The 69,676-nt window shown below is 47.6% G+C and overlaps 3 protein-coding genes and 1 pseudogene across 4 annotated transcripts; 2 read left to right on the top strand and 2 right to left on the bottom strand.

Annotated features, from left to right (window-relative positions):
* Positions 1-12,565: 12,565 nt before the first annotated feature.
* LOC119270385 (protein SRG1-like) lies at positions 12,566-16,240 on the bottom strand. The gene is made up of 3 exons (XM_037552390.1): positions 15,869-16,240; positions 13,614-13,861; positions 12,566-13,500 (listed from the first exon to the last, which is right to left on the bottom strand). The coding sequence occupies exons 1-3, from the start codon at positions 16,106-16,108 to the stop codon at positions 12,942-12,944; spliced, it is 1,047 nt and encodes a 348-aa protein (XP_037408287.1). The 5' UTR covers positions 16,109-16,240; the 3' UTR covers positions 12,566-12,941.
* Positions 16,241-30,455: 14,215 nt separating this feature from the next.
* LOC119270384 lies at positions 30,456-35,193 on the top strand. 2 transcript variants are annotated; one of them, XR_005134080.1, is made up of 3 exons: positions 30,456-30,672; positions 31,079-33,079; positions 34,855-35,193. XR_005134080.1 is itself a non-coding variant. In XM_037552389.1 (2 exons), exon 2 carries the CDS (start codon positions 31,096-31,098, stop codon positions 32,929-32,931), a length of 1,836 nt encoding a protein of 611 aa, XP_037408286.1. In that variant the 5' UTR covers positions 30,456-30,672; positions 31,079-31,095; the 3' UTR covers positions 32,932-34,794. The 2 variants fall into 2 exon arrangements, 1 of the variants encoding a protein (XP_037408286.1); XM_037552389.1 differs by lacking the exon at positions 34,855-35,193 and having other exon boundaries at positions 31,079-34,794.
* A 4,221-nt stretch (positions 35,194-39,414) lies between these two features.
* LOC119270383 (H/ACA ribonucleoprotein complex non-core subunit NAF1-like) lies at positions 39,415-41,569 on the top strand. The gene is made up of 3 exons (XM_037552388.1): positions 39,415-39,629; positions 40,787-41,026; positions 41,192-41,569. The coding sequence occupies exons 1-3, from the start codon at positions 39,430-39,432 to the stop codon at positions 41,247-41,249; spliced, it is 498 nt and encodes a 165-aa protein (XP_037408285.1). The 5' UTR covers positions 39,415-39,429; the 3' UTR covers positions 41,250-41,569.
* Positions 41,570-41,738: 169 nt separating this feature from the next.
* On the bottom strand, positions 41,739-63,564 carry LOC119273059 (annotated as a pseudogene).
* Between the last annotated feature and the right edge of the window lie 6,112 nt (positions 63,565-69,676).

The following is a 69,676-nucleotide window of genomic DNA, read 5'->3' as shown; positions in this document are numbered from 1 at the left end:
GCGCGTCGCGGGCGACGGCGACGATGGGCGCGGGCGACGGCGACGATGGGGGCGGGCGGCGTCAGGGGCGGCAACTGCAAGATGAGAATGAAAAATTCCAAAGTGTGGCCTTATATAGAAGAGGCTTTAGTCTCGGTTCGTGGCAGCAACCGGGACTAAAGGTGGGCATTAGTCCCGGTTGGTGCCACGAACCGAGACCAATGGCCTCTTTTCGGCAGCCAAAGGGCAGGAAGCGAAGCCCATTGGTCCCAGTTGGTGGCACCAACCGGGACTAAAGGGGGGCAATGGTCACGGCTGGTTCCACCAATCGGGACCAATGCCACCTTTAGTTCCAGTTGGTGCCACCAACCGGAACCACTACCCTTATGCTGCCCCGCGCCCATAAGTTTAGTCCCACATCGCTAGTTGACAGCGCCCAACACCAGTTTATAAGCTCTGCTGCCTCCTCCCTCTCGAACTCCTCTGAACAGCAGGCCTATGGGCCTAATTTGACACTGCTTTGCCTGTGGGCCTATTGGGCCTTCTGCGGGCCTGAATCCTGGCCCATGTAGGGTTTCTAGGTGTATTCAGGCCGTGGAGGCCCAGTAGGTGGCATTTTTTTTGGTTTTTTCTTTTTTATTTCTATATTTTTTTGGTTTTTTATTTTTTTATTTCTACTTAAAACTAAATACTTACAGTTTTTTAGTGATTTCTTTTTGCTTTTAGGTCACAAAAATTATAAACTTTCTGTTAGTGCCATTAGTTTTAAATTTTAAATAGTTTAAATTTGAATTTTTAAACATTTGTGTGAATCACTAGTTTATGAATAACTTTACTACAAAATTAGAATTTTTTTCTATTTATTTTTTATTTCTACTTAAAACTAAATACTTACAGTTTTTTAGTGTTTTCTTTTTGCTTTTAGGTCACAAAAATTATAAACTTTCTGTTAGTGCCATTAGTTTTAAATTTTAAATAGTTTAAATTTGAATTTTTAAAAATTTGTGTGAATCACTAGTTTATGAATAACTTTACTATAAAAATAGAATTTTTTTCTTCTTTGCTATTTATTTTTTATTTATACTTACAATTAAATACTTATAGTTTGATTTTAGGTCACACAAATTATATTCTTTTTGCTATTGAAGAATATTATAGTTTTATTTTAGTTGATCATAACATAATATTTTAATTGATTGTTTTTATTTTCATAAAAGTTTTGTAGTTCATTCTGTTTGCTATTAATTCATTCTTTGAGCTAAATGACTCTGAAATTGGAAAGCATTTCAAAATGAACTCTGAAAAGGTTGAAAGTTGGCATGGTCTCATCATTTCACCCACATAGCATGTTCCAAAAAGTAGAGAGGATTACGACAAAAACTTGATGCACTTCGTGTACAAAATGGACAATCACTTTCGAAGTATCAAAGTTTCAAACCATAAGACATGAAAGCATTTCAAATGAACTCTAAAAAAGTTGAAAGTTGGGATGGTATCATAATTTCACCCACATAGCATTTGCTTATTGCGGGAGAAAGTCTTCACTTTTTCTTCGCTTGTGTCATTTGCTTATTGCGCCGTAACCATGGATAATCTTCATTGTTTATCAGGATGCTTGGGTCAGCCTTGACATTGAAGGGAGGAATTTCATGAAACTTTTCATAATCTTCAGACATGTCTGTCTTGCCGTCCACTCCCAGGATGTCCCTTTTTCCTGAAAGAACTATGTGGCGCTTTGGCTCATCGTATGATGTATTCGCTTCCTTATCTTTTCTTTTTCTCGGTTTGGTAGACATGTCCTTCACATAGATAACCTGTGCCACATCATTGGCTAGGACGAACGGTTCGTCAGTGTACCCAAGATTTTTCAGATCCACTGTTGTCATTCCGTACGGTGGGTCTACCTGTACCCCGCCGCCTAACAGATTGACCCATTTGCACTTAAACAAAGGGACCTTAAAATCAGGTCCGTAGTCAAGTTCCCATATGTCCACTATGTAACCATAATATGTGTCCTTTCCGCTCTCGGTTGCTACATCAAAGCGGACACCGCTGTTTTGGTTGGTGCTCTTTTGATCTTGGGCGATCGTGTAAAATGTATTTCCATTTATCTCATATCCTTTGTAAGTCAATACAGTCAAAGATGGTCCCCTGGACAACAAGTACAACTCATCACAAACAGTGTTGTCACCTCTGAGACGTGTTTCCAACCAACTGCTGAAAGTCCTGATGTGTTCACATGTAATCCAGTCGTCGCACTGCTCCGGGTGTTTGGAGCCCAGACTGTTCTTGTGTTCATCGACATACGGGGTCACCAAGGTAGAGTTCTGTAGAACTGTGTAGTGTGCTTGAGACCAAGAATATCCGTCCCTGCATACTATTGAGTCTCTTCCCAGAGTGCCTTTTCCAGTCAGTCTCCCCTCATACCGCGATTTAGGGAGACCTATCTTGTTAAGGCCAGGAATGAAGTCAACAACAAAACCCGATAACATCCTCTGTTTGATGGCCCATGGAGATGCTTCTTTCTGGCCTAGCGCGGTTATGGACATATTTCTTTAGGACTCCCATGAACCTCTCAAAAGGGAACATATTGTGTAGAAATACGGGCCCCAGGATGACAATCTCGTCGACTAGATGAACTAGGACGTGCGTCATGATATTGAAGAAGGATGGTGGGAACACCAGCTCGAAACTGACAAGACATTGCGCCACATCACTCCTTAGCCTTGGTACGATTTCTGGATCGATCACCTTCTGAGATATTCCATTGAGGAATGCACATAGCTTCACAATGGCTAATCGAACGTTTTCCGGTAGAAGCCCCCTCAATGCAACCGGAAGTAGTTGTGTCATAATCACGTGGCAGTCATGAGACTTTAGGTTCTGAAACTTTTTCTCTGGCATATTTATTATTCCCTTTATATTCGACGAGAAGCCAGTCGTGACCTTCATACTGAGCAGGCATTCAAAGAAGATTTCTTTCTCTTCTTTCGTAAGAGCGTAGCTGGCAGGACCTTTATACTGCTTCGGAGGCATGCCGTCTTTTTCGTGCAAACGTTGCAGGTCCTCTCGTGCCTCGGGTGTATCTTTTGTCTTCCCATACACGCCCAAGAAGCCTAGCAGGTTCACGCAAAGGTTCTTCGTCACGTGCATCACGTCGATTGAGGAGCGGACCTCTAGGTCTTTCCAGTAGGGTAGGTCCCAAAATATAGATTTCTTCTTCCACATGGGTGCGTGTCCCTCAGCGTCATTCGGAACAGCTAGTCCACCGGGACCCTTTCCAAAGATTACATAGTGTAAATCATTGACCATAGCAAGCACGTGAACACCGGTGCGCATGGCGGGCTTCTTCCGGTGATCTGCCTCGCCTTTGAAATGCTTGCCTTTCTTTCGACATTGATGGTTGGTCAGAAGAAATCGACGATGGCCCAGGTACACATTCTTCCTGCATTTGTCCAGGTATATACTTTCAGTGTCATCTAAACAGTGCGTGCATGCGTGGTATCCTTTGTTTATCTGTCCTGAAAGGTTACTGAGAGCGGGCCAATCGTTGATGGTCACGAACAGCAACGCGTTAAGGTTAAATTCCTCCTGTCTGTGCTCATCCCACGTACGTACACCGTTTCCATTCCACAGCTGTAAAAGTTCTTCAACTAATGGCCTTAGGTACACATCAATTTCGTTGCCGGGTTGCTTAGGGCCTTGGATGAGAACTGGCATCATAATGAACTTCCGCTTCATGCACATCCAAGGAGGAAGGTTATACATACATAGAGTCACGGGCCAGGTGTTGTGATTGCTGCTCTGCTCCCCGAAAGGATTAATGCCATCTGCGCTTAAAGCAAACCATACATTCCTTGGGTCCTTTGCAAACTCATCCCAGTACTTTCTCTCGATTTTTCTCCACTGCGACCCGTCAGCGGGTGCTCTCAACTTCCCATCTTTCTTTCGGTTCTCACTGTGCCATCGCATCAACTTGGCATGCTCTTCGTTTCTGAACAGACGTTTCAACCGTGGTATTATAGGAGCATACCACATCACCTTCGCAGGAACCCTCTTCCTGAGGGGCTCGCCGTCAACATCACCAGGGTCATCTCGTCTGATCTTATACCGCAACGCACCCGCATACCGGGCATGCGTTCAGATCCTTGTATGCACCGCGGTAGAGGATGCAGTCATTAGGGCATGCATGTATCTTCTCCACCTCCAATCCTAGAGGGCATACGACCTTCTTTGCTGCGTATGTACTGTCGGGCAATTCGTTATCGTTTGGAAGCTTCTTCTTCAATATTTTCAGTAGCTTCTCAAATCCTTTGTCAGCCACAGCATTCTCTGCCTTCCACTGCAGCAATTCCAGTACGGTACCGAGCTTTGTGTTGCCATCTTCGCAATTGGGGTATAACCCTTTTTTGTGATCCTCTAACATGCGATCGAACTTCAGCTTCTCCTTTTGACTAATGCATTGCGTCCTTGCATCGACAATGACCCGGCGGAGATCATCATCATCGGGCACATCGTCTGGTTCCTCTTGATCTTCAGCAGCTTCACCCGTGGCAGCATCATTGGGCACATCGTCTGGTTCCTCTTGATCTTCACCAGCTCCCCCCGTTGCAGCATCACCGTATTCAGGGGGCACATAGTTGTCACCGTACTCTTCTTCTTCGCCGTCTTCCATCATAACCCCTATTTCTCCGTGCCTCGTCCAAACATTATAGTGTGGCATGAAACCCTTGTAAAGCAGGTGGGAGTGAAGGATTTTCCGGTTAGAGTAAGACCTCGTATTCCCACATTCAGTGCACGGACAACACATAAAACCATTCTGCTTGTTTGCCTCAGCCGCATCGAGAAACTCATGCACGCCCTTAATGTACTCGCGGGTGTGTCTGTCACCGTACATCCATTGCCGGTTCATCTGCGTGCATTATATATAATTAAGTGTCCAAATTAATAGAAGTTCATCATCACATTAAAACCAAAGTGCATACATAGTTCTCATCTAACAACATATAGCTCTCCAGAGCATCTAATTAATTAAACCATACATTGAAACTATGTAAAACATTTCAATGCGAAAACAAATGCGATCATAATCGCAACCAAGGTAACAATTGATCCAACGGCATAATGATACCAAGCCTCGGTATGAATGGCATATTTTCTAATCTTTCTAATCTTCAAGTGCATTGCATCCATCTTGATCTTGTGATCATCGACGACATCCGCAACATGCAACTCCAATATCATCTTCTCCTCCTCAATTTTTTTTTATTTTTTCCTTCAACAAATTGTTTTCTTCTTCAACTAAATTTAACCTCTCGACAATAGGGTCGGTTGGCATTTCCGATTCACATACATCCTAGATAAATAAAATCTATGTCACGTTGGTCGGCATAATTTTCATAAACAATAAATGAACCAATATTTATGAAGATAATATACATACCAAATCCGAATCATAGACAGGACGAGGGCCGACGGGGGCGGATACCAAAACCATCGCACTATATAAGATGCAATAATAAATGTAAGAAAATGATACAAGTATCTATCTAAACAGACAAGTAAGAATATTTTTCCTTTCAGAAAGAAGATAAGAACAAGAGGCTCACCACGGTGGTGTCGATGATGAGATCAGCGCGGGTGATCGACGGCGGTGAAGACGGGGACGGGGCGTGACGGACCGCTAAATCTAGACAAATCTCGAGGAAAATGGAGCTTGGAGGTTGAGCTTCGAGAGGAGAAAGTTTAAGTAGTGTGGCTCGGGCATTCCATCGAACACCTCATGTGCATAGGAGGTGAGCTAGAGCACCACAAACCCCTCCCCTCGCCGGCCAGAGAAAAACAGAGCACTGGAGTGCTCTGCTCGCGGGCGAGGGTATATATAGGCACCTCATTGGTCCCGGTTTGTGGCAAGAACCGGGACTAAAGGGGAGCCTTTGGTCCCGGTTCAGGCCACCAACCGGGACCAATGGTGGTGGGCCAGGAGCGAGGCCCATTGGTCCCGGTTCGTCCCACCAACCGGGACCAAAAGGTCCAGACGAACCGGGACCAATGGCCCACGTGGCCCGGCCGGCCCCCTGGGCTCACGAACCGGGACCAATGCCCACATTAGTCCCGGTTCTACACTGAACCGGGACTAATGGGCTGAGCCGGCCTGGACCATAGCCCTGTTTTCTACTAGTGTTTCCATGCTTCGGCGAGGCATTCCTCCTTCTTGGACGCCCACTTGATGCGCGGCTCGCCTGTCCTGGCCGCCCGCTTCTTCTTGCACCCCTTCGCCTTCGCAGGCGTCGGCTCCTCCTCCTCCTCTTCCTCGTCATCCTCCTCCTCTTGCTCCTCCTTCTCATCCTCGCCGTAGACGTAGCCGAGCTCGCCGTCCATGCCTCCGCTGAGATCCACCACCTCGTCCTGGGTGACGAACCCGGGAGATGCGGCGGCTGCGGCCGAACCTGTCGCGATGATGTCGTCCATGTCGGCCTCGGTCTCGTCGGTGTCGCCGAGGTGCGAGAAGGGCAGCGGGCCACGGCGTAGCGGGGGCGTCGGGGAGAAAGCGTAGGCGGGCGGCGAGTAGTTGTATGGAGGGTACTGCACGCCGGCGAAGGCGGGTGAGGGCGTGCGCTGGACCGAGTATCCATGGGGAAGGTGACGTTTGGGTTGAACCCACCATGCGCGTCACCGTCGGCATAGCCCGGCGAGGGCGGTCCCCATGGTTGTGGAGAGCCGACGCCTTGCTGACCCCAGGGCGCGTACTGGGCGTGGATTCCGGGTGGATTCATCATCCCCGCGCGAGCCGCCTCGGCCTCGATTTGGTCCGCCGAGGCAGCCGCGGCCGCACGCGCCGCGTTGTCGCGGGCCTTCTTGGCGATGGCTCTGTTCCGCCGGTCGGCGGTGACAGCCTCCCGCCGCTGAACTACCGCCCTCCACTCGGCGTTTGACATGCCCGGTGGCTTGGTCGGTGGCGCCCTCGGCTTCCTTTGCTTCGGCTGGGCGACGGAGGCGGTCGCGGTTGCCGCCGCGCGGGAGGCAACGTACTTCTTCGGTGGCATGGCGGCCGGCTAGGAGGGAGGCGAGCGGGAGGGAGATTGGCGGGAGGAAGGAAGAGTACGGGAGGGAAGTGGGGAAAACGCGGGAAGAAACGGCGGGAAGAGGCGCTCGCCTCGCCGACAGGGCGGACCCACGCGCCCTTTTCGCTTGTGCCGGCGCCCCAGGCGCCCCCTAGGAAGCCGGGTTTGGCCTGAGTCCGCCGGCACCAGTTTCGCCCCGAGCCGGCGAAAAACGGGCTTCTGGGGGCGCGACTGGGCCGTTTTTTCAACGCCGGCGCGGCAAAATCGCCTGGGGAGGGCCTGTTGGGGGCGCAGCTAGAGATGCTCTTAGGTTCAGATTGAGGGCGAGTGTTGAAATACATTGTAATAGGATAGGACTAGAGGTTTAGACTCCTGGAAACCTATTCTATCTCTTCTTCTGTTTCTTCCTCTGGTTACCGACCTTCTCTATAACTCTCGATCAAACTCTTGATCGATCTTATTGTAAGCCACGACATCACTTGTATAAATAAAACTGCGGTCTGAGAAAAGGGTTTTACGCTTCCCAAACTATTTTACAATCTCCACTGAGTACTTGTCAAGTGCATCCCTGAATAGATTTTTTTGTGTGTATCTACGTGAATGAGAGTGGGACAAAGCGAACAGAGCAATGCAGATTGTAATTTAAGGAGTGAAGTACCACGTAGGTCCTCAAACTATGAAAATCATCACCCTGATCCTCAAAGTGCAATAGGTGTGTTATCATGGTCCTCAAACTATTTCAAAGGTGTCACCTAGGTCCTTGAACTATTTTAGAGGTGTCACATATATACACACTTATTACACTTCAAGAATTTTTGAGAACCTAGATGACACTTTTCATAGTTTGAGGACCCACGTGACACCATCAAAATAGTTCGAGGACCTAGAATGCACTTCACTCTAATTTAAGCAGGAGATGAAGAAGGTTAATAATGTATAATGACCTAAATGTTGATGGATCGGCAGGCCAAAACTGAATGTTCCTTTGCTCCTTGTGCTCCGTCACGAGGATTAGACTCTCTGCCCAGTCCAACTTCTCAAATGATGCTCTGCTGTAGTGGTGTCCAAACCCTTAGGCCACCTGCTTGGATGCCCTGCTTTCTTCTTCTCCAGCGGCAAGCCAAAGAACTGTAAATTTCGTAAATAGATAGTCCCGGAGACTGATCAACAAAATGTTTTTGGATACGTCCGATGAAATTTCACCACAACTTTGAAAAAATTGAGTCATTTTAGTAGGATAGTTGATATAGAAAAATATTTGAATTCTTGTCAAAATAGTTCTCTACCACATGACTTAGCTGCATAAAGGACACCAAACTTACGTCAAGTTTCCTAGAATTCTGGTTAGAACCACAACAACATCCTCAAGAGAAGAGCGGCACCAGCGGGCATCTGTACAAAAGCGTAGAGCTTTCGCTCGGTACCTCACCAATGCCATGAGAGGCATACAGGATAACAGGACCACCGCGACGAGCACATGTTTCTAGATCCAGATCTGGGCATCCTTACTGCCAACGACAGAGAACGAGCCCGAGCCACCTGCTGCTACACCCATTGCCGCTCACACGACCACGAAACATAGCCACCACCGTTGCCATCATGCCTGCCAGAGAACCAATCATGCAGACCACCATCAGTCGTGTTTATCTCTACTCCTAATGTCTGAGTTGGTTGAATAGTATCCACGATTTATTTTTATCTCAGATCCCACCATCATTCTCCTCATGCCGATTCTTTTACCCTAATAATAAAAACTTTCCTTTTTTCGAGGGCAATAAAAACTTTCCTGATCTTTCCAAACTTTCCTAACCAGTCATGTTACAAACCGACACGTTACTAAACAATGAGATCCAGTTTCGTAGCTATTAATTTTGAATGCTAACTTTCCTACTGATTCTACAATCAGGTGTGGCCTCATCAGAGATTGGTTACTATATAGGAAAAAATGAATCACAATCAATCAAGCATTGATGATATATTTCCTCTCTTATCTTCTCTAATCGTTGGTAATCCCACTCGATACCCCTCCCTCTGATTTGTTTCTCACGCGCGATCATTGCTCTCGGAATCATCGGGATGCAAACCCTCAACACCGATCCAAATTTATTGGACCCCGGCTCTCTCGTGCGCCCTCGTTGTTGCCTCTCCCTCTCTCACGCTTGTCGCCGCCTCTACCTCTCCCGCCCGTCGCAGCCCCCCGGGGACTCCCTCTGTCAAGCTCTACCGACTGCCATTGCCACTAACTCGGGCTTACATGTTGCAAGGCATGACCACGATGGCGGCGAGCGTGGGAGTGAGGAAGTAGAGCGCTGCAGATTCCACGTGGATGATTGCTTTGGCTGCTGCGACCTAGAGAGCCGGCGAGGTTCTGGCAGTTCCGTTGTTCATACCTTCATCGAGGCTGCTGGATGAACTGTTGGAAGAATGGAAGATTTGACCTCTTGCAAGACAGTGGGCTGGCCGAGTCCGAGTAGTCAACTGTTGAATGGACGGAGAGGTTAGTGTAATCCTTAACTTAATTACTCCTCAAGTCCCAACATTTGCATTATCTGTTCATATACACCCACACTTAGGATTCCATCCATGCATGTTAGAGGATTCAATCATTCAGATATAGTTGCACCAAAGTGTAGTACACGATTTAAAAGTCTCTATCATGGAAAGCAAGGGAGGGTGAATTGAGATCACTGGTTGATCTTTTGATCCATAATGATCCTATGCAGAAAAATGAAATTATATTTTTATGCTGTGATTCTATATGCACAAGATCATGGAAAAAACCTTATTCGTCCATTGGAAACCATCCAAATTCTAAACAATTGACCAGGTACATCATGGATTTGGGTTTGATCAGTTACATGGTTATCATGTATATATTATGTCGTTTGGTAGTTCAAGTCCTATAATTGGTCACAACTTCAGCAACACATGGGAGATTCAGGGTGTTTTTGTTCAAAGTTATGGGTTGGGCTGACATTGATATGCTGCTCTCTACAAATACTGTACTAGACTAGAGAGGAGATGCTATTCTGAAAAACATCACTCCTCCAGGCACCTTTTTTGTTCAGCTGTTTTTTTTTTGTTTGAGTGTCTCTTTGCTAATATTTCTGTTGATTGTTATAGCTCCTCCGGTAATGTTGCTTTGGTCATTTTGAAAGAAGTGGTTATAGCTCAACTTATTCTTATTGCACTTCTCCTTTTTTTATTTGTCATGTCCATCTTAATGTAGGTCAATAGCAGGTTACTCTGATTTAAGAGGGAAAAGAGGCATCTTTGCTTTACACATACTATAGCTATGTCAAGGCACTACCTCAGGTTAACTTCTGCGTACTCTGTCTATCCATTTATTTCCATCAAGATAATCATGCATTAGGCAAGTTTGTTTTGCATCAAAGTATGCTTGACTTGACCTTCATAAGGGTAACTTACGCATCATTTAGCTACAATGACAAACATGTTGTTGTATGCTAAGAAGAAAATACAAACTGACTTAAAGAACATAAAAGACCTGCTTCTTGATCCTCTTCAGAAGTTTTAACATTTTTTTTAACCTTCAAAGAGGAAGTTTAACAGTGTATTAAAAAATGATAAAGACCAATGACTCTGGGGCTATTATCATATTATATTTGGAAGACTAACTCGCAGTGATGATTTATAAGATGATAGTAAGCCCCAACCCTCAATTGTTGGCTGCTCTAATTGCACCTGAAATGCTTACACATAAACTAACAAAAAGGAAAAGTTTTGATCTGAATGTGATTTTGTGGGTATGCAATCTGAAAGTTAATTCTTCTTGTTCACTTGATAAAATGTTGGTAACCTACATTACGTGGGCTCTTGGATTGCAGCAGATAATGATTACTACGTGTCATATGCCAAATAAATGTGTAGTTTAGTGTAGTCCTATCTTAACTTACAAATAAATAGATAACATGCATTTGCTTGATTTTCATTTTGTATGGTGCGTAGAACGTTACTAGACTCTATATTGTTAGGCTAATTAAGCAAAAGTGGCATTGACACCGAAAACATGAGTTTACTTTTAAGAGAAGATTTCAAAGTTCTATGGCATGTCAAGAATTATGGTTTAATATAAGGATAATATTGGGAGAGGATATGCAATTATGGCTTTGCAAGTTTTAATGATGTGATTTTAAAGATCCCTAAAGTTATTTACCCTTTTGCATAATTGATCATTTGGTCATTTGAAAGAAACATATATGTGAGGGGTTAGGTTGTTTGCGAGTGGTGGCGACTCGAAGCTAGCGTTGTTTGGATCTAAGGTACGTGAACGGGATAGGGCAGCAAGCCACGAGCAATTGGAGAAGAAGCTCGGTAACAATAAGAGCACATCCTCATGAAGATGGTGGCTGTAGGTTGTGGCTGCATGCTTGGTGTTCCACTAGGACCATAAGATTCTTTGCATGAACGGAAGGTAACAAACCAATTCCTCACTCCAATTACTCAAGCATAGTTTGGTTTCTAGATCATTCAACTAATACTTTGTGCAATCATTCTTAGATCCCTACCTTGAAGAATTCATTTTTTGACGCATGCTATTTTCTGGCCCGTGGTACAGATCTGGCACATGGATACATACAAGAGCAAAATAGATTCCTTGGTACTGAGATGAGTAGCAATAAACCAGGATGGATGATCTGGTCATATAGTTTGACAACTCTGAAACTTATTGTACGACTTAGTTTCTGCCTAGATATAGATGATTCAAATGTTAACTTTTGAGAAAAGATCGACAATGGTATCCCCAAAATATTGCAGGAGGGTGTGTGTGCTCATTTAAAATTTAAATAAAGAATATGATCACTCAAATAGCTAATACTTATTTTGACCTTTGTTTTGATTTTCCAGAATGTTGAACGTTATTGGGTGACATTTCTCGTCATGACATTTAATTAGAGGATATTTGTTATCAAGAGACACCAATGTCTCAGGTATAGATATTTTGTTCTAGGGAGCACTAAAGAAAATGGAATACAACAAATCTAGGTTTGCTAGGCTGGTTTTTGAACATATACGAATGGTGTAGATTGTAGAAGATACCTAGGAATGGAGTTTTATTAACTTCATTGCTGGTGTAGGATTGTTAGGCCCGTGTAGTTGCTTGTTGTACTGATGTTGGAAATGTATCATTGCCTTGTTAGTTCATAGATCCCACTTTAGGACCTTCGAGAACATGGAAATGAACATGTATGTAATACATGCTTTGATGTTTTTTAGATGCCAGTGACTGTATGTTCACAACATTAAAACTAATCTGCACACTTGGTGGGAAGATGAGGTGGCAGGGCTTTACTATCAATGGGTCCTTTCTCGCATATTATATATAAAAAATCAGGGACAACCATTGTGACATGAGCTTATTTTGCCTATTATGCTGCTTTGCATGATCAATTGCAGTTCCATAAGGCAGTTCTACCTATCTCGCCAACACAAGAACTGTCTCTCTAACACACAAAAAAAGTACGCAGGAAGGCAGCATAAAAAGTACATAGGATCTGCATTTTCATTGATAGAGGGAGGGCAAACAGCACGCCAATTGTACATGGTAAAGAAAGAAAATGGAAATGAAAATTAAAAACTAAAGAGAAGAATACAATGATCCATGATAAGATGCTGGCCACCAGCGAACGCCCACATGACCAAACCCATAGTAGGTCCTAAGGCACACATATATTTTTTATTAAGGAGGATAATTGGATTAAGAGATCAAACCAGAGATGTTTTTTAAAATATATGTATTGTAGCCCATAGCAACGCACGGGCATTCTACTAGTTTATTTTATGTTTGGGTTTGTAATTGCCACATGATAGATACATACACGACATAATAAAGCAAGCAACTTCTTTAGATTGCCTTCTTGACCGACTTAGGTAAGGTCACATGATCTTGAGAGTATCAACAAACCATATCCCTTCGGCCAGCACCTTGGAGCTCCCCTTGACATACTCAAGCTTCTCGATGGCCTTGTAGGTCGCTTCGCCTAGCTCCGGGAGCGGCTTCACCATCCCGGCAACACAAGCATGCTGAAACATCACCACGGTGGCCCGGCCTTTCTCAGCGTCCGGCAGCACCCTGTGCTCGACGCTCTTGTACGTGCCATTGGTGAGGATCTGGAGCATGTCGCCGACGTTGATGACCAAGGCGCCTGGCAGCGGGTTCACTGGGTGCCACGTGCCGTTTTTCCTAACCTGCAGGCCGGGGGTGTTGTCGACCTGCAGCAGCAGCGTGAGGCCGAAGGCGTCGTGGTGCGGCATGATGCCGATAACCTTGTCCGGGTGGGGGCACGGAGGGTAGTAGTGGAAGGCAACGCTCTGCCTCTTGCCCTGGAAGGTTTCCACGAGCGTCTCCTGCTCGACCCCGAGGTCGCTCGCCATGAACGGCACGAGGCGGCTTGTGAGGTCTGATATCTCCATTGCGTACTTCTCAAGTGCATACCTGAAAGATTTTTTTGTATATGTGCGCAAATGAGAGTGAGACAAAGCAAACAGAGCAATGCATGTAATTTAAGCAAGAGATGGAGAAGATTAATAGTGTATTATTATTAGGACCTAAATGTTGATGGATCGGCAGGCCAAAACCGAGTGTTCCTTTGCACATTGTCCTCCGTCACGAGGATTAGACACTCTGCCCAGTCCAACTTTTCACAGGATGCTCTGCTGTAGTGGTGTCCAAACCCTTCGAGGCCACCTGCTTCGATGGCCACTGCTTTTTTCTTCTCCAGCGGCAAGCCAAAGAACTGCATAGTATTATTTTTGATATCTTGTACAACTGTTTCGTCAACTCCGTGGTTTGTTAGCTGCGAATACAGAAGAAACAAATTTGATAAATAGATAGTCCCGGAGACTGATCAACAAAGTGTTTTTGGATAGAGAGAAGTGCATATTTCAACCCGGAACTCTTGCCCCTTAATTTAAAACTCAAAATGTAATATCATCTAAAATCCTGACCGGTTTTGAGAGTTGGGGGTTGTAATGTAGACGGTATTGGAATTCAGGGTTGTAAATTATACTACGGCACGAGTTCGGGGTTGAAATATGCACTTCTCTCTTTTTGGATACGTTTGTTGAAGTTCCACCACTACTTTGAAAAAATTCAGTCTTTTAGTAGGATAGTAGATATAGAAAAATATTGGAATTCTTGTCAAAATATTTCTCTACCATATGACTTAGCTGCATAAAGAATACCAAACTTACGCAAGCTTCCTAGGATTTTTTTTTTGAAAGATACAGCTCATAAGAAATTTGAAAAAAAACTGTGTCATAAAAAAATCGGAAACATTTTATACAAAGAGTGGCACTTGTGTATAGTTGACCTTATAAGTTTCAAGGTCAGATGCTCTCTTGTGTGGAAGAAACAAAAACGATAAATTTCTATATAAGGATAGCAATGAATCTTGACACAAACTGAATGGTTTAGATAGAACGTGTAGCTTCATAAGGGCTATGAAAAATCCACTTTATTTTAGTAGGTATGCCTAAATATTCGTATTTTGGTCAAAAAAGTGAAGAATTCATCGTGTCATGACTTGGAGTCGAATAAAAAATAGAAATACTTTCATCAAGTTTCCTAAAATTTTGGTTGGATTTCAGCCCAACTCAAGCAAAAGTTTCTATACCATGCATCTCGACGAGTTGAAGATCTCCAAAAATTACAGAAATTTTAGTGTAGTTGTGCCAGAAATTAATATTTCCTAAGCAACAAGATATCGCACCACAATTTTGTCTAGGGGGCATTACGAAGCATACTCGCATCTATGCCCGGAATAATCTACACTCAATGAACAGTAAATTTAAAAACTCAAAAAAATCTGAATCTTTTTGGCATCGAAAATGTCCGAGTATCGAAAATGTTGCGTAGGACCATGGTTTAGCCGAACCTACGCTCACTTCGCACATCAACTAGGCAATCAACGCTCATGGCTGGTGTGGTAGAACTTGGTGGGAACAATCAAGGCTCATGGCCGGAAGGATCCCTGTTGATAAACCTACCTACTGCTAACATCGTAAGGAATAAAATAGTGGACAGGCTCCTATACATCTTCACTGTTTACAATTCTTTAGTGCATCACTGTGTCTGTCAGCTGGATCGTAGCCATGATTGATCAATACTGAATTCAACTAGGCAAGCTCACAATTTTTTATCCGCCTCGTTCCCCACATTTGACTGGCCCCACATCTAACATGCATCAGCTACATTTCAACTATTTATGTTTTTGTTGCTTGGCTCTGAAGTTTGTTTTCCCTTCTTCACCTAAGATATTTTAGATTTCCACTTCTTTAATCGCAGATATAGAAGAAGATTTTTGTTCTTCAATGAGTTTCACTATTAATACCATTGTAGAGTACATTTGTTCTAGAAAATAAGAACAATAAAAAACCACCATAAAGGTTTTCCAATCTGCGTGTCATGTGGTGTCAGTCTGTCTAAGGTCACTTAGAGCTACATTTAGTTGAAAAATAATCATTCTCTAGCGCATTTAGAATGTCTATCCATAACCTGTCAAAAAATATATTGATCCATAACCATTTGAGAGAATAATAGATATAAAAAGCAGATAGTGTACGGCTACAGTTCATAAGGGCGTCCGCCACTGTGCCAGCCCATGCTGTTCAGAAAAGGCAAACCTAGCCAAGTCTATGAGGAAGCTGGCCAAGACAAAGATTAAGCTAAATTGAGAAATTTGAATTTTAACCAGGCTCGAATCCACATGGAGAACAGTACTAGATGGAACGGCAGTGACCATGGGTTTGGATGGACCATGGTCCAGAACCTCACCTCTCGCCCGAGTACGCAAGGAGCATACCTGGAAGAAGCCCCAGTCCTGACACGCAGAGCCAAGCTTGGCGATCTCCGCTTCCGAGAACTCCGGGTCAAGCAGCATCGCCATGTCTACGACCGGCAGCTCGTAGCTCTCGTCGTCGCCCACGACGACCCCCTCCCTGGCCTCATCTGACTGGACATACCTGTCGGGGATCACGGTGGAGTCCGTGAACGTGTCCGTAATCTGGGCCCTGCTCATCACCTTGTCGCCGGCACTCTCCATGGATCCGGCTGCTTAGCCTTCCGTGTGCGTCCCCCTAGCTCCTCCCAGCAATGCTTGCTAAACTGAATTGCCCGGTGTGTATGGTTTCTGTTCTTGTGCGTTGGGTCGGTGGTGGGTTGAGTTGTGCGCCCAGATGAGAATCCACTTAAGTAGAGTACTCAATTAGCTAGTGGTTTGGTTTCCACGGTGTTAGTTGTTTGCAATTCACGCAATTCTGTCGGTAGTTAGCCATGTACTAAATCTGTAAAGAAATGTAAGATGATTAGTGACCTAAAACATCTTATACTCCTTTCATCCTGAATTATTTGTCTTAGCTTTCTCTAAATACGAATGTATCTAGACACGTTTTAGTGTTAAATATATCCATATCATGAAGATAATATTAGTTTACAGAGCGGGTACGCGCCTGTCAGCAATATCTCCATGATTCAGCTTGGCTCCAACTCAATCGGACAAGAAGTAGTGGTTAACTGGTTGTTATCACAGTTTTGTTCGTATCGTGATGGTGTGCTACAACAATAGCCAAAATATGCACAAACCTTTTTTTTTCTTGAGTCATGACAGGCTTTACCTTTCTTTTCCTTAGCGCACCCACAACTCAGGCGCATACCGCGGGCGCCAGGCTCAAATTTTCAGCGAATTAACTGTTATTCGCTCCGTTTCATACTAATTATTGCTTAATTTTTTTAGGATATGGAGAAGGACCCCGGTCTCTGCATCTGGACGATACATGCAGTCAGTTTATTAATTATTCACACAAGAGCTTACAAAGTTATACAACGGTAAAACTAAAATCACCGTCTACGAAACATCTGTCGCTATTCCTATCCAATTGATATAGGGATGCTGATAGTCTGGGCCAAACAAATCTCGCAGCCAAACCTAACATCTAAGACTGAGGCCGCGGCCGCCATCTGCCATCAATTCATCTTCAGTGTTGTACTGCTGCATCTACCTTACTCGGTCTAGCTGCCGTCGACGCCACCACGACGCCAGACAACGCCACCATCATGTGCTTGTCCATCATCACGCGTCCACCGGCGAGACCCCGCTGCTTCATGCCGCTGAAAACCGCCATTGTCGACGTGCCAAATGCCACGCCGCTCCTCCGACGCGAAACACCACCTGCTGCCACTGGTCCCATCTCCTCTGCCTGCAGTTCCTCAAACTGAGCACCCAAACACCCCAGGCGGCGCCTCCCTACACACGCAGTGCCGCCGCTGGCCAATCTAAGGAGATTTAGGGTTTTCACCCGGGCATGGGTTGGGGTGGAAGGCAGGGATCTCGATGAGACCTGCAAGTAGGAGAACGGCGACCCTGGTCGTCGCCACCATCGAGATGAACGAGTCATTCAGAATTTCCTCCGGTCTGATGTCACCTCTACCAGTTCCCGCGAACGCAGCGAGGCCGACGACCGCGATCGTAAGCCACCAAATGCAGCGGGAGAGAGCCTACAGCGTGGAGGAGATCCACCAACAACTCCCCGCCCACGTGATCAATACGCCGTCCATACACCCCACGTGAACGTCACCAGCCGAGGGTGCAGTTGCCATGCCTAATGGGGCCGCCACCCCTGGTCCAGGTTGTTAGAGTTAAACACGAAAGTGCATATCCCCTGTCCGGTTTGATACATATGTACGTGTGCGTGTAGGACTCGAAGTAGTCACCGAGTAGGACTTGGTACTAGTTAGCTTTAGCTAGTTTTTTTTTTTTGAAAAGGGAGGACTCCTCAGTCTCTACATCAGAACGATGCATAGATAAAAGAGGTTCAACAAGGTCTTAATGTCTTGAAACAAATAAAAAACACAGGCTCACACAGAGCCACAACGCCAAGAACAAAAGGCCAAAAAGCCATAACCGGCTGGCAAAACAAAAGATAGGTAAACTAATCACCTATCCTATTACATGACCGCCATCCAAACCGGTTGAAGATATCCCGCGCTACCATCTCTCACTGGACAGATCCAGTAACCAAATGCTCCCTGGCCTCCGTCGGAGTGAGTAAGGACCACATACGGATTAGCGCGGTAGCCCGGAATAAAGCCTGCAAAAAATGAATAGTTGTTGTTCTGTTAAAAGTCAAATCATTTCTGCATTTCCAAATTGCCCATAACAACGCGCATACTCCTACATGAATGTGTCTAACTGTTTCGGACTCTATCCCAACAAGCCACGTTCTAAATAACGCACTGACCGAATTCGGAGGAGTAATGTTAAAGGCAATTTGCACAGCGCGCCACAAAACTCTCGTCAACGGGCAATCAAAAAAGAGGTGCTCAATAGTCTCGTCCTGATCACAAAAACTACACCTGGTAGATCCTGTCCAGTTGCGCTTAACCAAATTATCCTTTGTTAAATTTACTTGTTTATGCACAAACCACATAAATATTTTAATTTTCAAAGAAACTTTGACTTTCCAAACATGTTTGGAACTAGGAATAATACTAGAGTTAATGACATCGATATACATCGACTTGACTGTGAACTCTTCAGACCTAGTAAGCTTCCAACACAACTGATCGGGCTGATGAGCTAGCTGAACCTCCATCAGTCTACTCACCAAATGAAGCCATGCTTCCCATCGTTCGCCTACAAGCACCCTCTGAAACTGAATATTAAGGAGAATGGACTGCATAATCGTTGCAACAAGAGAATCACGACGCTGAATAATACGATACAGGGACGGATACTGGAGCGCCAATGGCGTTTTACCAAGCCACGTATCCTCCCAGAAGCGAGTGGTGTTGCCATTACCGACAATAAACTTTGTTCTACTAAAGAAGACAGTTTTGACTCTCATAAGCCCCTTCCAAAACGATGAATCAGTTGGTCTCACTGTCACCTGGGACAAAGTCTTGGACTGCAGATACTTACTATGGAGAATCTGCGCCCACGTTGACTCAGTCTCAACTGACAACTTATACAGCCACTTACTGAGAAGACATATGTTCTTGATTTAAGATTCTCAATACCAAGCCCCTCTGGTCCTTTGGTCGACAGATGATATCCCATTTGGCGAGTCGGTATTTTCTCTTAAGTTCATCACTCTGCCAGAAGAATCGGGATCGATAGAAGTCCAGCATTTTCCTAACCCCAACTGGTACTTCAAAGAAGGATAAGAGAAACATAGGCATACTCGTGAGCACCGAATTAATAAGAATCAATCGGCCTCCATAAGACATGAGTTTTTCTTTCCAGCAACTCAGTTTCTTCTCAAACCAATCCTCGATGCACTTCCACTCTCTGTTTGTTAGCTTACGATGGTGAATGGGTATACCTAGGTACGTAAAAGGTAAAGCTTCCAATTCACATCCAAACAATTGCCTATAAGCCTCTTGTTCGTCCTTGGCTCTACCAAAGCAGAACAACTCGTTTTTATGAAAGTTAATCTTTAATCCAGTTAATTGTTCAAATAAACATAACATCAACTTCATATTTCTCGCTTTTACCAAATCGTGCTAGTATATATACTCGTATATCCTCTTTAAACTTTGTAACCGTGAGTTGGAGCAATACACAAAGAGCAGGTACGAGACATACCTGTGGCAATTCAATTGATTCTAGCGTGCTTGTGTACGTGCGTTTGCAAGTCAGCCGGCTAGCTAGTTGCTCGACTTGATCGGCCGAGGCTGCTATCTTCTACGTACGTGTTCTAGTACGTGACCAAGTCAATTGGAAGCCAGCTTTATGTGCTACGGTCCGTGTCGACGTAAAGAAACTTCGTCAAGTTCGTCATCGTCATTCATCCGTCGGTTGTATCGCCGTCGCCGGAAATACTCGGCGTCGGGACTGGACCAACAATTGGTATCTAGAGCAAGGTTGATCTCCTAGTAACAGGAGGTCATGTCGGACGACGACAAGGCCAAGCAGCTGGCGGAGTACTTTGGTGCAGCTAAAGTAATTGCTGCTCCGGTAAGATCGGAGTATCCATAATTCTACCGTGGGAACTTCATGGTGTGGGCGACCATGATGGAGTGGACGCTCGAGGCCAATGAGCTCTAGGAAGCCGTCGATCCCGATGGTGACGAGTATCTGAAGGGTGGTGCCTTGTATCGGAAGGATCCCCGGGCTATCACGGCCATCTGCTCGGTGATGCCGATGGACGTGTGGTAGCATCTAATCTTGAAGACATCAACGAAGGAGGTGTGGAACACGCTCAAGACATTGCATCTAGCGCACTCGTGTGTGCGCGAGGCGAAGTTGCAAACTTTGCTAAAAAGTTATGAGAATCTGAGCATGGGAGAAGATGAGACGGTGGACACCTTCGAAGCGAGAGTTGCAACAATGGTAAACGCGCCGGATGACGAGTGAGGGAGTCCTGGATTAGGGGGTGTTTGGGTAGCCGGACTATACCTTCAGCCCGTGTCCGGATGAAGATACAAGAATGAAGACTTCGTCCCGTGTCCGGATGGGACTTTCCTTGACGTAGAAGGCAAGCTTGGCGATGCGGATATTCAAGATCTCCTACCATTGTAACCGACTCTGTGTAACCCTAACCCTCTCCAGTGTCTATATAAACCGGAGGGTTTTAGTCCGTAGGACAACTTCATCATACAACAATCATACCGTAGGCTAGCTTCTAGGGTTTAGCCTCCTTGATCTCGTGGAAGATCTACTCTTGTACTACCCATATCATCAATATTAATCAAACAGGACATAGGGTTTTACCTCCATCAAGAGGGCCCGAACCTGGGTAAAACATCGTGTTCCTTGCCTCCTGTTACCATCCGGCCTAGACGCACAGTTCGGGACCCCCTACCCGAGATCCGCCGGTTTTGACACCGACATTGGTGCTTTCATTGAGAGTTCCTCTGTGTCGTCGCTTTTAGGCCCGATGGCTCCTTCGATCATCAACAACAATGCAGGCCAGGGTGAGACTTTTCTCCCCGGACAGATCTTCGTCTTCGGCGGCTTCGCACTGCGGGCCAATTCGCTTGGCCACCTTGAGCAGATCGAAAGCTACGCCACTGGCCATCAGGTCAGGTTTGAAAGCCTAAACTACACGGCTGACATCCGCGGGGACTTGATCTTCGATGGATTCGAGCCACAACCAAGCGCGCCGCACTGTCTCGATGGGCATGATATAGCTCTGCCGCCGAACAGCGCCTTGGAGGCCGCACACGCATCGGTTCCGACCATTGATTCGGAGCCTACTGCACCGATCGAGGATCAGCGGTTGGACGCTGCCTCAAGAGCTGCGATCTCAGAGGCGACCGAGCCGAACTCCAGCCCCGCACTCCGCATGGCCCGTGACTCCGAGGAGCCGGATTCCTTTCTGAACTCCGAGCCCCCCGCGCCCCTGCCGATCGAACCCGATTGGGCGCCGATAATGGAGTTCACCGCCGCGGACATCTTTTAGCACTCGCCCTTCGGCGACATCCTGAATTCTCTAAAGTCTCTTTCTTTATTAGGAGAGCCCTGGCCGGACTACGGTCAGCAAGGTTGGGATACGGACGTTGAAGAAATTCAAAACCCACCCACCACCCACTTGGTAGCCACTATCGACGACTTAACCGACATGCTTGACTTCGACTCCGAAGACATCGACGGCATGGACGACGACACAGAAGATGAACAAGAATCAGCACCTGTAGGACGCTGGAAGGCCACCTCATCATATGACATATATATGGTGGACACTCCAAAGGATGGAGATGGCGATGGAACAGCGGGGGATGATACCTCTAAGAAACAGCCCAAGCGCCAGCGTCAACGGCGCCGCTCTAAATCCCGCCAAAGCAAAAACGGTGATTCCGGCACGGGAGATAATACTACTCCGGATAGCACCGAAGAACACTCCCTCCAGCAAGATTCAGCACAGGAGGACAGAGAAGCCAGCCCTCATGAGAGGGCGGCGGACCAAGAGGTTGAGGACGATAATTATACGCCTCCCTCCGAAGACGAGTTCGTCGTGCCAGAGGATCTCGCCGAACAAGAGCGTTTTAAACACAGTCTTATGGCCACGGCAAGCAGCCTCAAGAAAAAGCAGCAACAGCTTAGAGCTGATCAGGATTTGCTAGCTGACAGATGGACTGAAGTCCTTGCGGCCGAAGAGTATGAACTCGAATGCCCCTCCAAGAGTTACCCAAAGCGCAGGCTGCTACCCCGACTAGAGGAGGAAGCACCTACATCACCAGTGCATGACATGGCCGACCGGACACCTCGTGGCCGCGATAGAGAGGCCTCTTGGCCCTCCGCTCAAGCCATGCCCCGACGCCGCGTCAAGCATACTAAGACACGGGAAAATGCGCCCGACCTGCGCGACATACTGGAGGACAAGGCAAGGCAAACAAGATCGATCTACGGATCGCGCAGGCGCCCCACGGCACGTGACGGTGATCGTCACTCCGGATGCAATAAATCCGGCCGGGCCGAACTCAACAGACAAAGCTCCTTCGAGCTGCGTCGTGATATAACCCAATACAGAGGCGCCACACACCCACTATGCTTTACAGATAAAGTAATGGATCATAAAATCCCTGAGGGCTTCAAACCCGTAAACATCGAATCGTACGATGGCACAACATATCCTGCGGTATGGATCGAGGATTATGTCCTTCATATCCACATGGCCCGCGGTGATGATCTACACGCCATCAAATACCTCCCACTCAAACTTAAGGGACCGGTCCGGCATTGGCTTAACAGCTTGCCAGCAGACTCAATCGGTTCTTGGGAGGACCTGGAAGCCGCATTTCTTGACAACTTCCAGGGCACTTATGTGCGACCACCGGACGCCGATGACCTAAGCCACATAATTCAGCAGCCAGAGGAATCGGCCAGGCAATTCTGGACACGGTTCCTAACAAAGAAAAATCAGATAGTCGACTGTCCGGACGCAGAGGCCTTAGCGGCCTTCAGGCATAATATCAGTGACGAGTGGCTTGCCCGGCACCTGGGACAGGAAAAGCCGAAATCTATGGCAGCCCTCACAACACTCATGACCCGCTTTTGCGCGGGAGAAGACAGTTGGCTAGCTCGCAGCAACAATTTAACCAAGAACCCTGGTAATTCGAATATCAAGGACAAAAGCGACAGGTCGCGTCGGAACAAACAAAAGCTCCGCGTTAACAGCGACAGCAACGAGGATACGGCAGTTAATGCCGTATTCCGAGGCTACAAATCCGGTCAACGGAAAAAGCCATTCAAAAGAAATACTCAGGGCCCGTCCAGTTTGGACCGAATACTCGACCGCTTGTGCCAGATACATGGCACCCCTGAAAAGCCAGCCAATCACACCAACAGGGACTGTTGGGTGTTTAAGCAGGCAGGCAAGTTAAGAGCCGAAAACAAAGACAAGGGGCTGCATAACGACGACGAGGAGGAGCCCAGGCCGCCGAACAACAGTGGACAGAAGGGATTTCCCCCGCAAGTGCGGACGGTGAACATGATATACGCAACCCACATCCCCAAGAGGGAGCGGAAGCGTGCGTTACGGGACGTATATGCGATAGAGCCAGTCGCCCCAAAGTTCAACCCATGGTCCTCCTGCCCGATCACCTTTGATCGAAGGGACCACCCCACTAGCATCCGCCATGGCGGCTTCGCCGCATTGGTTCTAGACCCAATCATTAACGGATTTCATCTCACAAGAGTCCTCATGGACGGCGGCAGCAGCCTGAACCTGCTTTACCAGGATACAGTGCGAAAAATGGGCATAGATCCCTCGAGGATCAAGCCCATCAAAACGACCTTTAAAGGCGTCATACCAGGTGTAGAAGCCAACTGTACAGGCTCAGTCACACTGGAAGTGGTCTTCGAATCTCCGGATAACTTCTGAAGCAGGAGTTAATCTTCGACATAGTCCCGTTCCGCAGTGGCTATCACGCACTGCTCGGGCGAACCGCATTCGCAAAATTCAACGCGGTACCGCACTATGCATACCTCAAGTTCAAGATGCCAGGCCCTAGAGGAGTAATCACGGTCAATGGAAACACTGAATGCTCCCTCCGAACGGAGGAGCACACGGCAGCGCTCGCAGCAGAAGTACAAGGCAGCCTCTCTATGTAGTTCTCCAGTTCGGCCTTCAAAAAGCCGGACACTGTCAAGCGCGCCCGGAGTACCCTACAACAAGACCGCCTGACACGTTCTGAGCTAGCGTAGCAATGCGGCCCCAACCCTAGCCCTCGCGATATAGCGAAACCAGTGCCTCGCGTACATAACTACGCTCTTGAAATACCATGGGCACAGGGGAAGGGGCACTATCACGGCACGCCCGAAATACGGCTTAAACCGCACCAAGGGCTGCCAGATTCCTTTTTTTTCTTTTTTTCTCTTACTCTCAGGACTCCATACTTCGGATGACCTGTTCGGCAATTCAACTGCCGCACAAACGATGCAAGATCCAGGAAAGCAGACAAGCCACACCGCATTATGGAACTCCCAGGTGGTCTCTATTGCAAGCAGTATACCTGTTTTTTAATACAATTTCGCGGCCTGCCCCTGGCCAGGACATGTTAAATAGTCCAATTTCTTTTGCTTATCGCACTATTTATATCGTTTCGCTTTCATAGCAGCCTTTCTATAAACAATGCATAGCTTTTTGTCTACTTTTTGCATTATCCTCTTTTTATATATATGTTTATCAATAACATGTTGCATCCGTACACTGTGGTACGGCAAAAATACGCCAGGGGCTTCAGTACCCATCAATATGGCGTGAGAAGTCCGTACACTTTCACAAGTGCGGCACCCCGAACTTATAGCACTATATGCATCGGCTCCAAATCATGATTTGGGTCAATAGTTGGGTTTGCCTGGCTCCTATGTTTTGGTGCCTTACGTTCCGCTATATCGGCTAAGGTAGCACTAGGAGAACTACTGCGATTGTGCCTCGGTTGAGCTGGGCTGAGCACCTCAGTAGAGAAAGCTAAAACTGACTGTCATGATGAGGCGAGAGACCGGTCGCTGTTCGAGAGGTTTTTCGAGTCCTTAAAGACTTATGCCGCTTCGAGCGAGGAACCGGCTTTGTCCGGCCAAGGCGTGGATAGCGCCCTGAACTCGGTCTTCCGAATACTAGGGGCTTCGCCAAAATTTAAAATTATAGAGTTCTATGGCTAAGTGAGAGTGTTCAAGCATTATAGTCTGATTGCCTTGTTCGTTGTGCTGAGCGCCTCCCTCGACGGACCCAATCATGAGAAAAAGAGCGCTCAGGTTTATCCCGAACACCCCAGCACTAGTGGCATGGGGGCAGAAGCCGACGACTGGCCATCTCTCAATTTTTTGATAAACGGCCGCACAAAAAGTAATATTTTAAATTCAAGCATTGCTTAGCGCATATGAACAAGTTTTCAGCGCACATGATAACACGAGCGAGTTCATTCAAAAATTACATCCTTGGTGCATTCATCCGCCATAAGGCGGGCACCGGCCAGAACATCCTTGTAATAGTTCTCGGGCTTGCGATGCTCCTTCCCCGGCGGCGGCCCGTCCCTCACAAGCTTCTCACCGTCTAGCTTACCCCAGTGCACCTTTGCACGGGCAAGGGCCCTATGGGCACCTTCGATGCAGACGGAGCGCTTGATGACCTCGAGCCTTGGACAAGCCTCCACCAGCCGCCGCACCAGTCCGAAGTAGCTCCCAGGCAGGGCCTCTCTAGGCCACAGCCGAACTATGAAGCCCTTCAGGGCCTGTTCGGCCGCCTTGTGGAGCTCGACCAGCTGCTTCAGCTGGTCACTCAAGGGCACAGGGTGTACGACCTCAGCGTACTGAGACCAGAACACCTTCTCCGTCGAGCTGCCTCCCTCGGCTCGCTAGAATGCGGCGGCATCGGATACGCTGCGGGGAAGATCAGCGAATGCCCCTGGAGAGCTCCGGATTCGGGTAAGTAACAAGTAGTTTACTTTTATATGTCTGCTTTGCATAGAGAATGCCTTACCCGCCGCTATCTTTTTCACTGCATCCAATTCCTGGAGGGCCTTCTGGGCTTCGGCCTTGGCAGATTTGGCAGTTTTAAGGGCCGCAGCAAGCTTGGACGCTCGCGTCTTCGAGTCGAGCTCCAAACTCTCATGTTTTTTCATGAGAGCCTGAAGCTCTTGCTGCACCTCGCCGACCTGCGCCTCAAATTTCTCCCGCTCGGTGCGCTCCATGGCCGCTCTCTTCTTGGCCTCGGACAGCGCCTGCTTGAGGGTCGCCACCTCAGCTGTAGCCCCTACAATAAGCAGTATACTCCTGTCATTTTTTGCAATTGCGTCTTTTTATAGGCATTTTTTCTATAAGGTATCTCTTACCTTCTTTCTCCTCGAGCTGCCATTTGGCAAGGCCGAGCTCTTGCTCGGTCCGCTCGAGGCCCTGCTTCAGGGCATCCACCTCCGCAGTCTGTGCGGCGGTGGCCAGCAGCGAAGCCTGCATACGTATATTGACTCCTTTTTAGTTAGACTCCTGCGATATTTAATAGATCCTCTATTCGGCTTTTCTTTTCGAACGCCAAACAGAGCATCAGGGGCTACTGTCTATGCGGTAATATTTTTACATATTTTTTACTTACCTCAAAGCCTGTTAGAAGGCTAGCACAAGCTTCAGTCAGTCCGCTTTTGGCGGATCGAACCTTCTGGACCACCGTACTCATGATGGTACGGTGCTCCTCGTCGATGGAGGCGCCCTTAAGCACCTCCAGCAGACTATCCGGCGCCTCCGGTTGGACGGAGGACGCCGGCTCAATAGGCTTGCTTCTCTTGGCAGGAGTTCGCCTGCCGCGGTCCGGAACCGATGATGATTCCGGAGCGGTGTCCGGCTTAAAGCCGGACTTGGAGCCCTGGGGGGTCTTGTCCCCTCTACTCATGGAGTCCGGGAGGTCGCCTCGCGGCTCCTCCTGGACCGCCTCCTCTTGCCCCGGAGCTTGTCGCGACGCCACTTTGGCGTCATCCGCAGCACAGGGGGAGGCAGCGGGCGGAACTGAATTCACGTCCGATGAATCCAGGGAGCCGCTCGACGTCTCGTCGAGCCCGTCCTTGGGCGGGCTGCATGATTACATTCGACATTAGGGAAAGCTGTGCAACAAAAGGAATATCATGAGTTACTCTGGTATCTGAACACTTACGATTTCGCCAGACGGTTGGCCCTGTCCGGCCACTCCTCTTCATCCTCGTCGGCGTCGGGGGCGTAGTCCGGCGGAGGGGTTTTCCTCTTTGTGGACCCGTCGGCCTCCCCTATTGGGGCGACCTTCCTCTTCTTTCCTCCCCCCGCTGGAGGGGGAGAGGTTTCTTCTTCCTCCTCCTCGTCTTCACGGGAGGAGTGCGTCTCGGACTCATCGGACGACGAGTCCGACACCACCATATGCCGGGAACTCTTTCGAGTCCCCGTGGCCTTCTTCTTCTTGGCCTTCTTCTCCGGCACCACATAAGGTGCCGGAACCAGCAGCTTCACTAGGAGAGCAGGGGCTGGGTCTTTGGGCAAGGGAGCCGGACAGTTAATCAGTCCGGATTTCGCCTGCCAATCCTATCAAAGGTGAGGGAGTTTAGATCCCGCATAGAGTCAAACTATGAAGAAAACTTAACATCCTATAAAAGGTGAAAATATTTTACCTCGCCAGCAGGACGCTGCGAGCGGAATCCGCGGTCTTCGGAGGCGGATGTGGGAGCCTCGGCGCCTTTGGTTAGCCCCTTCTAGACATCTTCGTACGTCGTGTCGAAGAGCCTGCTCAGAGTTCGGTGCTGCGTCGGGTTGAACTCCCACAAATTGAAGTCCCGTTCTTGACACGGAAGGATCCGGCGGACGAGCATGACCTGGACTACGTTAACAAGCTTGAGCTGCTTGTTCACCAGGTACTGGATGCATTTTTGCAGTCCGGTCACCTCTTCTTCGTCGCCCCATGACAAGCCCGTCTCTTTCCAGGACGTGAGCCGCGTAGGGGTCCGGATCGGAATTCAGGGGCTGCGATCCACTTCGGATTGCGTGGCTCGGTGATGTAAAACCACCCTGACTGCCACCCCTTCAAGGTCTCCACAAAGGAGCCCTCGAGCCATAGGACGTTGGCTATTTTACCCGCCATGGCACCTCCGCACTCCGCCTGGTTGCCGCGCACCACCTTTGGCTTGACGTTGAAGGTCTTGAGCCAGAGGCCAAAATGGGGGTGGATGCAGAGGAAAGCCTCGCACACGAGATAAACGCCGAGATATTGAGGATGAAGTTCGGGGCCAGATCGTGGAAATCTAGGCCATAGTAGAACATGAGCCCGCGGACAAATGGGTGGAGAGGAAAACCCAGTCCGCGGAGGAAGTGGGGAAGAAATACTACCCTCTCATGGGGCCTTGGGGTGGGGAGGAGCTGCCCCTCCTTAGGAAGCCGGTGCGCGATGTCTTTGGATAGGTATCCGGCCTTCCTTAGCCTTTTGACATGGCCCTCCGTGACGGAGGAGACCATCCACTTGCCTCCCGCTCCGGACATTGTTGGAGAAGGTTGAGGTAGGAAGTGCGGGCTTGGGCGCTGGAGCTCGGGTGCGCAGAAGATGGATAGGCAAAGGAGGAAGAAGGCGTAGGTAAAAAGGTGGATCCTTATCCCCTTATATGAGCGGATGCGACTATGCATCCCCACCAGCCTAGTAAAACTCGCTTGCCTCCCAAGTGCCGTGATAAATGACGCGGTTGGGTTACCCACGTTCGTATTGATGAGAATCCCGTAAATGAGGGACACGATCTCTGCTTTGACAAGATGTGCCAAGGAAACCGCCTCGCGAAACACGCTGAGGTGGAAAAGTGAAAACGATTCGAATAAAGACATGGCCGTAGTGTGATGTCACGCTGCGGAATACGTCAGCAGATTAGATTTGTGTTAATATTATTCTCTCTGTGGCAATACGTGGAAACTTATTTTGCAGAGCCGGACACTACTCTTGGTGTTTACAAACTTTTATGAAGAATTTGGAGGAGGAACCCGCCTTGCAATGCCGAAGACAATCTACGCGCCGGACTCGTCGTCATTGAAGCCTGGTTCAGGGGCTACTGAGGGAGTCCTGGATTAGGGGGTGTTCGGGTAGCCAGACTATACCTTCAGCCGGAGTCCAGGACTATGAAGACACAAGGTTGAAGACTTCGTCCCGTGTTCGGATGGGACTTTCCTTGGCGTGGAAGGCAAGCTTGGCGATGCGGATATTCAAGATCTCCTACCATTGTAACCGACTCTGTGTAACCCTAACCCTCTCCGATGTCTATATAAACCGAAGGGTTTTAATCCATAGGACAACTTTATCATACAACAATCATACCGTAGGCTAGCTTCTAGGGTTTAGCCTCCTTGATCTCGTGGTAGATCTACTCTTGTACTACCCATATCATCAATATTAATCAAGCAGGAAGTAGGGTTTTACCTCCATCAAGAGGGCCCGAACCTGGGTAAAACATCGTGTTCCTTGCCTCCTGTTACCATCCGGCCTAGACGCACAGTTCGGGACCCCCTACCCGAGATCCGCCGGTTTTGACACCGACAACGTGCCACCGACCATCGGGGTGGCGTTGAGGTCGATGGGCGCGGGTGCGGGCGTGGAAGACGCGACCACGCTCATGTCAGGTGAGCACTCCCTGGAGATGCGGGAGGCCTACGGGTAGACGTGGAAGCCGGGGACCGGGTTGCAAGCCGACGCGCGGGGTGAGTCCGGCAGCACCATCCGAGGAAACGCCGACGAGGCGGTTCTGGCGGCGGCGACAACGGCTTGGATGAGGATGTGCTGGCTAGGGTCTACCCCTAGCATGTAGAGCGCCTCCCTCGTTGCCGTTGCGACGCAGGCGTTGGTGAAGTCCTGCTGCGTGGCGACCTCATCCCTCGCGTCCGCGGCGTGTCTCCGGCCCTTCCTCTTGGCCGACTCCCTTCCCCGCTGTTCAGGTGTCAGCGCCTTCTTCGGCTTGGTCGCGGCGGCGGTCTTGCGTGGGGCACGAGGCTTGCCTTTCCCGGAGGGGGTGACGGCACCGGACGAGGCGAGGGAGACGAGGCAGGTGGCGGCGTCGAGGTCGAGGTCGATGGCGTCCTCCATGGCTAGCTGGGGGGCGAGAGCGCGCGCGGGCGGGAGTGTTTTTGGGAAAAATGGAGGGAAATGGTGGTGACTGTCACCGACCGACGGACCCGGGGAGAGGAGTAGGCGCGCGCCCGTCCGTCTCGTGTCTGCGGCGATGCAAATCCAGCTTAAAATTGGACTGGGAATGGATCGCCCGCGGACGCGGGCGGACGAAATGGGTCGCCCCATTGGAGTTGCTCTAAGGGGTCTCCCCACCATATTGCATCGTTCGACCATGTAATTTGGTTTGTTGCTTTATTTATAAAGCGGGCGAAAACCTATTTTAAGATAAAATATGAGGCTAGTTGTTGCTGGACCATTCTAGGCCGGCTCCATGTGTCCAAAACAAAGCAAAGCAAAGGGGCGGCTCCAACCGGTCCCAGGCTTGAAAATCAATTTCCGCTTTTGTAAGACGCATACACTGTGAGAATACGGTCCAGTCTGCCTCCCCCCTCCGGACTAGATCTGGCTTCCTGGAAGAGACAGCCAGCTTGAGCTCCCCGTTCCGCACTCGCCGCCCACCAGACCCGGACCAGTGGCCGCCGCCATTGAGCTCCAGCCGGACCGATCCGCTCTTCAGGTTAGGCCTCGCCCGACTCATCATTTCTTCTGCTCCTCCCCAAGATCCACTCTGCTTCTGCTTTTGGTCAGAGGAGCAAGTTATTACTTTTTTTTAGAACGGCTAGAGGAACAAGCGCGTCGAGAATCTCGGCTGTGGCCATCTCCGACGTGGGCGACGGCCCGACGACCATGCCCAAGACAGAGCAACAACCTCTTCCCTCTTGCTCTTGCTCTTGCTCTTGCAGCAAGAAACGTTTTTCCTCCTTTTCCATGTCCGGGCCCACACGTCATTTGTTTTAGGACCATTTTGCCCTCGGGTTGGTCGTTTCCCCTGGTCTGGTTCGACCAAGCCGAGATTTTCCTCCTTGAAGCTCCTGATTGCTTCAGCAAAAAGTAAAATGTGATGAAACTGTTCTGTCCAACAGGTCCACTGGAAATCTAGATGGGGAGTATCATGAAACTATATTACGAGTGGGAAATCCAGGTGCTTGTGCTCCTTAGCTTCATGCTGCAAATGTTCCTCTTCTTCGCTGGCAGCCTTCGCCGGCGTAGCACCAACTCGTTTCTCAGGTTCTTCACTTGGATAGCTTATCTGGGCGCGGACTTAGTGGCGGTTTACACCCTGGGCTACCTCTCGCGCCATGAGGATGCCACTACCGGACTATCTTTCTTCTGGGCACCATTTCTTCTCATCCATCTTGGTGGGCAGGACACCATTACTGCTCTCGCCATGGAGGACAACAAGTTGTGGTTGAGACATTTACTGACTCTGTTTATGCAAGTTGTCCTAGCTTTATATGTTTTCTGGAAGTCCATTGACAAACACGGCGTGGAGCTTCTAGTTTCGGATGTCTTTGTGTTTGCTGCTGGAATTATCAAGTATGGAGAAAGGGTATGGTCTCTCAAGTGTGGGAGCTTTGAAACCCTCCAGGGTTCCACTGGACAACAGTACAAGCAACAGGTGCCGGGAGAGGTTGCCGAGGATCCCTATTCTCACATTGTTTGCGCTGTCCTGCATCGTATGCCACGTGTCTTTCGAATCTTTACAGCACGATCAGGTGATAGCGGTAACGTTATCCAACAAACCCCAAGCAATTGGGTGAAGCGGATGAGGCTCGAGCTTGGCATGATGTACGATGATCTGTATACTAAGTCCTGTGTGCTCAGAACAAGGAGTGGCATCATATTGCGATGCATCTCTCAGGTGTCTGTTCTGGTTGCCTTGGTGCTCTTCCTCACGAGCGACAAACGGAGGTACAATAGAGCCGACATTGCAATCACCTGGTCGCTCTTCGTAGGATGCTTTTTGTTGGAAGTATGTGCCATGTTTATTTTGATAATGTCACCATGGTCCTGGGCGTGGTTGAAGATGCGAAGGTGCGGCACGCTTGCAAAGTTGTCCTGGTTTCTCCTGTGCAGTGGCATTGGATGGCCAGAGAGGAAGCCATATCTAAATTCAATTGGGCAGTACAACTACTACAGGTGGTTGGATGCAGGCAGCGACCAGCCAAGGTCATACAGTCGACGAGCAATGACCACAGTGATCAAAAGCTTGGTGAATTTGGTTGGTATCAAAGAGGATAAAATGTTGTTCTGGATGAGCAGGTTACTAGACACCGAGCACGTGGAGGCAGATAACGAGACGATGGAGTGTGTTGTGAAGGGAATTACCGACTTCGATGCTGAAATCAACAGAGATCCCCGGCAGTGGCCAAAACTTGGCGGCATAGTGCAAGAGCTGCAAGATATTCGTGAAGATTTTGGTGGGAAGGTTGCTTTAGTGCATTTCATCACAGAGGCACACTTGAGAAAATATCCTCCTTCGGACATGGAGACAGACACAGGTACCAGCTGCAGTGTCTTGGTGGAAGTATGCCCGAAACTATCCAACTACATGGCATACCTTTTGGTTACCCACCCTTCGCTGTTGCCGCTCAATGACAGCGCCTTATATACGCTGGAGAAAATGGCACACTTGTTTCCACATCTTATAGATGAGCAGCAGGATTCTGAAGGTTTCTTCAACATCGAGCCAAGCATGGAAACACTGCAGGAGTTGGTAGACATATGGACCAAGCTGCTCATCTATGCGGCCACCAAGTCCCGGCCGGAGCTGCACGCGGCGCACTTGGCCAGAGGAGGGGAGCTTATCACCTTCGCCTGGCTGTTCTTGAGCCACAACTTTTTGGGAGATTCCGAGGTGATCAAGGTGCAGCTTACCAATGCCAATCAGAGAGGGACGATAGCATACGTCTTCGGAAATCCTGCCCCAAGATAAGAGCATCAGATCCAACACAAGCCCTGCAGAGTGCAGACTCCTCTGTTCTTCATTCGATCTGATTTTACTCCTCTTCTGTTTGCTCTGGCGCATCTCACGACGCAAAACAGTACTGAAGTCTATACAGTATCGCAGCTGACATCTAGAGGTATGTGACATTTATTTTTTTGCAGTAATGGCATCACTTCAAAACTGATGTATTTGAGCGAATAGGCAGTGCAAAAACACCAACCGCTGTATTACTACATTCCTTTGTTGTGGTAGCATCATTTATACACTGCAGCTACAATTGGGATCCTTAGCTGTTACTGTACTAACTGAAGCCAGAAAAAGAACTTAATCTCTCCATGTGGGCAGAATAGGAACTGAGAAGCCAGAAAAAGGCTACTGTGTGAGATAAGTCATATTTGTATGGAGCAATTCAGGCTCAAAGTTTATAACCCACCCTAACTAATTAACACGGCTGATGTGTGAAATGATCCCAAATAACGCCACCACTGTTCTTTCCAGATAGCGTCACATTCTCTGGCTGTTCTGAGATCAAGAGATTCCACAGTATGATCAAACATGGTAACTTAGAGTTTCCGTTTGAACCCTCAGAAGCTGCTAGGTGACAAAAGTCTAAAACACTGGAATAGAGTAAGTATCATCCTCACAAACTTGTTCCATTTTTCTCTATCTCAAGAAAAGCATCATCATGTCCCTGGCAATCACAAATAATTCTAAGACCATCATAGTACTCCAAATTACAGAACAGTTCTGCAACTTATGACTGGATCTTCGAAGTCAGGTCACTATTAGGAGGAGCTTATAACATGACTGGATCTTTGTAGTCAGCTCATTATCAGGAGTAGCTGCAAAACATGATTTGGGATGGTGAGGGTATAGTGGCAGAGTTCATTTATCCCAGAGCTGAGACGGAGCTCGCTTGTTAAGGCTACATTACAATTGGCCAAATGGAGTGTGGTTTGTAGGCCGAAAGACCAAGGTGGCCTTGGAATTCATGACTTGCAAATCAAGAATGAGGCCCTACTTAGTAAATGGTTGTTCAAACTTCTTACTGGGGATGGTGTTTGGCAAACCATGCTGCGCAACAAGTATCTAGGCCAAAAGGCAGTGTCTCAGGCATATTGGACACCCGGCGACTCGCACTTTTGGGCTGGCCTAATGGCGGCAAAGAAACATTTCTTTCGCTTTGGGTCTTTTGCGATAAGGGACGGGTCGGAGGTTCGTTTCTGGGAAGACATGTGGCTAGGCAATGCTAGTCTTCGAGAACAATATCCAGCCTTGTACAACATTGCTCGCGAAAAGAATAATACTATTGCACAAGTGCTCAGTTCATCCCCACCCAATATTTTGTTTAGGCGGGATTTGATTGGCCCCCGACTTATGTCATGGCACAATCTTTTATCCCGTCTGGATTCGATTAATATTAGACAAGGCCGGGATGTGTTTCACTGGAACCTTACTACATCAGGGTCATTCACAGTAGACTCTATGTACCGTGCACTCATGCATTCTGAGGTACCAGTGAGTAACAATAAGAAAATCTGGAAGTCGAAGATTCCACTAAAAGTTAAAATCTTCATGTGGTATCTTCGTAGGGGAGTTGTTCTAACCAAAGACAACCTCGCACGATGCAACTGGCCTGGGAGTAAGAAGTGTTGTTTTTGTACTCATGAAGAGACAATCAAACACCTCTTTTTCCAATGCAACTTTGCACGTACTACATGGTCAATCATCCAAATAGCGTCAAATTTATATCCGCCCACAAGTGTCGCCAATATTTTTGGTCACTGGTTGGACGGTATTCCAAATAGATTCAAAACGCTAATACAGGTGGGAGCATACACCTTACTATGGTCGCTTTGGCTATGTAGAAATGATTTGGTTTTCAATGATAAAAATGCTTCTCCTTTGCAGGTTATTTTCCGTTGTACGCACTCGCTTCGTACGTGGTCTACGCTACAACGAGTGGAGTACCAACCGCTGTTCAAGGCGGTGTGTACGCGGTTGGAGCAGGTGGCTACGGTGGTTTTTACCCAACATGGGTGGCAGCATAATCTCCGGATCGGTCCACCATCCATTGTGACATAGGCATAGTGTCGGTCTATAGGACTCTACTGTCGCCGATTTATCGTTTTTTCCATTCATTTTGTCAGACTTTCCGTGTTGGGCTGTGTGCATCCTAGTTATGCAGAGGCCGGGTGTTACTCATAATGTTTTGTATCCGCTTGATGCTACATTTCGAGATAATAAAAGCGCCCTTTATTGAAAAAATCACAATTGGCTTTTTAGGAGCCAACCTATCTTGCTGCCTCTCGTGTCGCCTCCCCCGCGGGCGGCTCGAGAGGCCTCAGCCGCCTCTGCCTAGTAACCCTCCAGCGCCCTCCTCCCCCTCCGCCGCTGCCGATGGTCGGCGTCGGGCAAAGCTCGTGCGTGCGACGGCGGCGGCGAAGGGTCTCTCCTCCCTCTCCCAGATCCGTGGTGGCGCGGGCGTCCTGATCTGCGGGGTGCGGCACTCCCGGCGGTGTGGCGGATCCCAGAGGCGGCGGGCTCGCAGCGGTGCACGGTCGCCCAGATCCATGGGTGTGGGACTCCCGGCAGCGTGCGGGCTCCGGGCGGCGGCGGGATCGGTGGACGGCGGGCTTGGGCGATGGCGTCGGCCGCGCAGTGCCGGATCTCGTCGCTCGTGGCGGATCTCGCCACTTCGGCCATCGTGGAGGAACCTGGACTTGAGGTGTCAGCCCTGTTAGGCATGGCGACGGCGCCCTCGGCTGGTGACGTTTGCGGGGGGTGGATGGACGGCGTCTTGACCGCGTGGGCGGTGAGGTGCTGGTGGATCTCCTCCGCGCTGCAGGCTCTCTCCCGCTGCACTTGGTGAAAGAACAGAAAGCACTTCCTTTTCTAAAAATTGCTGTCCTCGTCGACATTCCTTTGTTGTGGTAGCATCATTTATACACTGCAGCTACAATTGGGATGCTTAGGTGTTACTGTACTAACTGAAGCCAGAAAAATAACTTAATCTGTCCATGTGGGCAGAACAGGAACTGAGAAGCCAAAAAAAGACTACTGTGAGATAAGTCACAACATATTTGTATGGAGCAGTAGCTTCCAAGAGTGCTTCTGAGACTTCAGAATTCACAAACTTATGACAGTGTTCTTCAACAAGCAATTCAGGCTCAAAGTTTATAACCCACCCTAACTAATTAACACAGTTGATGTGTGAAATGTGTGCGATAGCGGAAAACGTCTTACCTCGAGGGAGGGACGTGCTTCATTCTTATAAAGAGGGGGCGCAGCCACCCTAGAGCGATCAATACAAGAGTTTGTTTACAGAGAGATAGTCTAGGGAGAATACCTGGAGAAGGAGATAGATACAATTGAGATAGATGTTTAAACTACCCAACTACCTATTCTATCCTTGGCATATGCGTAATCTTCTCCTAGTACCGGCCGATGGCATCCAGCGTGATATGATGTTTAACAAAATGATCCCGAATAACGCCACCACTGTTGTTTCCAAATAGCGTCACATTCTCTGGTTGTTCTAAGATCAACAGATACCATAGTATGATCAAACAGACAAACATGGTAACTAAGAGTTTCCGTTTGAACCTTCAGAAGCTGCTAGGTAACAAAAGTCTAAAAAACACTGAAATATTGTAAGTAGCAGCATGGTATCATCCTCACAAACTTGTTTCATTTTTCTCTATCTCAAGAAAAGCATCATCATTACCCTGGCAATCACAAATTATTCTAAGACCACCATAGTACTCCAAATTACAGAACAGTTCTGCAACTTATGACTGGATCTTCGAAGTCAGGTCACTATTAGGAGGAGCTTATAACATGGCTGAATCTTTGTAGTCAGCTCATTAACAGGAGTAGCTGCAAGACATGATTTGTGATGGTGAGGGTATAGTGGCAGACTTCATCTATCCAGAGCTGAGACGGAGCTCACTAGTTAAGGCTACATTACAATTGGCTGTTAAGGTGGAAGAGGACTGAATATACATGAATGACAAGCAAATCAGTATCAGCAGCACAACCCCTCAGAGAAAAAGCAGAGGTTTGACACGTCATTGGCAACTTAGGCATAGGGGCACATGTATTAATTACTCACTCATGATAATCATGAAAGACTTGGACATGTTAATCTCTCAGAAAAAGATACATGTATGCATTTTTGTTGTCATGTATGCACGTATGTATGTTTGCATCTGAAGCTAGATCGTCATGGAATTGAATGCAGTTGTCGGGTTACGTTAGTACTATAGTAGTATTAGTTGATTTCTGTTGCAGCACCATCAGTGTATTCGATGTTAGAAGTATAATTGTGCTTAAGATATAGAAGAGTTAGAGATAGAATAGGTTTAAACATGTACGACTTGCCATCTACTTCAAGTTTTTTTTCCTTCACATTGTACTCCTATATATATCCCATATAAGTGCCAGATCAATACAACACAATAGAGATATTTGGCATTCTATATTTTCTATATTTGAAACATACACATGGCAGCTGAAAAGGAATGTAGGGTGCAGTTGGCTCACTGACAAGTGGGCCAACCTGCTTCTGGGCCCACATGTCAGTGAGCCAACTACTTCCTGCAGTATGTCAGAGGAGCCTCGTCTGATGTTTGATGGCCAGAGTGAGCTCCTCAAGCTGCAGCGGAAGAGTGATCCATGGAGCTAGCTAGCGTGCTATGCTCTAGAACCGTACTTAACTACGAAGAATCGGTGTAATTCATGGACGTACACTAATTAATGGCAACCTGGCACTCACATATAATTAAAGCCATAGCTAGAGTTTACTAAAAGTTTTCAGAGCATCATTTCTGTTTAAAGAAGAGATCGACAGAGAACAACTAATACAAAGTAACAAAGATGTAAAGTGAACTATCAGTCTTTATTGATGATGTTGATATTTATATACATGGGAACAGAAGCGTTTGGAAAGGCGTGATGAGCAATCATCACCATTGTCCCAAAGAGGCAATTGTCATATGGTTCCTATTAAGCGGGGATTAACCCACTAATTAACACTAGTTATTTTTTGCAAGAAGTAACACTAGTTAATTAACCCTAACAATTTCATTGGACCCAGGCCGGGTCCAGCAAAACATACTCCCCCGGCAAGAATGATCCGGCGGATGCTGGGCCACGGCGAAGACGAGATCAGTTCGCCATGCTTTTGGTTTCCTTTAATATCCCAATGAGCCAACTAAATGAAAATCTCAAGTGCTTTTCTTTTCTAGCCAAGAGGTACTCAACTCTGAATCAATCGTCGAGAAGCCTTGGCTTATATAGATAGATGTGGAGATGGATCATGCATGCTAAGCTCCTTCACATCTTTATTGCCACGCCAAGCCATGACATGCATCGTGCGTGTGCAGCTTGCAAAGAAATGCCAGATTCACAAGTTCTAGGCAATTTTTTTCTATAGTTTTTTTTGGGTCTGTCTAGGACACATCTAGATGTGACATAGTTATGTAACATCTAACATGATGTCCACTATGTTTGTGGTCTGTTTGTTTTTTGTCACAACTTTTTTTTGTTCCTTGTTGCTACCTTATTTGTGGGAGATTAGATGTGACATCCTTAAAAAACATCTAGATGTGAATTAGACAAACTGTTTTTTTTTGCATGTTGTCGCCCCACTGCTGTGATCACTTGATCACAAGAACACTACTTTTCGTCCTAGGGAGTTGGCTCCCTCCACGAACCAACCAGGAAAAATCGATGTTACAAAGCACACACCAAGGGGGGAAACACAACAGCCACGGTGACACTCGCGAGTTACGATAGCTTCCCTGAGAGAGCTGGGCCTAAACTTGGAGGGGATGAGCCACTCTGTTGGTTCCCCTTGGATTATGAGTGAAAATAACATGACCAAGACGCGTTTATTGTGAGGTAGCACTCTGCTGGACATGGAGTTTCTTAGCTCCAGCTCGTATGAGCTTGGATGAACAGTAAAATCATAAAAAAAGTCAATTTTTTTTAGCAAACAATGTATAAGTCTAATGTTGTCAATGCTTGCAAAGTTTCATTGTGAAATGACATTGGTAGAAGCCATGGCAAAAAAGTCGATGCTGCAGAAATGTCATTTCCAAAAGCATTTTGGAGTGAAGATTTTGTTTTTTACTTCACGGCTTCTACAAATGTCATTTCACATTGAAATTTGACAACCACCCAAAACATTTTTTAGTTATTTTCTTTGTTTTACTGTTTATCCTGACCTCATTTGAGCTCGGGACGGAAAGAGTACTTTTGCACTCTGCTCTTCTCTCTTTTTTTTTAGAAGTGGTACGTGCGAGTTTACTCGAATCACAACATCCGGGCTCGATCCCACGAGCTCAGCGCACCGGCCCACGAGGAAACCGGACCGAAAGAGCACCGGTCCGTCCATGTAACCAGCCCACCAGCCCGAACGACCGCACCACCGTTATCCAGTACCCGGCTCAACCGACCGAGCCGCACCCGGACCCGGACCCGATGTCGCTGGTCGCCTACGACGCCTCCTCCGACGAGGACGAAGCCGGCGACCCTCCCGCCGCCGCCGCCGCCCCCGCCCCCGCCCCGGCCCCTCCTCCCCGCCCCGCCCCCACCGTCGGGCCGCAGCCGAGGCCTCCGTCGCCCTCGCCGTCGGTGCGCGCCGCGCCCCGGCCATCCGCGCCGCCGCCCGCCCCCAGCCAGTAAGCCCCCCGTGCCGCCTCTCTCTCTAGGGTTTCGATTGCAGTGATGGGGATCGATGGGGGGTTGTCGATTTGGGCATTGCTTACCGGAGGCCGTGATTGCGCCTGCTGGATTTGGACTTAGATTTGACTAACTGATGTCGTGGGTGGCCTGTGGATGTGCTAGAGCTACAGCTACCTGGTACCAAATCACCAGGCCACCGTAGCGAACCATCCGGCAGCTCAAGTCAGGGCTGTAACCAGTTTGTATCTGCTGATGGAGGTTTTATCTCAAAGGAGAGGAGGCACGCTCATGCTGTGTTCAGTTGTTCCTTACTGGTGGGGATCTTGTAGCTTCACAACCCAGAGGAGCGTCCTGTGACGTTATAAAAGATTGCAACTCCTATGCTGAACTACTGATATATGATACCAAAAAATTGTTTCTGTGGCTTGTTGGGTTCCTGTTATGACAGATTCCCTGCCTGGTATGCAGGAAAACCTGCATATCCTGTGTTGGTTTGTCAGGGTGAAAATGTTTCATGGAGCGCTCATGGATGATGATTATACATAGAATGTCCTTCTCAAATTTCAAGAATCTGAATTGATAGTTTTATAGTTTTGTTGGATATTGAGCAGCCCTGAACTAAATGTGCTTATAGGGTAGCATCCGTAGATGAATTTGGGTGTGCTTCCCTCACAATTGAAGGGCTCTTCTTACAATTTAATATAATTGAATTTCTCAACCAATGATTTATTGTTTGACAAGCTGCAGTTGCTTGTTCACAGTTGCCCCTTGTGAGTATCATGCGCGGGTCGTTTCCGTGTATGTACAATTCTTTCTCTGTTTGAATGTGTATGCATAGTTTGCTAATTATAACCTTGCAGGATTCGTTTAGGCAGGCTGTTTGGCTTAATTTTCCTCTTAATTCCTTTGATCTATGCCATCACACACCCGTACTTGATTCAGAAAAAATATTTGTATCTCCTTGCTGTATCTCATATTAATCCATGTGGTGAAACTGAATTTGTTTCCAGCTGATGTGGATGCAAAATGTATTTGTATCTCCTTGCTGTATCTCATATTAATTGACTTGCATATATTTCATTGGCCTCCCTTTGTAGGTTCTGCCCATGCTATCTGAGTTCTTAAGCTGATATTCTGTTTTTTTATTGTCCAGGAATGTCTCCCTGCCCGCACCATCATTTGACCTACCAGACATTGCAGATCTTTTTGATTCCCCCTCTCTCCCCAACAGAGGTTCTGCTGGTATGGTGGGAAGTTCATCAAGGAAAAGAGAATCAAATGGATCAGCTATTCAAGATCCCCGTAGTAAATTCCCAAGGGCCCAGTCAGCACAATCTCGTGGTGCCAGGAATGCTGCTGCGAGCACATTAGTTCCACCACAGCTTAGTGGAAGGTTAGTCCTGTTTTCATCTACTTAAAACGTTGTTGCGACATGCAATTCTTGTTTCAAGTGAACTAAGGCTAGTGTTCTGCCAATTATGCCAAGAAAACTTCTTCCGTGTTATATATTTCAGCATTTGGTGCCCCTGAAGAATGTTTTCCCTTTTGGTTTTGCCAGGAGTAACGTTGTTACTGAAGATATGGGCAAACTATTTGTGGCAAGACGTAAAGATTAGCTCAAAGTACCACTTTATTAACCTCTACCTGGATCCAAATGACACATCTATTGGCTCCCATAGACGTGCATGATTGACGGATGATCGTAACTCAAGAGATTGGACATGCTCTTTTCTGTGACATCTGTTTGATGCATGTTTCTTTGGTGTTCACCTGCAATGTAGCATGTACTTCTTTTTAGGACAATCGGATATCATATTCTACTCTGCAAGGAGAACCTAGATGTCTTCTTTATCATTTGGTTAGTAGTGAGTGGATGGATTATCGAGAGAATGTAGCTTACATTTGAAAAATATAGATGTATGATTCCTATGATTCATCTCTGTTGAATGGTATTAAACCCTTATAACGGTCAGGTCTGATACATTGTGTAATACTACTACAAATCCCCAAATCTTTCAAACACATTATTCCAATGGCACTAGTGCTCCAGAAATTTACCATCTAGAACATGCAAAACATATCTATGACTGCGAACAAGCAACAATCTAGAGCGAAGGATTGACAACTTGGCCGGCGAAGACCACGACGCCGGTGGTCTTCGCCGGTGAGCTCCTCCTTGATCAAGAACATGAAGGGGTGGTCGGCGACGAAGTCCACGTAGTCGACCGGCCTGCTCCAACCCGCCGAACAACTACCAAAGATACCAACCATTGCTGTCGCCGCGGCCGCTTCGGTCCCTTCTTCCTTCACCTCCACGAAGGACTCGTGATAGACTTGCGGCGACACGTAGAGCGGCAGCGTCGGCGGCTTCATGTGTTCCAAATCCAGCAACTCCGAGAAGTCCGTGGCGGTGCTGAACGCCAGGCGCAGCCCGAGGCTCGCCTCCGTCTTGTACGATATGGTGAACTTTGGCACCTTGAATGCGCCCACGGCGACGGTGCTCGTCAGCGCCATTGAGTCCGCCTCGAGCTGCTCCGGGCTGGAGGCCAGCCTGTGCAGCATGGCCGGCAGCCCGTGGCGCTCGTTCGGGAGGTAGATGTGCATGGCGAACTGCCGCCGGTGCTCGCCGCTGCCGCACGCGTAGAGGAGTTTAAGGACCTTGTAGTCGGGGCGGCAGGCGATGTACTGCCGCTCGCCGCTCGACATGAACGGCACGCGTACTTGGCCATCATCGCTGGCGGGCTGAAGGTAGAAGGCGTCGTGCCGCGTGAGCCGGGCGTCGAACGTGCTCTCCCAGACGCGCTTGAAGTAGAGCGCGTTCCCGAGGATGGCCGCCGTGTCGTACCCCACGGAGCCCTGAGGCAGGAATTCCTTGATCCGGCCCGCCGTCGCCGCCTCGAACCACTCGTTGATCTCGCGCCTCGCTTCCTCCGGCTGGAAAAAAGATCGATCAAGAAACTCAGACGAGCACATAAGCATCCGTGCATGCATGAGTCCAAGAAGCCAGAGGGAAGGTGACTTACCATGGTCGTGAAGGATGCCTGGCGAGCTTGGGCGCGGTAGTGCTGGGCGACGACGCGGGCGTAGTCGGCCTTGAGGGGCGCTGCCGCGGCGTCGATCCAGACGGCGTTGGCGAACTGCACCTTCGGCCCGCCGTCGCGGTCGCTGCTGGCGGTGAACACGTGCGACGCGAGCAGCGCGTGGGCGCGGCCGCCGGCGGGGCGTGGATGGAGAGCGGGACACGGCCAGGTTCTTGCCGCCGGCGTCGGGCTCGGCCGCAAGGTGCTGGAGCACGCGCATCCCGAAGGCCGTCTCGGACCGGACGGCCTCCGCGAGCTCCATGGTGGGTCTGTCGTCGGTGGCGGCCTGGGGTTTGGGTTTTGTAGGGAAGGTGACGCGCGCGTGTAGGACGCAGAGATTACGCCGCGTCGCGTTCATATGACGCTTCCGATCCTCTTATTTTGGTCCATGTCACGTGTGTTTAATCCGTTGTACGTACCGTACCTTCGCTGTAGTTTATTTTGGTCCATGTCACGCTAGGCAAGCTACTTTTGTTGTATCTAGCTTTCCGCCGCCAGGGACTCACGCTCCACCGCCCGTTCTCCGTCGACGACCTCGGTCATTGGCGGTGAGGGGGTCGTCGGATCCACGTGTGTGTGGATAGAATTTAGGCCAAAGTAGCTGAGTTTTTTAGGTGGTTCATTACCTTGGCTTCGGCGACGGCGATGTTGACGCTGAATAAAATTTCTTTAGATCCTACTTCGATGAGACGACTGGTCTTATCGTTGGGGATGCATTTGGAATCCAGTCTGTTCAAGCAAGCATGGTGTGGCGGTGGCGGCATCCTTGTGGTGGACATGTGTCCTCGGTCTCCTTCATTGCAACAACGTCTGCTCCAGCGTCGACGCGGAGTTTGGGAGGTAGTCCAGGAGCGGATGCAGATTGTGCCCTGCATCGACGACATCTGAGAGACAGAAGGTGTGCTGGGTTCGTGGTTGATGGATGGCAGGTGCAGTCTCCTCCTTCGGTGTCTTATTCGTGGTGGGGTGTCAGATATGGAGTTTGATGGCATGTCCCGGTGTTGCTCTGGTCTGATTCGTTCAACAACAATGGCTTCACTTTTGGGGAGACACCTTGAAGGTCCGCAAAGCTGCATATCAGCAATGGAGCCGCGTCGAGCTCAGGTGAGGAGGTGATCCGTCATTCTATTCTTCGGTGTGGCTACTGTGGTTGTGCCGGAGGCAGATTGTAAGTGCATCTAGTGCCACCCCTAGTTGGTTTTGTAGTATTGACGACAAACCTAGTTGAGGGACTAATGTGTTTGTGAGAATTGCAGGATAACACAGGTAGAAGTCCCTCATTGATTCGGTTTTCCTATCAGAGATGACCCCGAAAAATGTATGAAGACATTGATGTCAAAGGTGGTATATGAAGATATTCTTATTAAAGACTATGACAAGAGAAGACATCGCATGAAGCCTATGGAGTTCGAAGACTTAGATCTTTCGTAGTTCTTTTTCTTCTTTGTTGAGTCATAGGAACCACCGTACTGTTAAGTGGGGTCCAAGTGAACCAGTCAGAATGACTGAAGTGATGCTTAACCAAAACCTATGTCTTCGAGTGAAGACTATGAGATCGAATCTTGTCCAGAGTCGGACAAGTCAGCTTTGCTTGTAGCCCAAGTAAAGTTGCCGTGTGTGTTTGAAATCTGACCGTTGGAACACGTGTCAGTTCCTTAATGACCCAGGGTCATTTTGAACAAATCAGGTTGGGTTGCCTAGTGGCTATAAATAGCCCACCCCCTACAACCATAAACGATTGACTGCTCAGAGTTAGAGTACGGCTTTTGTCGTTTGAGAGCAACCCACCTCGAAGCCTTTGAGAGAGAATTCCTTGCGAGGATAAAGCCGTAACCACCTAGAGCCAAAGAGTGTTAGGCATTACTTAAGTCTTCTTGTCGGTGTGATCTGAAGACTTATTACACCTGAGGACTGTGAATCCTCCAGCCGGTTAGGCGTCGCGTTCTGAGCATCCAAGAGACATTGTGGATCGCCGGTGAACGAAGTCTGTGAAGGTTTGGGAGTTTACCTTGAAGACTTACCAGAGTGATTGGGCGAGGTCTGTGTGACTTTAGCTCAAGGGGAATACAGTGAGGATTGGGTGTCCTGAGCTGCGTGTTCAGGACTGGGTGTCCGGGACTGTGTGTCCTCAGGTTTAAATACCTAGCCGCCCTAACCAGACGTACAGTTGTCATAGCAACTGGAACTGGTCTAACAAATCATTGTCTTCAATGAGTCACTGGTTTCATCCTTCCCTTCCCTTTACTTACTGTTGTTCCTTGTGAAGTCATTGTATGATTGCACTATCTTTTGTCTTCACTGAGTGACTGCGTGTTCTTTTTGGATTCATAATATCTTCCTACCCGATCCTTACTACCTAGCTGCTATTAGTCATTATGCTTTCACTTCATTGAATACTTGACTATAGTTTGCCTAGTGTAATCTACCTTCCGCTGCATGGTCATAGGTTTATTTCTATCGTTTGTCTTCGAAACTTCCACGTTTTGAAGACTTTCATAAAAATCACCTATTCATCCACCCTCTAGTTGATATAACGCACTTTTAATTGGTATCAGAGTAAGGTACTCCTTTGTTCTGTGTGATTCGGTTTAACCACCTGGAGTTTTAGTTATGTCGACTGCAGGGATAATTAAAGTCTCCGCTGCGTGCCCCGTCTTCGATGGAACTGAATATCCCTACTGGAAGAATAAGATGCGCATGCATCTTGAAGCCATTGACGTCGACCTATGGTATGTCGTCAAGAACGGCGTTCCCAAGGCTGGAGAGGTGTCACTGCTGCTGACGTCAAGAAGTTCGTTCAACTGGACTGTACTGCCAAGAATATCATCTGTGGTCATTTGACCAAAGGATAGTATGGCCGCGTGAGTGTTTTGGAAACATTTAAGCTAGTCTGGGACTGGCTCTCCAAGGTCAACCAAGACGTCTCAACCCAGAGAGATCAGAGAATCAGTGTTCTTCGCAACCTCTTCAACCGCTTCAAGAGAAATGACAATGAGAATGTCCAGCTCATGTTTGATCGACTCACTGACATCACAAATGAGCTTCAAGCCCTTGGCGCTACTGAGATCACCAAGCATGAAGTCGTCAAGACACTACTGAGATCACTTGACAGTTCGTTTGACACCCTAGCCCTGATGATTCAAGAACGTCCTGATTTCAAGACACTCGATCCGTCTGACATACTTGAGAGGCTCAACACACATGAGTTTCAGCTTTCTGAGAAAAGAGATATCTACGGTCCAAACTATGGGCGAACTCGTGCCTTGAAGGCAAAAGCTGTCTCCTCATCAGAAGAAGAATCTGACAGCAGTTCTGATGATCCTGAAGACATTGGAAAGGAACTTGCTATGCTTGTGAAGAAGTTCCAAAAATTCACCAAGAAGAAAGTTTTCAGAAAGTCTTCACGATCAAGCTCAAGGAATGATGAAGTTTCTGCTCATGACTACAAGAAGAAAACATGTCACAAGTGCAAGAAACCTGGCCACTTCATCTCTGAGTGTCCGCAGTGGGATAATGAGAACAAAAAGAAGAAGAAGAGCAAGGAATATGACTCTGACGACAAGAAGAAGAAGAAATACTCAAAGTCTTCTTCCAAGTCTTCCTCAAAGTCTTCATCACACAAGAAGAGCTCATCTGGCAAGGCACGTGCGTTTGTTGGCAAGGAAATGAATTCAGAGTAGGAGTCCGCTTCTGAGGAGGCGGAGGTGGAGTCTGAGGAGGAGTCCGATTCTGGCGTTGCAAGTCTGGCTACAGCATACGTTGCCAAGTCCATCTTCAACACTGAAGACAATGACTTCATCACCGACACCGATGCAATTGACAAGGACTACTTCGCTCCTACCTACTGCTTCATGGCACGCGGTGTCAAGGTAAACACACGCACTACTCACTATCAAACATATAGTGAAGATGACTCTGATTGTGGTTCAAGACCCAGCTACAAAACACTTGCTAAAATTGCAACTGAACAACAGAAAGCTATGGAACATATTCAAAAACTGTTAGACAAAAGTGATGATCTGTTAGGCGCTAAAATGACTCGATCTGAGTCCTTAATTGAAGACATAAAAAATCTTCACGTTAAGTATGAGGAACTTGAAAGTCGTCATGAAACGCTCTCAACAACTCATGAAAAGCTTTCCTATGATTATCTTCAAAGGAAGTAAGATCTTGAGAAATTGAGAGCGGCTCATGAAGATCTTCAAAAGGAAAACGGGTCACTTCGCGCCGAACAGGTCAGTTCCGCTCAGGAAGGATTTGAACCACCATGTCTTAAATGCATTGAGCGTGATAATGCTACTTATGTTACTGAATGTTCTACTGCTGCTACTGTTGCAATATCTTCAACTGTTGATGTGGGAAGTAACCCCTCTGCTGAGGATACCACTGCTATTGCTGATGAGAATGCTAGGTTGAAGACATTGCTTGAAACAGGGATGTACAAAAGTATTAAAGGGCATCAGACACTATGTGATGTCCTCAAAAGGCAGATCTTGAACCGAAACCCGAGGAAAGAGGGTGTTGGGTTCATAAGGAAAATGAATGCCGATGGCTCTTACTAGAAACATGAGCAGTACCCCAAAACCACATGGGTTGCTGCAAAGGAACCTTCAACAGATCCATCCAATCTATCTGGCTTCACTTGTGCTAACCCCATTGTCATTGATGAATCCTTTGATGCAAACTATAAACTGTTTAAGAATCAGAATGGTGAAGTGTTTGCCAGGTACATTGGTACTAACTACAGGAATGGACTGCCTATGAAGAAGATCTGGGTGCCGAAAAAGTGTTTGAAAAATCTTCCTGTGAATGTCATCATGACACCACAGGTGAAGAAGACAAACCCCAAACCATAGGCTTCATACGGTCCAAAGACTTCATACAGATAGAGGACTCACCTGAGTCGCACTAACGCAAATGTTTTACAGGGAAACCATACTCAGGCCTATGAATATGAGCGCGGTTCATCGAACCGCCATGTTCATAAGACCAAGAACTATTCTGCTTATTCTTATGAGTACTATTGTCCGCCTGCAAGACTTTTTGCTAGGGCTCCAAAGCCAAAGTTCTCAGACGCTGCACTTAGACTTATTGCTTCTAAGCCACCCTTGAAGATGTGGGTGGCTAAGAAAGCTTAACTCTCTTTTGCAGGGAAAGGTCTCCAGCAGAAAACCAAAATCGTCTGACGCTATTGCTGGGGACCTTAAACATCTTGTAGGGCGCAAGATCAAATGCCCGAATGGCTTACTATGTACTTCATTCCTGAATCGCTTGCTACTCTCCCTATCAGTCCTAATCTGGGTCTAAGCTTTCATAACCCACTGGTTCGTCAAATGTTTTTGCTTCACAATTCTCTTCGTGAAGCCTATCCCCCTAACTGCACTGTAGGGTACGACACCAGCGTCTTCAGAATGGATTATTGATAGTGGGTGTACCAATCACATGACTGGCAAAAGAAGCCTTCTTATGGACTCAACCTTACGTCCATCCGACAAGAGTCACATCACACTTGCTGACACTGGTAAAAGTAAGGTATTGGGTCTAGGTAGAGTTGCAATCTCAAAGGATCAACACATGGATAAAGTCATGCTTGTTGAATCCCTTGGCTTCAACTTAATGTCTGTCTCAATGCTTTGTGATTTGAACATGATCGTAATGTTTGGAAAATATCGCTGCCTTGTTCTAATGGAATCTAACAAGTCTCTAGTGTTTGAAGGGTATCGGAAAGATGATTTGTACGTGGTAGATTTCTCAGCAGGACCACAGCTTGTCGTATGTCTTCTAGCAAAAGCTTCCGTATGTCTCGGACCAGACGGCCTCCGCGAGCTCCATGGTGGGTCTGTCATCGGTGGCGGCCTGGGGTTTGGGTTTTGTAGGGAAGGTGACGCGCGCGTGTAGGACACAGAGATTACGCCGCGTCGCGTTCATATGACGCTTCCGATCCTCTTATTTTGGTCCATGTCACGTGTGTTTAGTCCGTTGTACGTACCGTACCTTCGCTGTAGTTTATTTTGGTCCATGTCACGCTAGGCAAGCTACTTTTGTTGTATCTAGCTTTCCGCCGCCAGGGACTCACGCTCCACCGCCCGTTCTCCGTCGATGACCTCGGTCATTGGCGGTGAGGGGGTCGCCGGATCCATGTGTGTGTGGATAGAATTTAGGCCAAAGTAGCTGAGTTTTTTAGGTGGTTCATTACCTTGGCTTCGGCGACGACGATGTTGACACTGAATAAAATTTCTTCAGATCCTACTTCAATGAGACGATTGGTCTTATCGTTGGGGATGCATTTGGAATCCAGTATGTTCAAGCAAGCATGGTGTGGCGGTGGCGGCATCCTTGTGGTGGACATGTGTCCTCCGGCTCCGTCATTGCGACAACGTCTGCTCCAGCGTTGGTGCAGAGCTTGGGAGGTAGTCCAGGAGCGGATGCAGATTGTGCCCTGCATCGACGACATCTGAGAGACAGAAGGAGTGCTGGGTTCGTGGTTGATGGATGGCAGGTGCAGTCTCCTCCTTCGGTGTCTTATTCGTGGTGGGGTGTCAGATCTGGAGTTTGATGGCATGTCCCGGTGTTGCCCTGGTCTGATTCGTTCAACGACAATGGCTTCACTTTTGGGGAGACACCTTGAAGGTCCGCAAAGCTGCATATCAGCAATGGAGCCGCGTCGAGCTCAGGTGAGGAGGTGATCCGTCATTCTATTCTTCGGTGTGGCTACTGTGGTTGTGCCGGAGGCAGATTGTAAGTACATCTAGTGCCACCCCTAGTTGGTTTTGGAGTATTGACGACAAACCTAGTTGAGGGACTAATGTGTTTGTGAGAATTGCAGGATAACACAGGTAGAAGTCCCTCATTGATTCGGTTTTCCTACCAGAGATGACCCCTAAAAATGTATGAAGACATTGATGTCAAAGGTGGTATATGAAGATATTCTCATTAAAGACTATGACAAGAGAAGACATCGCATGAAGCCTATGGAGCTCGAAGACTTAGATCTTTCGTAGTTCTTTTTCTTCTTTGTTGAGTCATAGGAACCATCGTACTGTTAAGTGGGGTCCAAGTGAACCAGTCAGAATGACTGAAGTGATGCTTAACCAAAACCTATGTCTTCGAGTGAAGACTATGAGAGCGAATCTTTTCTAGAGTCGGACAAGTCAGCTTTGCTTGTAGCCCAAGTAAAGTTGCCGTGTGTGTTTGAAATCTGACCGTTGGAACACGTGTCAGTTCCTTAGTGACCCAGGGTCATTTTGGACAAATCAGGTTGGGTTGCCTAGTGGCTATAAATAGCCCACCCCCTACAACCATAAACGGTTGGCTGCTCAGAGTTAGAGTACGGCTTTTGTCGTTTGAGAGCAACCCACCTCGAAGCCTTTGAGAGAGAATTCCTTGCGAGGATAAAGCACTAACCATCCAGAGCCAAAGAGTGTTATTGCACTTGAGGACTATGAATCCTCCAGCCGGTTAGGCGTCGCGTTCTGAGCATCCAAGAGACATTGTGGATCGCCGGTGAACGAAGTCTGTGAAGGTTTGCGAGTCTACCTTGAAGACTTACCAGAGTGATTGGGCGAGGTCTGTGTGACCTTAGCTCAAGGGGAATACGGTGAGGACTGGGTGTCCTGAGCTGTGTGTTCAGGACTGGGTGTCCGGGACTGTGTGTCCTCAGATTTAAATACCTAGCCGCCCTAACCAGATGTACAGTTGTCACAGCAACTGGAACTGGTCTAACAAATCATTGTCTTCAATGAGTCACTGGTTTCATCCTTCCCTTTCCTTTACTTACTGTTGTTCCTTGTGAAGTCATTGTATGATTGCACTATCTTTTGTCTTTACTGAGTGACTGCGTGTTCTGTTTGGCTTCATAATATCTTCCTACCTGATCCTTACTACCTAGCTGCTATTAGTCATTGTGCTTTCACTTCATTCAATACTTGACTATGGTTTGCCTAGTGTAGTCTACCTTCCGCTGCATGGTCATAGGTTTATTTCTATCGTTTGTCTTCAAAACTTCCACGTTTTGAAAACTTTCATAAAAATCACCTATTCATCCCCCCTCTAGTTGATATAACACACTTTCAATTGATATCAGAGCAAGGTACTCCCTTGTTCTGTGTGATTCGGTTTAACCACCTAGAGTTTTAGCTATGTCGACTGCAGGGATAATTAAAGTCTCCGCTGCGTGCCCCGTCTTTGATGGAACTGAATATCCCTACTAGAAGAATAAGATGCGCATGCATCTTGAAGCCATTGACGTCGACCTATGGTATGTCGTCAAGAACGGCGTTCCCAATGCTGGAGAAGGTGTCACTGCTGCTGGCGTCAAGAAGTTTGTTCAACTGGACTCTACTGCCAAGAATATCATCTGTGGTCATTTGACCAAAGGATAGTATGGCCGCGTGAGTGCTTTGGAAACATTTAAGCTAGTCTGGGACTGGCTCTCCAAGGTCAACGAAGGCGTCTCAACCCAGAGAGATCAGAGAATCAGTGTTCTTCGCAACCTCTTCAACCGCTTCAAGAGAAATGACAATGAGAATGTCCAACTCACGTTTGATCGACTCACTGACATCACAAATGAGCTTCAAGCCCTTGGCGCTACAAGTAGTTTGACCATAGTTTGACCGCCTTTTCAGTTTTAGAAAAAACAAAATAAAATGATGGAAATGTCAATAAGATAAAATAAAATAAGTTTTCCATGTGATATGTGGTCTAGTTGTTGGGAAAATTTACAAATATGAATTTCGACTTTATTTACAAAATCTCTCTGGAATTTGTAAAATGGGCATAACTTTTGCATACGAACTCGGATTAAAAAGATTTTTATATGAAAAATCATCTACTCGAAAAGTCACATCCGATGGAGACCCCTACGGCCTGTTTGCAAATTTGTAGAATCCTCAAATTCCAAAAGGAAAAAAAGTTATGCTCAAATTTCAGTTTTTTTAAATTTTCATTAAATCTGGTCAAACTATGGTCAAACTACTTATTCAAGAAGTATTAGTGTTACTAAATAATTATATTAGTGTTATTAAATAATTATTTCAATTTTTTTTGAATTTTGGTCAAATCTGGTCAAACTATGGTCAAACTGTGGTCAAACAATGGTCAAACTACTTATTCAAGAAATATTAGTGTTACTAAATAATTATTGTTTTTTAGAACAATAGTTTCAAACTCAAACAGTGAAATGTGTGACTTCATGCTCAAGCTAAAATCCTGAGGGTTAATAGGATTAACATCTTACTATTGTCAGGAAAACAACGAGTGCAGACTTGGAAACGAGGGAGAATAGAACCTGGAAGTTAAGCGTGCTCAGGCTGGGGGAGTGGGAGGATGGGTGACCGTCTGGGAAGTTAGATGATTTGGAATGATGAGGGGTGATTAGAGATTAAATTGAGCAGTGATGAGAGGGGTGATTAGAGATTAGAGGTTAAAATAAATCAGAAATTTGAAAATAAAAAAATTTAAAAAAAAATTCCAATTTTTTTTTTTCAAAAAAAATCAGAAAATTACCTTTAGTACCGGTTGGTGTTACCAATCGGGACTAAAGGTGGACCTCCAGGCAGCGGCCACGTGGAGGGCCTTTAGTCCCGGTTCTGGATTGAACCGGGACTAAAGGGTCAGGGCATTAGTACCGACCCTCTAGTCCCGGTTCAAGAACCGGGACTAAAGGCCCTTATGAACCGGGACTGCAGGCCCTTTTTCTACTAGTGCATGCCATACAATCAATCGTGTTTATCTTCACAAGCTTCTGAACAAGACATCTTATGAGCTCCTTACTGGCAAGAAGACAAATGTCAGTTACTTCAGAGTATTTGGAGCCAGGTGCTGGATCAAGGATCCACATCACACTTCAAAATTTGCACCAAAAGAACATGAGGGTTTTATGCTTGGATATGGAAAGGATTCGCACTCCTACAGAGTCTTCAATCTCTTTCATTATAAAGTGGTTGAAACAGTGGATGTGCGGTTCGATGAGACTAACGGTTCACAGAGAGAGCACCTGCCAAACGTGCTAGATGAAGTTCCATCCAGTGAATCAATCAAACTAATGGGAACTGGAGAAAACATACCCTCTGAAGCTCAACCTGAAGAGGAACTTATCATCTCCGCACCTGATCAACCTGAAGACAATGCTCAGCCTGAAGACAATCCCTCTAACAACGACAATGATCAGCAAGAGCAAAATCTTCTCCCTATACATCCTCGTGTTGCCAATGAAGTGCAGATTGAGAGAATAATTGATAGAATCAATGCACCTGGTCCGCTCACTCGTTCAAGGGCAACACAGCTAGCAAATTTCTGTGGGCACTTTGCATTTGTCTCAATAACAGAACCCAATAAAGTTGAAGAAGCCTTCATGGAACCTGAACGGATTCAAGCTATGCAAGAAGAGCTTCAACAGTTTGAGCTGAATAATGAATGGGAACTGGTTAAGCGTCCTGACCCTCGGAGCACAATATAATCGGCACCAAACGGATATACCGCAACAAGCAAGATGAGCATGGTCAAGTTGTCAGAAACAAAGCTCGTCTTGTTGCTCAAGGATATACTCAAGTGGAAGGAATTGACTTCGATGAAACATTTGCTCCTGTGGCTCGACTTGAAGCTATACGCATACTGCTGGCCTATGCAAATCATCATAACATACTTCTATATCAAATGGATGTGAAGAGCGCTTTTCTCAATGGCAAGATTGAAGAAGAAGTGTATGTTGCACAACCGCCTGGCTTTGAAGATCCAAAACATCCTGACATGGTATACAAGCTCAACAAGGCACTGTATGGCCTCAAACAAGCCCCTCGGGCTTGGTATGACACACTCAAATACTTCCTGAAGAGCAAAGGCTTCATACCTGGTTCCCTCGATCTCACTCTCTTCACGAAGACATATGATGGTGAACTATTTGTATGCCAAATATATGTGGATGACATTATCTTCGGCTGCACCAATCAGAAGTACAGTGAAGAGTTTGGATATATGATGCAAGAGCAATATCAGACGTCCATGATGGGAGAGCTGAAGTTCTTCCTCGGTCTTCAAATACGACAGCAACGCAACGGCATCTTCATATATCAAGAGAAGTATCTCAAAGATTGCCTGAAGAAGTTCGATATGCAAGACTGCAAAGGCTTCACGACGCCAATGCCAGCCAAACATCATCTAGGTCCCGACGACAATGGTAAAGAGTTCGATCAAAAGGTATACCGCTCCATGATTGGTTCTTTACTTTATCTATGTGCATCTAGGCCAGATATTATGCTTAGTGTTTGCATGTGTGCTCGATTCCAAGCGGCACCAAAGGAGTCGCATCACTTAGCTGTGAAGCGAATTCTTCGATATTTGGCTCACACCCCAACTCTAGGATTATGGTATCCAAAGGGCTCAGAGTTTGATCTGGTTGGATTCTCGGATGCTAATTATGCTGGTGACAAGGTGGATCGCAAGTCTACATCAGGCACATGTCATTTTCTGGGACGATCACTTGTATGTTGGTCTTCAAAAAAGCAAAACTGTGTATCTCTCTCCACTGCTGAATCTGAATACATTGCTGCTGGATCTTGCTGCGCTCAGCTTGTGTGGATGAAGCAAACACTCAAGGACTATGGCATTCATCTGAAGCAAGTGCCACTCTACTGCGACAACGAAAGCGCCATCAAGATTGCCAACAACCCAGTTCAGCACTCGAAGACAGAGCACATTGAAATTCGTCATCACTTTCTCAGAGATCATGTTGTGAAGGAAGATATTGATATCATACACGTCAACACTGAAGAGCAATTGGCAGATATCTTCACCAAGCCCTTGGATGAGAAGAGATTTTGCAAGTTATGGTGTGAGCTAAATATCTTGGAATCCTCAAATGTCCTGTGATCAGGCACACATCCTAATACTTATGCATATTGATGACTTAGATGTGCAACACACGAAGTAAAGTATATCTTCAATCAATGAAGACATAAATTCTAAGTGTGAATATATTAATGTGGAATTTGACTTCGGAGCGCCACGATAATTGTGCGCCGTGTCTGGGTCTAATACTTCCTATACGGTGGGTAACACCACCACCAAAGGTTCTGTTCGAAGTGTTTCAGTCATGGCGTTACATTTTCTATGTCTTCACATTTGGTTTGGCTTCAATCTCAACATGTCTTCATGATTATCTTCACTATGTTGAATATATATATATATACTAGTGTTCTGTCCTCTACAACATTCACTTATAGCTATGTCTTCTTGTTGAATCTTTTGAACTAAGTGAATGTGATTGGACCCTAACCTCTATATGCTTTCTATCTCAAACTCTATCTCTCCAAATCATATGCATTCTATTGAAACTGTCGAATGTCTTCTCTGCGTCCTTGTCAGCAGAAGATACAGAGACAAACATTAAGTCCGTTTTCAATGCTCATTCCTTCACCTGAAACCCGGAGAAGTGGGATCGACCACCCGACAATCCAGGCGTGCGTGGGAAGTGGGAACGACCACCCGACCCCCGATATGCTCCATGATGGCCACGTGTTCCTCAGATGTGAATCGCCAGGTGCACCTAGGTAATAACACTAAGCCGCCCCTGTCCCTATAAATATACGCCTCACCACAGTCACTATCTCTTCTTCCACTCTCGCACGAACCCTAGCGCCACCGCTAGCCCTCGACGACGCCGGTGACGAAGCGCTTCGCTGTCGCAACCTCTCCGATGCCGTCTTCACGCCGACCGCGGACATCGTCCTCTCCGCCGTCGCCGTAGGTGTCCTCCGTCGCCAATTTAGGGCACGGATGATCGAACTGCTCGGCCTCCTCTTCCACTCCGTCTAGCAGTTCTTCGTGTGGTAAATAAAACTTCCTTTTTACGGCCCCTTTGATCCTATAGCTTCGTCACTTTCCTCCACAAGAAGTTTCTATTCACACAAGTTGGATCTCTTTCATACTTCATCTCATAATATGCCTAGTATATTCATTTATGCCTCACAAAGTAGTTAGATTCCTCACTTGTACTGATCCATGGATTCGTACAAATCTGGAACCAACTCCTTATCTATGAGTGAATGTCTTCGCCTGATGAGGTCAATGTCTTCTAAACTGATTTATCTTCAAAATCTTCTAAGAATGCATATGACCTCTTCCCCTTCCCTCGCACCTTAATGCTGTCACAGATACATGTCCATAGGAGAATCCCTTGGTTCTCATAGTCTGCATTCATTTGCAGAATTCTTACAACATCATATAAATTCTCCCGAAGCTAGTTCCTGTTTGTCCAGCAAGCGAAAGCCTTTGAAGCCTTTGAACGTATTGAAGCCTTTCAGTTTAAAGTTCATGGCTTCAGAGAAATCTGCCAGGAAGGGAGGCAGACAGCGTCATGGGGGAACATCAAAAGATTTGCCTGATGACCTCTCAGAGCTTTACAAGGCAGATCCTGAAGAGGATTATAATCAGCGCAAGACCCGAATCCAGTGGATTCGAAGATATTGGGCAGAACAGTGGTACAAATACAGATTCGTGACCAAGGAATATGCTGAGAAGAGTGCTATCAAAAGTCCTTGGGGTGACATTCTCTTCCAAGGCCTTCCACCCAAGAACAAAGCTGAAGCTATTGCTCAGGGTTTCTATCCGTGTATGGTCCGTGGACCTCAGCCTGAAGATGCCGACCCATCATCATTGCTATGGTGTCGTGACGATAATCTCTTCAAGCGCAACTTCCAGCACGCAAAGGCATCGGCCAAGGAAAACAAGAAGTCATTGGGACTAGACTTCAACCCTGGTCCTTCTGCTCCCCGGGCTGACGGCACACGCGATGCAGAACCCAATGTCATCGGTCCTTTCTACAACCTTGAAGGTCTCATCACCCATATCTTGGTTCAAGGGACAACCGTGAATGAGCCTGTAGATGACGCTGAATCAGATGAAGCGCCTGCCGCGCCGAAGCCAAAGAAACTGAAGCAGCCAAAAGCTTCAAAGCCTGCCTCTACACCAAAAATCTCACGGGCGAAGCCACTGGCCACTGCACCTCCTGAAGACAGTGTGCAGTCTGAAGATTTGTCACGCATCTCCAAGCCCCAGAAAGTCAAGATGCCTCTGCCACACACCGGCCAAGAACTGACAGCTGCTGCCATTCTGCGCAACGATGCCATCGATCTGTCCAGTGATGAAGATCTTGCTGATGACGCTCTTGAGCAACTGATCAAGAGCAAAGAAGAAGCAGAAATCTTCAATGATCTGCCTCTCTTTGACGTGGCAATCATCCATAACTTCATTGATGAGTGGTTTGACACGCCCAACCTCAGCTTCGAAGATCTGCAACTTCCAATTGGCCTCAGTGTCGCCTTCCATGGCGCCATTGCTTCAGAGTTAGCTATCGCCCAATGCATTGTTGAACTGAAGCAAAAGATTGACTATGAAAAAGCTTAGTTCAAGAAGCATATGGCCAAGCTCAGCGTGCAAGAGGTCAAGAACTTCAAGATCATGCTGCACGAGCTTAAAGAAGCCTTTCTCAAGAAGTGTGAAGAAGCTCAAGGTTCTCGTGAGCGCATGAAGAGCCTGGCTGACAAGTGTGTGCAAGGCTACAACGAGGCTGAGAAGCGCAAGGCCCTTGGGCGTCCGGGCATTGATCCCAGGATGGCTGCTAAGCAGAAGAAGAAGCCCACTGTGGCCGAACCCAACGCACCAAGGCAGGAAGCAGATCCCATTGTCTTCCCAACTAGCATGACTGGCTCAAAGCCAAAGGCCAGGTCAACCGCTTCAGAACTGAAGAAGATGAGGGCTGCTGAGGCTGAAGCCAGAAAGAGGAAACATCCTGAAGCCTCTGCTACTGCTCCCTCCAAGAAGAAGCGGAAGACCAAGAAAGAACGGACTGCTCCTACAGAGCCCTTGATTGTTGAACCCATCTCCATGGTTCGCCCTGACGCTGAACATCAAGAGCATCAACTGACTATCCATGAGCCTGCTTTCACAGAGGCTCATGAAGCTGAAGACTTTCCAGCAGCTGATCCCACCGCTGCTGAATTGGTCGCCATGACCATGTTGAAGATGATGCTGTTCTTCCTCAGCTTGAGCACCAACAGGTATCATCGCCTGTGCTAATGCACAGCGAACTCATCAGCATTGGTCGTCCTCTGACGCCAATTGCTCAGGATGCATCATGGGCTGATCGCCCACAAGCACAAGAGGAAGAAGACTTTGAGACCCAGCCAACTCCAACTCCACAGGCGTCACCAGCGTTACGCAGGCTTCGCAAAGGACCAAGGCCTTCAGTCTCTGAGTCTGAAGCTAAAGCTGCTGAAAACATTCCGGCTGCATCAGCCGATGAAGAAGAAACCCCAAGCGCTGCTACATCCCCATCTCACCAAGAAGCTGTTCTCGAGAAGAACGTGACTGTGACCGACCCTCCAGCTCATCAAGTGGAGGTTGAAAATCTTGAGGCTGCCACCACCGACACCAATGAAGCCACTGATGCTACTGCTTCTGTTCTTGCGCCTGCTGCTGGTCCTCAGTTTGACTATCATGTTGAGCACAGGCCTCAGGTACAGAAGCCAATCCCCAGATTGCTCAGGTTTCCAGGTCCTGCATCAGCACCTGGATCCTTCAATGTCAATGGCTTCAAAGCAGACAACACTTTCTTCAATAGCTCCAGGAACCCCTACTCAAGGGAAAAAATATCTTCTGATCTGTTCTGGAGCTATCCGCAGCGAAGCTATTACTCCTGTATTCTATACAATCAAGGTCGCATCTTCCCACATAAGCGTCTTGACATTGAAGCAATAGCTGGTCTGCCCTGTTTGGAAGAAGCTCTGGATTGCTTCAAAGAGATTGGATTGCTGCTGTTTGTCACCGACCAAGAGCACTGGAATGAAGAGTTGCTGCTCCAATTCTATGCTACACTTCACATCCGTGGGTACAACAGAGATCCAAAGACTTGGGTCCTGGAGGGGATGACAGGAAATGTTCATCACGCAGCCAAAGCCTTTGATATCATTGAGCTCACTGGTCTGCCCACTCCTGGCGATCTCTACGAACCTGGCTGTCAGCTTCACAGTGAAGCTATGGAGAGCATCTTTCAGAAGCCTAAACCAAACATGAGTCAGATGCTCAGTATGATGAAGCCATTGCCCAAGATGCTGCATATCCTAAGGAGTTCCTTGTTGAAGACCTTGAGTATCTGCCAAGGACTATTTATCACATCATAAGGCGAACTCTCTGGCCCATCAAAGGACATTCTCCACATGCAAGCTGGAAGGTGCAATGAAGACTTTGGTCTTCTATATTCTTCATGGCAAATGCTTCAATGCACAGGAATTCTTCATCCGCCAACTTGCTGCATCAGGCTCTGATCTTTTTGGCTTGAAGTTCTACGCTCCATGGATAATGCGGCTGATTAAACTCCACTCCGCTATCTCATATCAGCCATCTGCTCGCAATCATCGGATTTTTCTGCCTAATGTGGATATGTCTGTTGAAGCCATTTATCCTGAGCCTGCCAAGGAACCTCTAAGTCTTCAGAATGCAGAGCATCAAAGTTTTTCTCAACACATTAAAGGAGTTGAAGCAGTCACTCGTGTTTATCCTTTGGCTGGAACTACACGTGCACCACATCCAGCCCTTACTGAAGCCACCGATAGCACTATTGGCCAATGACCCAAGAAGCGATCTCATGTTCTCAACGACCGAAAGCTTCTTGTGGCTCTTCATCAGAAACAGGATAGGCATCATGACTGGCTGAAGCGCCAAATGCAAAGCCTCTTGGTAGATGTTAACCGCATTCGCAATCTTGCCACCAAGAATGCCTTTGTTGCACATGAAACCTCTCGACGCACCTGGAAAGGGCCGACGCTAATGTGCTCTGAAGATGATCTTCAAGAGGATGGCTTCTCTGAACGCTTCAAGTTTGACTCCACACCTACGACCCTACTGCTTCACCTAATCTTCATGGGAATGAGTAGATGCTCTGTGTCTTCAAACCTTTTTGGTCCTTACTGACAAAAGGGGGAGAAGCATATGAGTTTGATAGTCTTCAAGCAGGTCCATATGGGCGGTTGCTTTATATTTTGCTTCGTGTTTATAACTCTCGTTTTGATACATTTGGTTCTTTGAGTTGTAACACTTAAACTCGATGGTCGTCTGCTACTTATTTGCCACTTTGTGATGCGATGATAAATTCCGCATGGGAGACGATAAATTCCGCAATTAGATCATTTTGCTGACGTCCATTTTCCATTATGCATGTCATTATCTTCACATACCTTCTCATGCATAATGAATTGTCATCATAAGTTGAAGAGGATCTCCACGAGTACAACCCGCCATGTGCATTTGCATTCCAAAAGCAAATTACTTATATGCACATCTTCAGGGGGAGCCCTTGCAACTTATGAAGACAATTCCTTATCCTTTACAATTTCACATATTATATTCCCCGTTGAAAACTTCAACTAGTTTGTCATCAATCACCAAAAAGGGGGAGATTGTAAGTGCATCTAGTGCCACCCCTAGTTGGTTTTGGAGTATTGACGACAAACCTAGTTCAGGGACTAATGTGTTTGTGAGAATTGCAGGACAACACAGGTAGAAGTCCCTCATTGATTCGGTTTTCCTACCAGAGATGACCCCTAAAAATGTATGAAGACATTTATGTCAAAGGTGGTATATGAAGATATTCTCATTGAAGACTATGACAAGAGAAGACATCGCATGAAGCCTATGAAGCTCGAAGACTTAGATCTTTCGTAGTTCTTTTTCTTCTTTGTTGAGTCATAGGAACCACCGTACTGTTTAAGTGGGGTCCAAGTGAACCAGTCAGAATGACTGAAGTGATGCTTAACCAAAACCTATGTCTTCGAGTGAAGACTATGAGAGCGAATCTTGTCCAGAGTCGGACAAGTCAGCTTTGCTTATAGCCCAAGTAAATTTGCCGTGTGTGTTTGAAATCTGACCGTTGGAACACGTGTCAGTTCCTTAGTGACCCAGGGTCATTTTGGACAAATCAGGTTGGGTTGCCTAGTGGCTATAAATAGCCTACCCCCTACAACCATAAACGGTTGCCTGCTCAGAGTTAGAGTACGGCTTTTGTCGTTTGAGAGCAACCCACCTCGAAGCCTTTGAGAGAGAATTCCTTTCGAGGATAAAGCCCTAACCACCCAGAGCCAAAGAGTGTTAGGCATCACTTAAGTCTTCTTGTCTGTGTGATCTGAAGACTTATTGCACTTGAGGACTGTGAATCCTCCAGCCGGTTAGGCGTCGCGTTTTGAGCATCCAAGAGACATTGTGGATCGCCGGTGAACGAAGTCTGTGAAGGTTTGGAGTCTACCTTGAAGACTTACCAGAGTGATTGGGCGAGGTCTGTGTGACCTTAGCTCAAGGGGAATACGGTGAGGACTGGGTGTCCTGAGCTGCGTGTTCAGGACTTGGTGTCCGGGACTGTGTGTCCTCAGATTTAAATACCTAGCCGCCCTAACCAGACGTACAGTTGTCACAACAACTGGAACTGGTCTAACAAATCATTGTCTTCAACGAGTCACTGGTTTCATCCTTCCCTTCCCTTTACTTACTGTTGTTCCTTGTGAAGTCATTGTATGATTGCACTATCTTTTGTCTTCACTGAGTGAATGCGTGTTCTGTTTGGCTTCATAATATCTTCCTACCTGATCCTTACTACCTAGCTGCTATTAGTCATTGTGCTTTCACTTCATTGAATACTTGACTATGGTTTGCCTAGTGTAGTTTACCTTCCGCTGCATGGTCATAGGTTTATTTCTATCGTTTGTCTTCGAAACTTCCACGTTTTGAAGACTTTCATAAAAATCCCCTATTCACCCCCCTCTAGTCGATATAATGCACTTTCACAGATGATGGACGTTGGTGTCAAACTCAGAGATGTTCTGCTATCATTTCAGTTTTGTCATGTCGGTCTTTATGTGACTTGTACTTTGATCTTTTTCATATGAATGAGAAACGTATTACCATGCGAAAAAGCTACTTTTTCTGTTGTACCCGTTGCTTAAGGGAAAAAATGAACTATGATTTGTTGCAATTACAACAAAGGTCTTCTTGCTGTGGCGATGAAAATCACAAGATGGAGATGTTTCTGCAACAAGGGTTCTAGTGCGATTGCAACAGGGCTCTTGTTACAATGGAGTTGGCGGCCGCAAGCCGAAGGTGTTTCCACAACTGAATCTTGTTGCAACGAGGGAACACAGAGAATAAGAACACACAATTCAATTGCATGGTAATCATAGATCGGACGGCTCATGACCCGCACAGTCTTCTGAACTGATTAACCTACCGACTCGTAGCACGCCCAAAAAATAAACGTTCGCCTTTGCTAACTATTAGGCACATGTTTTTTTTTCTAGCATTAATAGATTTTGAAAAGAGGCCGAAGACAGCCCTGCCATGAGGAGAGGCAACGACGGGGTTGCGGCAGGGTGATGTGTGTGTTGGACGCGGTGCAATGCGCTCATGCCACACTTGTGTGCTTTTCTTTTCGGCATGTTTAGTTTGTTAACGTTGGGGTAAATCGGAACACCATAATTTTAAGATTCTCTTCTCTACTGGACGTTCAGAGTATGAATTTCAAGAAAAAAGAAAACGTTCAGTGTATATAGATTTAATAGATAGATATCAAATGCTCTCACCAACCTGCCCTGTTCTAAGCATGACCTGCCCTGCTCATTATAAAAGACGCATTGCACCTGTTCTATTTTTCATGTAGCTCATAATTAAGTATGTAGTGCTAGTAGGCAACCCATGGATAGAGGAAGAGAGCAATGCAAATTGGGATGTGGCGAATGGTGTGAATGGGATGCATGTGGAAACAAATCATCTGCCGGAATCAACATCTGCGTAGAAATTGTGGAGGGCTCCGATGAGGACCAGAAGCAAATCCTACTGTCCTTGATGACTCGCTGATCTTTTTGGTGCTTTTCTGTTCATTTTGGCCATTGATGGCTTGTAATGTTAGTCTTGCGACGTAGCACTCAAACTGGCCATTTTCTTTCTTTAATGCAATGCAATGCAATGAACAGGCGTCATGGCTCCAATTTTCCTACAGCATAGTAGCATTGTAAACAAGATTTACGAACATCTCTATTTTGCTGGTTCTTTCAGGCGGTAAGGTAGCACAGTATTGAGGATGGCAGTAGAACAGGGATAAACCTAGTAGCAAAATAAGACAAAATACATACTCCCTCCGTTCCAGAATAGATGACCCAACTTTATACTAAAGTTAGTACAAAGTTGGGTCATCTATTTTGGAACGGAGGGAGTACATACTTAGGAGAAAATGAGGGTGTCCATATTCCTCTCTTACTCCTAAAAAACATGTAAGGGTTCTTGGAAATTCACAGTCAAAACTTAGGTTTTGACAATAACAGTAAAGGGGAATAGTGTAAGGTTTCGCCTGTGTAGGCCACCATATTGATCACCAAAATCATTATCTCGGCAACCACATTTGGAGTTAAATGGAAAAAAACTGTGCAACGGCTACAAAGAACAAATGTACCTGCACACTATTCTATCGCAGCAATCAAATTTTAAGTCCTTCGGCCTTCAGGGGCGCCGCCGCGGCGTCGACCCAGACGGTGTTGGCGAACTGCACCTTCGGCCCGCTGTCGCCGTCGCTGCTGTTGGCGAACACGTGCATGGCGACATGCGAGGCGAGCAGCGCGCGGGCGCGGCCGCCGGCGGGGCCAAGGAGGGTGACGATCTCGTCGAGCGTGGCGCCCGCGCCGAGGAGCGCCAGTGCGGCGTGGATGGAGAGCGGGGACACAGCGAGGTTCTTGCCGTCGGCGTCGCACTTGGCCGTGAGGTGCTGGAGCACGCGCATTCCGAAGGAGGTGTCGGATTGGACGGCCTCCGCGAGCTCCATGGCCGGTTTGTCGTCGTCGGTGGCGGCCTGGGGTTTGGGTTTTGTAGCGAGGGTGGCGCGTGTGTTGGACGCTCCTATCCTCGGTTTAGTCCGTTGTACGTACCGTACCTTCGCTGTAGTTTATTTTGGTCCATGTCACGCTAGGCAAGCTACTTTTACTATCGTACCCGCTGCTGAATGGACAGAAGTAGGTGCGGAACTATGATTTGTTGCAATTACAACAAAGGTCTTCTTGCAGTGGTGACAAAAATCAGGAGATGGAGATGTTTTGCAACCAGGGTTCTATTGCGATTGCAATAAGCCTCTTGTTGCAATGGCGTTGGCGGCCGCAAGCCGGAGATGTTTCCGCAACAAGGGTCCTGTAGGAATTGCGGCTCTTGTTGCAATGAGGGAACAAGAGAATAAGAACACACAGTAGGATCGCATGGTGACCATCATTGATCGGACTACTCATAACCCGGATGGTCTTTTCAAAAGATTAGCCTACCGACTCGTAGCATATGCCCCATAAATAAATGTTTGTGTCTGCTAATCATTAGGAACATGTTTTTTTTCTGCCGTTAGTAGATTTTGAGAAGGAGCCAAAGACCGGTCAACCGTCAAGAGCGACAGCGACGAGGTTGTGGCAGGGTGGCGTGTGTGCTGGACAAGGTGCAGCGCGTTCATGCCACGCTCGCGTGCTTTTCTTTTCCGGCATGTTTAGTTCTTAAATGTTGAGATGAATCAAAACACCTTAATGTTAAGATTTTCTTTTCTACTAAAAGTTAAGTGTATGGATCCAATAGATGGATCAAATGCTTTCACCAACCTGCCATGTTCGAAGCGTGACTGTCCCGTTATAAAAGACGCATTGCGCTTGTTCTATTTTTCATGTAGCTCATAAGTATGTTAGTACTACTAGCCAACCCACGGATAGAGAAAGAGAGCAATGCAAATTGTGATGGGCCGAATGGTGTGAATGGGATGCATGTGAAAACAAATCATCTCGCAAAGGGAAGATAAACGTAAAAGCTTTTGAGTGCTCGGATGAGGAACGGAGGCAGATCCTGCTGCCTAATACTCCTTGATCACTGGCTGTTTGAAGATTGGCTGATCTCTTTTGTGCTTTTCTGATTGTTTTGGCCCTTACCGGCTTGTAATGTTGGTCTCTGTCAAGCAGCACCTAGTCTGATCGTGAACATTTTCTTCCTCTGATGAAATGGAATAGGACAACGGATAGCTCCTATTTTCCTAAAGTATAGTAAAATCATATATCATGAAAATCTATTCATATGAACTTGATGTTCATTTGTGAAGTTCAAACTTAGAAATATTCTACTAGCAAAAGTAATAGAACTATGTTCATTTAGGATTAGAGGTAGCGCATTACTAATTGCCCATCACAAATATTTCCAACCCACAGACCAGTTCCGCTCAACCTGTGGTTGAGTTGGTTAGGTGGACAGTGGTATCCCCAATCCAGCAGGGTTTAAATCCTGGTGCTCGCATTATTCCTGGATTTATTTCAGGATTTTCGGCGATGCGCTTTCAGTGGGAGGAGACGTTCCCGTCGACGACGAGGCGCCTACGGTGACTTCGTAAATCTCAAGATGATATGCCGGCTCAGTCTCTCGGAGGTGTTTGTAGTGATGCTAAAAAAAAAAAGAGATCTCACCAAATCAATTTTTTTTGACTCAGAAGAAAAACAGAAAGATAACAGAAACCTATTCCCGGGGATGTTTTCGCTTCTATGTTTCGCCACTTGGCTGAAAATGACATCATGGTAAACCTATTAAGGGCACGTGTATTTAATTGGGAGGCTGGGGGTAGAAATCGCGTGTGACTGCAGACTCTCGATCACAATTTTCTTAACGTGCGTAGTGATCTTCTTGGTGCGGTTAGCAATTATGGGTGTTTGTGGGCAAGCACTGCCCGTTGACTTGGGGGCCTAAGATTTTGCGTATGTGCGTGGGCTTCCTTTTTCTGTTTGAGATACGCTTTGTTGTCGCCACCGCGTGATTGGTTGCCCGTGTGTGCGTCTTCCCAGGATCCACCTGCAGTTGCGATCGCTGTTATAATCGGTGCCACTTAATTCGTTTAGTCCAGAAAACGCGGCCGCTGCATGGGGCTTCATGCATGGTCGGTTGCATGCATGAATGGCCTGCGGTGTTGACAATAACAGTAAAGGGGAATGGTGTAAGGTTTCGCCTGTGTAGGCCACCGTATTGATCACCAAAATCATCATCTCAGCAAACCGCGTTCGGAGTTAAATGGAAAAAAAATTAACAACCTAAGAGGATAAATAAAATACTGTGCAACAACTACAAATAACAAATGTACCTGCACACTATTCTATCGCAGCAATCAAATTTGAAGTCCTTCGGCCTTGAGGGGCGCCGCCGCGGCGTCGACCCATGTCGGAGTAATGGGCCACGGGTAGGCTAACCCGAGGCCCAAAACCTTTCAAGACATCGGGGCTGATTGCGCCCCTCAAGATGACAGATGAAGAGCCACCTTCTGCAGGAGGGCTGAAGGAACAGTCGGCTGCCCGCATGCAGCCGAGTCCTAGAGGCGAGGTCAAGACCGGCCGACTCCTGCCTGGCGGCTTCCATGGAAGCCGGCCACGGGGAGTCGGCCCACGGCACCAACAAAGCCTATGCCCTCATCAGGGGGGATGGGACAGGGAGTGGCGACAGTGCAGCCCACTCCCTCCCCTTTTCCAGGAGATGGCTAGGCCACAGTGCGCTGTACCAACGGAGATCTCCGTCTGGTGCGGCACAGTTGCCATGCCATTCCTGACATCAGCAACAGTAGGCGGAGTCCTGTGCCCATGACGACCTATCAGTACGGCCCACGGACGACGGGCCCTACCGGTCAGCGAGAGTCCAGAAGACGGCAAGCGCGCCTCCAGTCGGACCCATAGGGAGCCGGCCCCCGGGAGTCGGCCTGCCCCTCCCACGGGTTCCCCACGCCATTAACGAGACGAGACAGGGAGTGGCTACAGTGATCACCCGCCAGACGACGGGGCTGTAACCACTACCCCATGACCAAGCCTGCGTCATTTGGAGCACGACTACAGTAATCAGCAGCCGGCAAGACCCGCAAGAGGTGGGTACGGCCTGTCGGCTCCGTACCAGGCCAGTCGGCGGGGCCCACCAGTCGGCGGGCCCCAGCAGTCGGCGGAAGAGCCGGCAGGCGAAGAGACTGACGGCTGGGCCCTGCGCCCAGTCAGTTTACCATTGTACCCCCGGGGGGTAGGACTATATAAACCCCCAGGGCACCCATGCAAAGGGTTCCGATCCATTAGAACTAGACCAGATCATAGAAGGAGGAGAGAGCTAGCCCTGCCTTCTCCAACTTTCAGCATACAGCTCGAGGAGCGCCCTTGTATTCACTTTGCCTTACTGATCACGCGGAGACCCCGCAGAGCAGGACTAGGGGTGTTATCTCTTAGGAGAGCCCCGAACCTGGGTAAAGTACGCTGGCGTACGTGTCTACGCCTCATCCCGTTTCCAGGCACCGGCGACATTCTACTCGCCCCCACCATGATAAGCCATCCATTGGCATATGTCGCACCCAACCCCCGACATTTGGCGCCCACCATTGGGCCTGGTGCACTATCGTCCGGAGACCTGTTCTGGATGGGAACCCTTTTCCTCCCTGGCGAGCGCAGCCAGCCCGGTACGCCAGACGAAGTCTGCGCCGACGCGCTGCATGGCGCTGAAATCGGCTGCGCGGCCAGTTGCCTCGCCGATCTTGTCGGCGAGGTCCGCCTCTCCGACGAGCCCGCATCCGACGCGGGCACAGGCGGCCCCGAGAGCCTCCTCGCGGGCCTCCTCGATCAACTCCACGTCGCCAGCGAGCCAGCTGGGGACTTGGAGTCCGTAGGCTCCACCATCCGATGTTGGTCAACTCCGACACCGCGTCGCTTGACACATTCCCCACCAACGTGGTGGTCTACGATGAGCTGCTCCCTTGCGCGGAGAGCGACGGAAGCACCGTCACGAAAGTGCTTGTCATTGATCATGGTGAGCACTCCGGCGGGGGTGATTATTACCCGCTCAACGCGGCGCTGCAAGACTTGGCAGCGCCCATTCCCGAAGATGCCGACGCCGAAATGCTGGAGGCACGCCGCCTTCAGCTAGTCGAAGGCGCCAGGAAGCTGGCCAGCATGAGATGCCTATCAGAGGCCTACCGGCGTGAGATGGACCACTCTGTGGGCGGCACGCCGGCTCTAGCTGGACCTAGCCGCCTTGGCACGGTCCGGCAGCGCGGCGTGGCCATCGCCGACCTGTTCGGGGCAAATCGCCCCGTTTACGCCACGCCTGCGGAGAACATCCGAGCTGCCCAGGCGGCGGCGGACGAGATGGAAAAATTCGAGGGTGAAGAACGTCGCTTGATGACAGAGCGCTAATGTCTACTACACAAACTTCTTCTTGTAGACGTTGTTGGGCCTCCAAGTGCAGAGGTTTGTAGGACAATAGAAAATTTCCCTCAAGTGGATGACCTAAGGTTTATCAATCCGTAGGAGGCGTAGGATGAAGATGGTCTCTCTCAAGCAACCCTGCAACCAAATAACAAAGAGTCTCTTGTGTCCCCAACACACCCAATACAATGGTAAATTGTATAGGTGCACTAGTTCGGCGAACAGATGGTGATACAAGTGCAATATGGATAGTAGATAATAGTATTTGTAATCTGAAATTATCAAAACAGCAAGGTAACTAATGATAAAAGTGAGCGTAAACGCTATTGCAATGTGTGGAAATAAGGCCTAGGGTTCATACTTTCGCTAGTGTAAGTCCTCTCAACAATAATAACATAATTGGATCACATAACTATCCCTCAACATGCAACAAAGAGTCACTCCAAAGTCACTAATAGCGGAGAACGAACGAAGAGATTATGGTAGGGTACGGAACCACCTCAAAGTATTCTTTCCAATCAATCCGTTGGGCTATTCATATAAGTGTCACAAACAGCCTAGAGTTCGTACTAGAATAACACCTTAAGACACAAATCAACCAAAACCCTAATGTCACCTAGATACTCCAATGTCACCTCAAGTATCCGTGGGTATGATTATACGATATGCGTCACACAATCTCAGATTCATCTATTCAACCAACACAAAGGACCTCAAAGAGTGCCCCAAAGTTCCTACCGGAGAATCACGACAAAAACGTGTGCCAACCCTTATGCATAGGTTCATGGGCGGAACCCACAAGTTGATCACCAAAACATACATCAAGTGAATCACGTGGTATCCCACTGTCACCACAGATACGCACGGCAAGACATACATCAAGTGTTCTCAAATCTTTAAAGACTCAACCCGATAAGATTACTTCAAAGGGGAAACTCAATTCATTACAAGAGAGAAGAGGGGGAGGAGAAACATAAGATCGAACTATAATAGCAAAGCTCGCGATACATCAAGATCGTATCATCTCAAGAACACGAGAGAGAGAGAGAGAGAGAGAGAGAGAGAGATCAAACACATAGCTACTGGTACATACCCTCAGCCCCGAGGGAGAACTACTCCCTCCTCGTCATGGAGAACACCGGGATGATGAAGATGGCCACCGAAGTGGGATTGCCCCCTCCGGCAGGGTGCCGGAACGGGTCTAGATTGGCTTTTGGTGGCTACGGAGGCTTCTGGCGGCGGAACTCCCGATCTATTATGCTCCCGGATGTTTTTAGGGTATATGGAGATATATAGGCGGAAGAAGTACGTCAGGGGGGCCACGAGGGGCTCACGAGGGTGGAGGGTGCGCCCCCCTGCCTCGTGACCTCCTCGTAGAGCCCCCGACGTGCACTCCAAGTCTTCTGGGCTTCCTTCCTTCCAAAAATGAGTTCCGTGAAGTTTCAGGCCAATTGGACTCCGTTTGATTTTCCTTTTCTTCGAAACCCTAAAATAGGGTAAAAACAGAAACTGGCACTGGGCTCTGGGTTAATAGGTTAGTCCCAAAAATGATATAAAAGTGTATAATAAAGCCCATAAACATTCAAAACAGTAGATAATATATCATGGAGCAATCAAAAATTATAGATACGTTGGAGACGTATCAAGCGCGTCCAGCGACTCCTTGACGCGGCTGCGGAGCAGAACGAGGCCGACTGCCGAACCGAT

This window comes from Triticum dicoccoides, chromosome 3A (genome assembly GCF_002162155.2).
Source record: "Triticum dicoccoides isolate Atlit2015 ecotype Zavitan chromosome 3A, WEW_v2.0, whole genome shotgun sequence".
In the NCBI taxonomy this organism is placed as follows: Eukaryota; Viridiplantae; Streptophyta; class Magnoliopsida; order Poales; family Poaceae; genus Triticum; species Triticum dicoccoides.
This window is presented reverse-complemented; position numbering and strand designations above follow the sequence as displayed.

Bases quoted from the DNA above. Each gene is read 5' to 3' on its own strand.
- LOC119270385 (XM_037552390.1), bottom strand. From the start codon at position 16,108: ATGGAGAGTGCCGGCGACAAGGTGATGAGCAGGGCCCAGATTACGGAC. The intron at 13,862-15,868 runs GTATGCTCCTTG...CTGTATTCGCAG, and splicing joins AGGACTGGGGCTTCTTCCAG to CTAACAAACCACGGAGTTGA. The intron at 13,501-13,613 runs GTCCTAATAATA...AAAATCTTTCAG, and splicing joins GCCGATCCATCAACATTTAG to GTATGCACTTGAGAAGTACG.
- LOC119270383 (XM_037552388.1), top strand. From the start codon at position 39,430: ATGTCGCTGGTCGCCTACGACGCCTCCTCCGACGAGGACGAAGCCGGC. The intron at 39,630-40,786 runs GTAAGCCCCCCG...TTTATTGTCCAG, and splicing joins CCGCCGCCCGCCCCCAGCCA to GAATGTCTCCCTGCCCGCAC. The intron at 41,027-41,191 runs GTTAGTCCTGTT...TGGTTTTGCCAG, and splicing joins CCACCACAGCTTAGTGGAAG to GAGTAACGTTGTTACTGAAG.
- LOC119270384 (XM_037552389.1), top strand. From the start codon at position 31,096: ATGGGGAGTATCATGAAACTATATTACGAGTGGGAAATCCAGGTGCTT.